The 60,948-nt window shown below is 42.4% G+C and overlaps 2 protein-coding genes across 2 annotated transcripts; both read right to left on the bottom strand.

The window, feature by feature from the left end:
- Positions 1 to 597: 597 nt before the first annotated feature.
- Positions 598 to 39,900, bottom strand: rhoab (ras homolog gene family, member Ab). Its single transcript, XM_061904840.1, has 5 exons — positions 39,742 to 39,900; positions 23,556 to 23,713; positions 19,077 to 19,197; positions 11,824 to 11,954; positions 598 to 3,826 (listed from the first exon to the last, which is right to left on the bottom strand). The coding sequence occupies exons 2-5, from the start codon at positions 23,709 to 23,711 to the stop codon at positions 3,653 to 3,655; spliced, it is 582 nt and encodes a 193-aa protein (XP_061760824.1). The 5' UTR covers positions 23,712 to 23,713; positions 39,742 to 39,900; the 3' UTR covers positions 598 to 3,652.
- Positions 39,901 to 41,081: 1,181 nt separating this feature from the next.
- Positions 41,082 to 57,744, bottom strand: tmem115 (transmembrane protein 115). The gene is made up of 4 exons (XM_061904839.1): positions 57,374 to 57,744; positions 54,608 to 55,224; positions 50,218 to 50,582; positions 41,082 to 44,271 (listed from the first exon to the last, which is right to left on the bottom strand). The coding sequence occupies exons 2-4, from the start codon at positions 55,097 to 55,099 to the stop codon at positions 43,989 to 43,991; spliced, it is 1,140 nt and encodes a 379-aa protein (XP_061760823.1). The 5' UTR covers positions 55,100 to 55,224; positions 57,374 to 57,744; the 3' UTR covers positions 41,082 to 43,988.
- Between the last annotated feature and the right edge of the window lie 3,204 nt (positions 57,745 to 60,948).

Genomic DNA, 60,948 nt, shown 5'->3' with positions numbered 1-60,948 from the left:
CACCCCTGTCAGGGGTAGGGAACCTCTGGCTCTAGAGCCAGATGTGGCTCTTTTGATGACTGCATCTGGCTCTCAGATAAATATTAGCTGACATTACTTAACACGATAATTATGAATGATTCCGCTGGTGTTAAAAATAACGTTCAAATTATAAAACCTTCTCATGCATTTTAATCCAACCATCCATTTTCTATCACACCTGTTCAAGAAGTGCATCAATGATAAGAAGTATTATATTTATTATTGGTTAACTTTAGAATAACAATGTTATTAATGTTAAAAATGTTGGTCTTACTTAAAAATGCACGCATTTGGTTGTATTCATCCATCCATTTTCTACTGCTTATTTCCTTTGGGGTTGCGGGAGACACTGGTGCCTGTCCCAGCTAAAATCGAGCGGAAGGCGGCGTACACCCTGGACAAGTCGCCACCTATATGGCTCTCACGGAAATACATTTTGAAATATCAGGCTTTAAAGGGCTCTCTCAGCCCAAAAGGTTCCCGACCCATGTGAAAATGCATCATCATGAAACCTGCACCTGTATCACATCTGCTGACTTTTGAAGCCTCTTGCCATCACCAGCAAGAAGAGCAGAGTGTTATCCAAAGTCATTTATTACACAAACCAAAGCCGGTTTACAAATACAGTTTCCAGTCCTGTGCGTGTCGTCTGGTACGAAAAAAACCCATAGTTCATATTTACAGACATTGCATACAGCCTGGTTTTCCTGTTCTTAACTTCAGCATCCCCCCCCCCCAAAAAAAAAAAATCAAGATTTTAAACATTCAATAAAAAGGTGAAATAAAAATGATTTGCACATGTTTCGGAGGCCTCCAGATCAGTGATTCTCAAACGCTGGCGTCAGAGAGTACTACCAACTCCGTTTCAAAGTTGGTAGCAAACATGGCGCAGATTATTTAGGACGGTGTGTCCAAAGTGCGGGCCGGGGGGGCCAATTTTGGCCCGCCGTTTGTTTTTTATTGGATCGTAAAAATAAAATGAATTCATTATTTTTGAGATGTTGATAAAACTGTCAAACCGTACCTTTTTAAACCAGATTTGTCACATTGTTGAAATTGGATTCATCGTGATTAATCACGAGGATTACTCGTAGCATAAACTCGCTGGCTTGATTTCAATTAGACTAAAAAAAGGCCGCAAATAAAATTTCATTATTAGAATCCATTGAAGGAAAGAAGAAAAAAAGTGATTAATCTGCATATATACCAGGGGTGTCCAAATTTTTTCCACTAAGGGCCATTTTCATATTATTTATTTAAAAATCCAATACAATATATGTATATATATATATATAAAAAATCTACATTTAGACCTCCACTCAGTTATGATCCCAGGGACACCAAAGGGTTTTCGTCAAAAAAATATTTAAAATGTGTCATTATCCAGTATTATTTTCATTATTATTCAAGTTTTAAATCGCTAGATCAACAATAGGAAAAAAAAAAAAATGGAAAAAACACAAAATATGCTATATTTTCACCCAATAACTTTCTAGGCGGAATATTTGAGATTATATAATAATTGGAGCCTAAATTATGCATTTTGATTCATTATTATATTTTGAGCTATGACACATAAAGACAAATCACACTAAAATAATTGGGGATCCAAAAGTGTCCTACTCATTAAAGTGTTAAAAATAAATTATACATTTTTTTTACTGTTTACTTTTAGCAAAATAATCTTGAGATCAACTTCAGATATATCCGTCAATTTTAAGTTTTGTTGTTTATGTTTTGTTTGTTTGTTTTAGGCCCTTCTTTAAAAAAAACAGCTCAGTTTTTTTTATATGGCAAAACACAAAATATGCAACATTTTCCCCCAAAAATATCTCAAAGTGGAATATTTAATGTGACGTAATCGAAGCCTTGAATAGGTCAATAATTCAAAATGACATTGATTTTGATTGATTATTATTTTTTAAAGAAAGAAACAGCCTGGCAGCTTTGAGTAATTTAAGCATTGCAACAATTTCTTGTTACATTTCACCTGTTTGCTCTTTTATACAACTTTTTATGTGTTTAATTTTTTTCAATTGTATTCTTAAAATGGCCCCTGGGCCGCACTTTGGACACCCCTGGTATATACATTAAAAATCCAATATTTTTGCGATTAATCGCATGAGTTAGCTCATTTTTGTCAGCCCAATTCATTATATTGCACTCATTTTCTTTATCACTTCTAAAATAGATGTTTTGTTCAGCAAGCTTAGCATACATTCATTTGTTTTTACATCTGTAAATGGACAAAATGTATCAAAGCGGCCACCGTGTCCTTAGATTTGGACTCTCTGATTGGTCAAAAGGCCCTCACGTGGCGCCACATTTGCTACAAACTTTGAAACACAGTTGGCCCTTCTCTACACATGGTTCTGTGTCGCGTAACTGCAGGAGCCTGTCGTAAAAAAAAAAAAATACAAAAAAAAATCACTGGATTAATTATTCAAACTGTGTTACTGTTCAAACTGTGTAACGTAACACTGGCCAAAATTATTAAATATACTTATTAAATAAAACCTTGTTTTTAATGAATACTTGGGCCTGGTACGCTACTGTATTTAAATGTTGGTCATTACGGTGGTTCTTGGAGAGCCGAGTGTTTTCTGAGGTGGCAAAAAAAGAAGTTTGAGAACCACTGGTCTGGACTAAACCTGGTCCTAGCAGTAATCCAGCCTTCCTCCCGGGATGACTGACAGGCCACCTGTCCTAAATCAGCAAGCAATAACCGCTACTGCTTTTGTCTTTTTCTCTTAAATACTGACAATAATGTAAGTAGGACTTAATTTTTTTCAAAAGCGGTAAATAATACAAGTCTTTCTACATTAAACGGCTTCCTCGGGGCCAGGAAGAACAATCGGAAGAGTTTGAATACTAGACGGGTCACATTAGCATTTTTTAAAGATTGAAAATACCTTCAAAAGTAAGTCGATACTCAATATTTCCTCCAGGCTGGAGTGAATCAGGGAAGTGAAATACTCTTCTTGGTCCTGGGACAGGAGGGAGGAATGGGACGGGTATTGAAGTCCTGATTGCTTCATATTGAAAGGAGTTGTCATGTACTAATATTCTTGTGGAAGACTAAACCGAGGTCTGGGTGCACGTACCTGCTGAGCGTCTGTAAGCACAGGATTAGCCTCAGCACACGTAAGACCCTAGGAGGGGGAGTCTGGGTAAAGGTTTCAGGAGAGATCTTGTACAAAAACTGCAGACGTCCTAACCTTACCATGAATTTGTCCGCAACTGACTTGAATGTGTTGGGTTAACAAGTCCTTGTGACCACCTGGACCTGTCGAGTCACCCGGGGAGGAACTAACCTTGTCATCAAAACACAACACAGTCGGCGGAACGTCCAAACGGGGACGGACCGCGGGATTTTAGGCGAGGATCTCTTACTGAGGTCCGTGGGCGGGGCGAGGGACAAGCTGGTGTTCACTTCACACTTCTTGTGGAAAGCCCACAAATTAAAAGTCCAATGGTTTACATCCCCCCCCCCACCCCATCAAGGCGTCCTGAACCAAGAGTCCCCAGGGTCATTTCAGTCCTCCCACTCCCGCCAAGTGATTCCTCCCGAGTCCCAGGCCACAGGGTACAACGAAGCCAGGTTGGAACAAGTCCCAGGGCGTGCGCCGCGTTACAGCAGTGCACATCTGCTGTGGCTCTTCCCGCGGCGAGCCTGCAGCGCCGCCCTTGTGGCCATCTCAAACACCTCCCGCACGCCGTCCTTGGTCTTGGCGGAGCACTCCATGTAGCCGAAGGCTGCGATCCGCACCGCCATTTCCCGGCCCTCCTCGGACTTCACGGGCTCCTATTGAACGGCAAGGTAAGTGGGAGATGGTCACGGAGCTCATTGTACTTGTTGAAATGCTGCTGCTCACTGCTCCCCTCACCTCCCAGGGGGTGATCAAGGGTGATGGGTCAAATGCAGAGAATAATTTCGCCACACCTAGTGTGTGTGTGACAATCATTGGTACTTTAACTTTTAATGTGCTGGATGGCAGCGGTGTCAGCCAGAAAGAAGCTGCTAACATGTTTTGATTAGGGCTGGGCAACGATTAAACATTTTAATCGAAGTTAATCGCACTATTTCTCCGATTAATCGCGATTAACTGCATTTAATACGCAAAGCCCAATAATGAATTCAAAAGTAGTGTGTAGTGCACCTTTATTGGAATATTCTCCCACATGAACAAAAGCGCCAAAACATTTGTTGTGCAAACACAATTTAAATCAGTCCTTGTTAAACAGTAGCAGTTAAATAGCATATTTGATGAAAATCAACTCAAAAAATGTAAATACAAACATTTAAGCTTATTGCCACTGCCAGGGTATTTAAGTTATCCTGTTTGTTATGGAAAATAAATATAATCTACATACAAATCTCTGAGCCACAATCATAACATCTGAACAGGCAATTTCTGAATTAACAGCAGAAACATTTTTTTTTATCAGGGATCTTATGTTTAAAAAACCTATATTATAGGTAGTGGGCTGTTTTAGGGAATTTTTGATCAAATTATCCGTAGTAGAAATATTAATAATGTTGTATTTATTCTGCGTAGTGCACTTAAAATAATTATGACCATATCTAGGAATTGATATGATGGGAATTTTCCAATTGTTTGCTTGGTGCTTTGATAAACTGAACGCATATACATGATACTATATTGTGATGTTATGAGCCAGGGAAATAAAGAACTACCCTACCCAGCATGCAACAGGAGTGACGAGCATGCTTGGTTGTGTCGCCATGACGGCATCTTGTATGTTGTGATATGCACGCTCTGAAAGCAAACGTTAAGAACTCAGCCAACACTCCTGGTCTGCATTATTCATAAATAGACAGACAACACATATACTCCGCTGCTTCACAGGCCGCTGGATGTAGCCGGCAAAGTATTCCCATGCTAGCTAGCCGGTCTAGCAAGCACGCCTCATTCAGTCCAAAACGGCCCGATCTATCCACATCCAGAATTGTCTGGCGGTCGTAAGTGATCCCGGAGTGACCACGCTGTAAGCCAGCCAGGAAATTTGCAGAATTGTCCGGTATTTTTGCCAAATGTTCCATCTTTACCAAGAGCCCCTCGACGCCGGGCGACGCCATCTTGTTAAGAAAAGGCTTTAACAAAATAAAAGCATGTAAACAACATATGCAAATGTGCGATAAAATAATATTCGGCGTTAATAGATTGATGAGTTAACGCGTAATTAACGCATTAATTTGCCCACCCCTAGTTTTGATATTAGGGAGCGGACAGTACGAGAGAAAGAAGGTACGAATCTGGTAACAAATGAAGGAAGATTTACTTCCCAAGAAAAACAACACGGGGTCCATCGACTGGCGGTGGTTTGGCTTCAAGCGGGAATATGTTCAACGTAGGGCTGGGCGATATATCGATATATACGATAGATCGCGGGTTTGTCTCTGTGCGATATAGAAAATGACTATATCGTAATATTCGAGTATACGTTCACACGCAGGACTTTTAGCTGCGGGCATTACACTACAGGCTCTCCTCACTCTTTCCTGTCTCTCCTTCCCGCAGACGAGCAGGCTTGCATACGTCACATACAAGCCCTCGCAGGGCAGAGAGGTAAAAAAAAAAAAAAAAAAAAGGGGGCAGAGAGGTAGCGACGTGGCTAATGTTAGCTGCTAACGTAGCCATACGAGAGAAAGATGGTGCGGATCTGGTAACAAATGAAGGAATACTTAATTCCCAATAACAAAAGCAGGGTTTTCATCGTCTGGCAGTGGTTTGGCTTCAAGCGGGAAGATGTCAAACAGACAACCGTAATTTGTCAAGTGTGGGGGGGAAAAAGCGTTGCTATAAAAAGTAGCATTACTGCTAATATGTAGCATCGTTTGAAAAGTCACTCGCTAGAGAATGAAGAGAATTTCATAACCTTAGTAACATACCACATAGTGAAGTACACATACTATTTGATTTCCTGTTATGCAACTCATTTTTATTTGACACTTTAAATGTCTCTGATAATCTTGCAATTTATGTTTTGGAAATGACTTGAATGTTTGTGCCATTGCTTAATAACTTTAATAAATACACTTTTGTTCAATTGACTTAGTTGTGATTTCCCTCTCTGCATGAAAGTTTAAAAGTAGCATATATGAAGAAGAATGTTTTAATGTAGACACATAGAATCATCATGCTGCTGTGATTATATGCATCAAGTGTTCATTCAAGGCTAAGGCAAAATATCGTAATATATATCGTATATCGCGATATGGCCTAAAAATATTGCGATATTAAAAAAAGGCAATATCGCCCAGCCCTAGTTCAACGTTTATGCGGCAAAAGCGTTGTTACAAAAAGTAGCAGCACTGCTAATTTGTAGCATCTTTTGAAAAGTCACCCGCTGGAGAATGAAGAGTGCCTGAAACTCCGCATGTCAACATCTCCGGCCGGTGCCACATCAACAAAATGCCCTAGCAAACATTTCCACATCAACACAGTATAAAAAAAAAAAAAAAGTCTAAAACAGAAGGAAATAACGTATGCAGTAACCTACCACATAGTGAAGGACATACACTATTTGATTTCCTATTATGCAGCTCATTTTTATTTGACACTTATTGAAATATCTTGAGTGACATTGCAAGTGTTGTTGAAAACTTACACTTAATATTTTTTGTTTTAAGGATTAACATTTTTTGTTGTAAATTATTAGGGTTCTGAAGTCATGTTATATTTTTTGTAAATAAGACACATTTGGGTTACTATAAAAGGGGCAATTTATTTTCTTTGTCACACCGCTATTCTCGCGCAATTTTGTGTGGTGTTTGGAGTTGCAGACATGCAAAGGACTTTGGGCCATCAGCAGCAGTGGGGAACATTTGGCTAGCTGAACAAGGTATTTGTCATATTGTGTTGAAATGTTCTGTATATTTGTGGAGTGCATTGGTTTGATTTTGTGTACGCTCATGTAGTTGCACAACACTGGAGTGTTTGCTGCCCAAGAACCTCCGAAGTGGCAGGCGGCCACGAGGTAGCTATTTTTGTTTGGCACCTTGTTTGCCTGGGACTGAACTGTTTTTAAAACGATTGTATTTCATGTCTTGTCCTGTAGTTTTCACGGCTTAAAACTCAAGTAAAGAGCCCGTCTTTAAGAAACCGAGCCAGTGCACTTTGTTTTTTTTGTAGTGGCGTTCAGTACAAAAAGTGAGCTTTAATTTAGTGTTTTGATATGTCATATTAGTGTTATCATGCACAAAAGTGGCTCGCTTTAAAATGTCTCTAACAATCTTGCACTTTGAGTTTTGGAATTTATATGAATGTTTGTGCCACTGCTTAATAAATACTCTTTCAGTTGTGATTTCCCTCTGCATGAAAGTTTAAAATGAGCATATGTTAATGCAATATGAAGAAGAATGTTTTAATGTAGACACATAGAATCATCATACTGCTGTGATTATATGCATCAAGTGTTCATTCAAGGCTAAGGCAAAATATCGTGTATCTTGACATGGCCTAAAAATAGAGACATTAATAAAAGGCCATATCGCCCAGCCCTAGTGAAAACCCAGTCAGTGGAGTAGGAAAGAAGAAAGCACATCAATGTCTTTAAATCATTGTGTCAAGTTATAGATCTTTTTGTTTGATTTCAACCCAAAATGATAGAAGAACACACACATCATGCAAGAGATTTGTTGTCTTAACATCCCCGTTAGCAACAAAACTATAAGAAACTGCGGTCATGTTTTCTATTCTTGTCTCTAGTATAGTACCGCGATGCTAACGAATCATATTCGGTAATATACCGCCTCTAAAAAAGTACCGGTCTCCCGCTTTCCCATCGTCGTCACGTCATGACATTGCTGGTTTATAACCAGAGGAGCATGTTCGGCAGCGCACAATCACAGAGTACTTACAATCAGACACAGTGTGTAGACAGAAAAGGGAAAACGGACACATTTTGGCTTAAAAACTAACAATAAAGGTGAAGTTATAACACTGAAAAGCCCTCAGGAAGAGTTGCTTTAAGACACTAAAGTCCATCTGCAGTCTGCAGTGCTGTAGCTACTTCTAAATCGCTAATCCACGTCTCCATGGCGACAAATAAAGTACGTTTCTTACAAGTATCATCCCTACAGGACGAGGAATACTTAAACATGCTTCACTACACACCGGCATCACAATGTAAGCAAATGGCATTGGTGGATCTACACCTAACATCCACTGTAATGATACCAAGTACTGGAGAGTATCTAGTCAATACTACCATGATTACATCGATATTTTTTTTAGCATCACTAAATCTTTTTTTGTTTTTTAAAAATGTATATTATGTTTATATAGTCAGGAAATACGTCCCTGGACACATGAGGACTTTGAATATGACTAATGTATGATCCTATAACGACTTGGTATCGAATTGATACCCAAATTTGTGGTATCGTACAAAACTAATGTAAAGTGTCAAACAACAGTGATTATTACATTTTAACAGAGGTGTAGATAGAACTTTTTAAAGAGAAAGTAAGCAGATATTAACAGTAAATGAACAAGTAGATTAATAATCAATTTTTAGAGCTTGTCCTTAATAATGTTGACAATATAATAGAATGGAAAATGACACAATATGTTACTGCATATACCAGCAGACTAATTAGGAGCCCTGGTTTGTTTACTTACTACTAAAAGACAAGTTGTCTTGTATGTTCACTATTTCATTTAAGGACAATCTTGCAATAATAAACATATGTTTAATGAACTGTAAGATTTTTTGTTAAAATAAAGCCAAAAATGCCATTTTGTGAAGTCCCCTTTATTTAGAAAAGCATCGTAAAGTACCGAAAAGTATCAAAATACATTTTGGTTCCTGTACCAAAACATTGGTATCAGGACAACACTAATCTCCCCATTATCCTCGTTAGGCAATAAGTCAAACGGTAAATGAAAATGAACTCCAAGTTGCCAGTTTGTGGGCGGTTTCCTTTGTCTCTTGCTTCCAAACTGTGTGCAAGAAGGTTCACTCGCTCTCAGCACCTGAGCACATTCACTCAACAGGATAATTAAATGAACAGAGTGAACCCTCTCGTCAGTGATCCACAAAAGGCGGACTGCAAGCTTTCGACAGCGACAAATCAGGAGGGGAAAAAAGTGATTGCGACGCCAAAAGCGTTGCAATCAAGAACAACATAAAGAACAAAGAGTGTCAAGCAGGCTCACACACATAGCGGGTCCTATAATAACACATAGTCATAACACGAGAGTTGCATCACACTTCCACCTTCCACTCTCCCCTGTGGAGGGGGTCCAGTCCGATCCGGTGGCCATGTACTGCTTGCCTGTGTATCGGCTGGGGACATCTCTGCGCTGCTGATCCGCCTCCGCTTGGGATGGTTTCCTGCTGGCTCCGCTGTGAACGGGACTCTCGCTGCTGTGTTGGATCCGCTTTGGACTGGACACTCGCGACTGTGTTGGATCCATTATGGATTGAACTTTCACAGTATCATGTTAGACCCGCTCGACATCCATTGCTTTCCTCCTCTCCAAGGTTCTCATAGTCATCATTGTCACCGACGTCCCACTGGGTGTGAGTTTTCCTTGCCCTTATGTGGGCCTACCGAGGATGTCGTAGTGGTTTGTGCAGCCCTTTGAGACACTAGTGATTTAGGGCTATATAAGTAAACATTGATTGATTGATTGATTAAGCTATGTTGCTTTATTAATTATTGTTATCACTGACCTTTGCCTCAAATACCTTTACTTTACAAGGTACTAGGGTTGTCTCGATACCTATATTTTGGTACTGGTACCAAATTTCAATTCCATACTTTTCATTATTTTCAAAATGAAGAGCACCACCCAAAATTTTTTAATATTGGCTTAATTTTAACAAAATCTTCCCATACATTAAACATATAATTCCTATAGCATTTAAAGAACAATTTTAGAAGATTGAAATAACAATTAAAATGCATTAAACCCATTGAGCTTGTCTTATTGCACTCAAATAAACGTACAAGTTTATGTATTACAAACCCCGTTTCCATATGAGTTGGGAAAGTGTGTTAGATGTAAATATAAACGGAATACAATGATTTGCAAATCATTTTCAACCCATATTCAGTTGAATATCAAATATCAAACCCAACGAGCAAGATCAGCTGATCAACATGGACAGCCAAAGACAAATGCCGAATTTGTTGGAAAGTGATAGAAAAATAAATGTTTTTTCAACTTCAAGATGTTAAATATTTAAGTGCAATTTTTTCTGACAAATATTGAGTCCCATTTTATTTTATTGTTTGACAATGAAAGTTTTGAGCTAACAATTACAACGGCAACATATACTAATTTACAATGAAAGTTTAATTTTGTCTTTGAAAGGGTTACTCTCATTATTAATATCTATCGCTCGAATTGGTCTCAAAATAATACAGACAATAATATCGTTTATCGGCAACGATTTGTGGGACAAACTATCGTCCAGCAACATTTGTTATCGGCCCAGATCTAATCCTCACTGACGTGTGAAGTATATTTCAGCATAAGAAAGCATTTAATGTAAACTCCAAAGTCATGTACGCACTAATGTGCTCCCGATACCGATATCTTGGTACCGGTACCAAAAGTATTTGGATACTTTTTTTAAATAAAGGGGACCGAAAAAATGGCATTATTAGGTATATTTTGACAAAAAAAATCTAAGGGTACATTAAACATATGTTTCTGATTGCAATTTTATTACTTAAATAAAATAGTGACTTTTCTTTTAGTAGTAATTAATCAAACAAAGACTCCTAATTAGTCTGCTGACATATGCAGTAACATATTGTGTCATTTATCATTCTAATATATTGTCAACATTATTAAGGACAAGCTCTAAAAATGGATTATTAATCTACTTGTTCATTTACTGTTAATATCTGCTTTTTTCCCGTTTCAACATGTTCCATCTACACTTCTGTTAAAATGTAAAAATCACTTATTCTTCTGTTTGGATACTTTACATTAGTTTTGGATGATACCACAAATTTGTGTTATCGATCCGATACCAAGTCGTTATAGGATCATAAATTAGTCATATTCACGTCTGGGGACATATTTCCTGAGTTTATAAACCTAATATACATATTTTTTTAAAACCGAAAAAATGTTTTGTGATGCTTAAAAATATCGATGCAATTATAGTAGTATGGACTTGATACGCTCTTGTACTTGGTATCAACACAGTGGATATTAGGTGTAGATCCACCCATGGCGTTTGTTTACATTGTGATGCCAGTGAGCTACGGTGTGTAGTGAAGCACGTTTACCTATTCCTCGTCCTGCAGGGATGATACTTGTAAGAAACTTACTTTGTCGCCATGGAGACAAGGATTAGAGATTTAGAAGTAGCTACAACACTGCAGACTGCGAAAGAACCTCAACTTGAGGGCGTTTCAGTATTATATAATTAGTTTTTAAGCCAAAATGCGTCCGTTCTCCCTTTCCTGTTCACACACTGTGTCTGCTTGTAAGTACTCTGTGATTGTGCACTGCCGAACGTGCTCCACTGCTCGCAAAACCAGCAATGTCATGTATACCGTACAACCCTAGTACGCACTGGCCAACTTTGACCGCGAGGGTACGTCAGTGTAAAATAAATCGATAAGTGTGTCGTACACTTTCATTTGTGTCAGCCCACCATGAGGACATTTGAAGCGCCACAAATAGATTCTGCCCTCGCTCATCAACACAGAACATCTGTGAATGCAGCTTGTTATTACAATTCCGTACAGTAGCTGTTTGTGGCGCCTAATATGGGTTGTGCAGATATAATTGTGTCACATGACTGTACCTGCTTCATCTTAGCCAGCTCGCGGCGTGTGTGCTCATCATTGCGCAGGTCTTTCTTGTTCCCCACCAGGATAATGGGAACGTTGGGGCAGAAATGTTTCACTTCAGGTGTCCACTTCTCTGGAATGTTTTCTGGGTAAAACAAAAAAAAAGATACCATCAGTCATTTGAATGCGTGTTACGATAACTCAAATATTTGCACATGACATTTCCTGGTATCAGATCAACTTGCTTATACCAACGAAACCAAACAAAAAGATTCCATCGGTATTTGTCTTGTGAACCTTGCTCATCTTTGTTCAGTGATAACATTCTTCATTTTGACTGCATTATATTCCTGCATATATTCACTGTTTTGATTGACACAAAATAAAACTAAAGTAGTGATAAAAATACAGCTTGTGTATGTCGTCAAAACAAAAGGCCAGAATTCTCACGCATGCAGCATCCTTCTCGTTCTATAAGCTTCCACTCATCTTCTTTCCTCTGTTCTGATTGGTCACTTTAAAGAAGGGCTGGGCGATTTACTTGATATATCGCGGGTTTGTCTCTGTGCGATATAGATATATCGTGATATTAGAGCAGTGGTGTCAAACTTAAATACAGAGTGGGCCGAAATTTTAAACTGAACAAGGTTGAACAAATGAACCTTTTAATAGGGACCCAAACAAGTTTTGCATTGAATATTGAACAAGCAAGGCTTATATAACTTTATAGTGACATGCAAAATCCATTTTCAAATAATAATAATGATAATGGTAGGGTCTCCCAAGACAAACAGGTCCTAGGTGAGTGATCAGACAAAGAGCAGCTCAAAGACTTCTATGGAATTACAACGAAATGAACCCAGATTTCCCTCGCCCGGACGTGGGTCACCGGGGCCCCGCTCTGGAGCCAGGCCCGGAGTTGGGGCACGATGGCGAGCGCCTGGTGGTCGGGCCTGTTCCCATGGGGCCCGGCCGGGCACAGCCCGAAGAGGCAACGTGGGTCATCCCTCCAATGGGCTCACCACTCATAGGAGGGGCCATAGAGGTCGGGTGCATTGTGAGCTGGGCGGCAGCCGAAGGCAGGGCACTTGGCGGTCCGATCCTCGGCTACAGAAGCTAGCTCTTGGGACGTGGAACGTCACCTCACTGGGGGGGAAGGAGCCTGAGCTAGTGCGAGAGGTAGAGAAGTTCCGGCTGGATAGAGTCGGACTCACCTCGACGCACAGCAAGGGCTCTGGAACCAGTTCTCTCGAGAGGGACTGGACCCTCTTCCACTCTGGCGTTGCCGGCAGTGAGAGGCGACGGGCTGGGGTGGCAATTCTTGTTGCCCCCCGGCTCAAAGCCTGTACGTTTGAGTTCAACCCAGTGGACGAGAGGGTAGCTTCCCTTCGCCTTCGGGTGGGGGGACGGGTCCTGACTGTTGTTTGTGCTTACGCACCAAACGGCAGTTCAGAATACCCACCCTTTTTGGGTACACTCGAGGGAGTACTGGAAAGTGCTCCTCTGGGTGATTCCCTTGTCCTACTGGGAGACTTCAACGCTCATGTTGGCAACGACAGTGAAACCTGGAGAGGCGTGATTGGGAAGAATGGTCGCCCGGATCTAAACCCGAGTGGTGTTTTGTTATTGGACTTTTGTGCTCGTCACAGTTTGTCGATAACAAACACCATGTTCAAACATAAGGGTGTCCATATGTGCACTTGGCACCAGGACACCCTAGGCCGCAGTTCCATGATCGACTTTGTAGTTGTGTCATCGGATTTGCGGCCTTATGTTTTGGACACTCGGGTGAAGAGAGGGGCGGAGCTTTCTACCGATCACCACCTGGTGGTGAGTTGGCTGCGATGGTGGGGGAGGATGCCGGACAGACCTGGCAGGCCCAAACGCATTGTGAGGGTCTGCTGGGAACGTCTGGCAGAGTCTCCTGTCAGAGAGAGTTTCAATTCACACCTCCGGGAGAACTTTGAACATGTCACGAGGGAGGTGCGGGACATTGAGTCCGAGTGGACCATGTTCCGAACCTCTATTGTCGAGGCGGCTGATTGGAGCTGTGGCCGCAAGGTTGTTGGTGCCTGTCGGGGCGGTAATCCCAGAACCCGTTGGTGGACACCAGCAGTGAGGGATGCCGTCAAGCTGAAGAAGGAGTCCTATCGGGTTCTTTTGGCTCATAGGACTCCGGAGGCAGTGGACGGGTACCGACGGGCCAAGCGGTGTGCAGCTTTAGCGGTCGCGGAGGCAAAAACTCGGACATGGGAAGAGTTCGGGGAAGCCATGGAAAACGACTTCCGGACGGCTTCGAAGCGATTCTGGACCACCATACGGCGCCTCAGGAAGGGGAAGCAGTGCACTATCAACACCGTGTATGGTGCGGATGGTGTTCTGCTGACTTCGACTGCGGATGTTGTGGATCGGTGGAGGGAATACTTCGAAGACCTCCTCAATCCCACCAACACGTCTTTCTTTGAGGAAGCGGTGCCTGGGGAATCTGTAGTGGACTCTCCTATTTCTGGGGCTGAGGTCGCTGAGGTAGTTAAAAAGCTCCTCGGCGGCAAGGCCCCGGGGGTGGATGAGATCCGCCCGGAGTTCCTTAAGGCTCTGGATGCTGTGGGGCTGTCTTGGTTGACAAGACTCTGCAGCATCGCGTGGACATCGGGGGCGGTACCTCTGGATTGGCAGACCGGGGTGGTGGTCCCTCTCTTTAAGAAGGGGGACCGGAGGGTGTGTTCCAACTATCGTGGGATCACACTCCTCAGCCTTCCCGGTAAGGTTTATTCAGGTGTACTGGAGAGGAGGCTTCGCCGGATAGTCGAACCTCGGATTCAGGAGGAACAGTGTGGTTTTCGTCCTGGTCGTGGAACTGTGGACCAGCTCTATACTCTCGGCAGGGTTCTTGAGGGTGCATGGGAGTTTGCCCAACCAGTCTACATGTGCTTTGTGGACTTGGAGAAGGCATTCGACCGTGTCCCTCGGGAAGTCCTGTGGGGAGTGCTCAGAGAGTATGGGGTATCGGACTGTCTTATTGTGGCAGTCCGCTCCCTGTATGATCAGTGTCAGAGCTTGGTCCGCATTGCTGGCAGTAAGTCGGACACGTTTCCAGTGAAGGTTGGACTCCGCCAAGGCTGTCCTTTGTCACCGATTCTGTTCATAACTTTTATGGACAGAATTTCTAGGCGCAGTCAAGGCGTTGAGGGGTTCCGGTTTGGTGGCCACGGGATTAGGTCTCTGCTTTTTGCAGATGATGTAGTCCTGATGGCTTCATCTGGCCGGGATCTTCAGCTCTCACTGGATCGGTTCGCAGCCGAGTGTGAAGCGACCGGAATGAGAATCAGCACCTCCAAGTCCGAGTCCATGGTTCTCGCCCGGAAAAGGGTGGAGTGCCATCTCCGGGTTGGGGAGGAGACCCTGCCCCAAGTGGAGGAGTTCAAGTACCTAGGAGTCTTGTTCACGAGTGGGGGAAGAGTGGATCGTGAGATCGACAGGCGGATCGGTGCGGCGTCTTCAGTAATGCGGACGTTGTATCGATCCGTTGTGGTGAAGAAGGAGCTGAGCCGGAAGGCAAAGCTCTCAATTTACCGGTCGATCTACGTTCCCATCCTCACCTATGGTCATGAGCTTTGGGTCATGACCGAAAGGATAAGATCACGGGTACAAGCGGCCCAAATGAGTTTCCTCTCCCTTAGAGATAGGGTGAGAAGCTCTGCCATCCGGGAGGAGCTCAACGTAAAGCCGCTGCTCCTCCACATCGAGAGGAGCCAGATGAGGTGGTTCGGGCATCTGGTCAGGATGCCACCCGAACGCCTCCCTAGGGATGTGTTTAGGGCACGTCCAGCTGGTAGGAGACCACGGGGAAGACCCAGGACACGTTGGAAAGACTATGTCTCCCGGCTGGCCTGGGAACGCCTCGGGATCCCCCGGGAAGAGCTAGACGAAGTGGCTGGAGATAGGGAAGTCTGGGCTTCCCTGCTTAGGCTGCTGCCCCCGCGACCCGACCTCGGATAAGCGGAAGATGATGGATGGATGGATGGATAATGATTAAAAAAATATCAATGGTATATCAAATTAAATTTAAATAAACATTGAATGACTCTTTTCTATTTGCAGCCTTCTGAGGTAAATATCAAAATAAACTTTTTCCACAGGCTAATAATTCATTTGAAAATAAAATAACAATAATGAATTAATCAAAAATTCAAGCCTTGAAGTAGCAAGAGAAAGTGCAGGAATAAATTGTTAATTATTGCTCAGTTTGCTACACTGATTTGCTTTACAACTGAATATGGAACAAGCAATAATTATATAACTTAATAGTGCAAAATCAACTTTAACAAAAAAACATCAATGGTAAAATTTATCCAATTTAAATAAAACATTTAATGCCTCTTTTCTTTTTGCAGCCTTCTGAGGTAACTATCAACATTACATTTTTCCACAGGCTAATAAATCTTAAAATAAAATATCAATGAGATGGGTGGGGTTGGTGGGCGGGGTTAGGTGGTAGCGTAGTCTCCCGGAAGAGTTAGTGCTGCAAGGGATTGTGGGTATTTGTTCGTTGTGTCTATGTTGTGTTACGGTGCGGATGTTCTCCCAAAATGTGTTTGTCATTCTTGTTTGGTGTGGGTTCACAGTGCGGCGCATATTTGTAACAGTGTTAAAGTTGTTTATACGGCCACCCTCAGTGTGACCTGAATGGCTGTTGAGCAAGTATGCTGGCATTCACTCAAGTGTGTGTATAAGTCGCATATATTATGTGACTTGGCTGGCACGCTGTTTGTATGGAGGAAAAGTGGACGTGACGACATATTGTAGACAAAGCTAAAGGCAGTAACTTATAGGCACGCCCAAAATATTGTTGTCCGGGTGGAAATCTGGAGAAATTCGGGAGAATGGTTGGAAAATTGGGAGTGTTGGCAAGTATGAGTATTAGCGGCGAATGCAGTGTTACAGCGGCTTGCCGGTGTATAGTACCGGCGGGCCAGCTCTAATGTTAATTTGATATTGCCTCAAGGGCCAAATGAAATTGCAAGGCGGGCCAAATTTGACACCCATGTATTAGAGTGTGCGTTCTCATGCAGTTGCTTTTAGCTGCTGGCATTATACTACAGGCTCTTCTCACTCTTTGCTGTCTCTGCTTCTCAAAGAGACTTAAAACAAGCGCACCTTCTTGCATACGTCACATACGTATACGCCCTCGTGGAGCAGAGAGGTAGCGGCATGGGTAACGTTAGCTGCGGTGCGAGTGGTAATACGAGAGAAAGAAGGTGCGAATCTGGTAACAAATGAAGGAAGAATTAATTCCCAAGAAAAACGGCAGGGGGTCCATCGTCTGGCAGTGGTTTGGCTTCAAGTGGGAATATGTCGAACAGACAACCGTAATTTGTCAAGTGTGGGGCAAAAGCGTTGCTACAAAAGGTAGCATTACTGCTAATTTGTAGCATTATTTGAAAATTCATTCGCTAGAGCAGTGGTTCTCAAATGGGGGTAAGCGTACCCCTGGGGGTACTTGAAGGTATGCCAAGGGGTACGTGAGATTTTTCAAAAATATCCTAAAAATAGCAACAATTCAAAAATCCTTCAGAAATATATTTATTGAATAATACTTCAACAAAATATGAATATAAGTTCATAAACTGTGAAAAGAAATGCAACAATGCAATATTCAGTGTTGACAGTTAGATTTTTGTGGACATGTTCCATAACTATTGATTTCTTTTTTTGTGAAGAAAGCTTTAGAATTAAGTTCATGAATCCAGATGGATCTCTATTACAATCCCCAAAGAGGGCACTTTAAGTTGATGATTACTTCAATGTGTAGAAATCTTTATTTATAATTGAATCACTTGTTTATTTTTCAAAAAGTTTTTAGTTATTTTTATATCTTTTTTCCTCAAATATTTAAAAAAAGACCACTACAAATGGGCAATATTTTGCACTGTTATACAATTTAATAAATCAGAAACTGATGACATAGTGCTGTTTTTTTTACTTTATCTCTTTTTTTCAACCAAAAATGCTTTTCTCTGATTAGGGGGTACTTGAATTAAAAAAAATGTTCACAGGGGGTACATCAAGGAGAAAAGGTTGAGAACCACTGCGCTAGAGAATGAAGAGTGCTTGAAACTCTGCATGTCAACATCTCCGTTTAGTGCCACACCAACAAAATGCAGAGGCAACCATTTCCACATTAACACTGTATGAACCAAAAAGTCAACAACAGAAGGAAATAACGTCCGCAGGAACCTACCACATAGTGAAGGACATACACTATTGAATTTCCTATTATTCAGCTCATTTTTATACGACAGTTATTGAAATATATTTTATAACATCCTGCACAAAAGTGCGCTTTATTTGTTTTAAACTATTGTAGTGGCGTCCTGTACAAAAAGTGAACTTTAATTTAGTGTTGTTTTGTCATCTTAGTGACATCATGCACAAAAGTGTGCTTAATTTGTTTTAAACTATTGTAGTGGCGTCCTGTACAAAAAGTGCACTTTAATTTAGTGTTGTTTTGATATGTCATCTAAGTGACATCATGCACAAAAGTGCACTCATAACTTGTTTTAAAGTGTCTCTGACAATCTTGCACTTTCTGTTTTGAAATGACATGAATGTTTGTGCCACTACTCCCTCACTGCATGAAAGTTTAAAATGAGTATATATTAATGTAGTATGAAAAAGAAGGTTTAATGTAGACACACAGAATCATCATACTGCTGTGATTATATGCATCAAGTGTTCATTCAAGGCTAAGGCAAAATATCGAGATATATATCGTGTATCTTGACATGGCCTAAAAATATTGAGATATTAATAAAAGGCCATATCGCCCAGCCCTACTTTAAAGCTCTCATATTTTCGAAAAACAACAATCTGACAGACAAGACGAACAGGAACATAGCAAACATAACTTGAGACTTTGTTTTATTATTAGCGTAGTGGTCAATTCCCTGCTATTCTAATCAAGTTTATGCATGACATCTAAATCATCCGACATTTTTATCACCAGATATTAAGCGAACCCATTCCCACAGCGCGAGGAAAAGAGCTGCTCATAATCCTAATAGGAGGAAGAGCATTATGTGTAATTTTGCTGCATGACTGCCTGCAGGCGCACAACCGCTACGGTCACATTGAGTGCATGGAAAAAGACATTAAAAAGCCCAGAAAGTACAGACTATTTAAATGTATTAAAATGGTGAGATAGGAAGAGAGCGCGCAAGACTGATTGCTATGCATGACTGTGTGCGTGCGTGGGGTTTGCACTCACCCAAGCTGTCAGGGCTGTCTATGGAAAAGCACATGAGAATGACATCAGTGTCTGGATAAGAGAGAGGTCGGAGTCTGTCATAGTCCTCCTGACCAGCGGTGTCCCAAAGTGCCAACTCCACCTGAAAAATACATCAATATTTAGTCCAATTACACACCAAAGACAGTGGCTAAAGAAATATATACATATACACGCACGTATTTATTCTGAAGTTCACCGAATTCATATTCATCTCGGCACATGTGCCACTGAGACACAACATTTCATAGAAATCAGTGGTGTAGTTTCTGCATAAACGTAAACCAACCAAAAATGTAATTAACACCTCAAAGGGTTCTGTAATTTAGAAACTGACCAAACACTTAGAGAAAAATGCTTGCACACATGTATTATTACACACGTATTATCACGGTGCAGAATTATTATTTTTTTACACTTTTATATATATGTACATTGAGGACGTTCAGAGTTCCCACTACATGTAATTTATTGTGGTGCACTCTCACGGCAAAATAAAAGCCTTAAAAATGAGGGGGCGGGGAAGTGTTTACCTGAAAACCAAATTAAATAATATATTGTACGAATGGATATGTACAACCTATTATTTAGGCACTATTGATTAATGGAACAAAAATCAGCCACAGAAAAAAATGGCCAACACTAACCCAAAATAGCCTTTTTGCTTTAAGCCGAAACACTTTTTTTCACAGAAACCACACGACCGAAACAGGATGTTGTGATGACGCACGCTATTTTCTGAGGCGGAGACAGCATGTCCGCGATGTGGACGTACTTTAATATATACGAGATATACACCCACGACAGCGATCTTCAAAATGTGCAAATATTATGAGGACTAGGGCGCTCTTTCAAATAAATTGTGACATCAGTGAGTGTTTTGAAACAGTAGAGGCTCGCGGTTTGGCACGACAGAAGTAAAGAGTCTCTAAACAAGAGTACAGTCTCTAATAACACCCGAAAAAGATGCTAGATTTGTTGCTTGTTGTTTGTAATCAATATTAAGTCACCGAAAAGATTGGAGAAGTCTGAAGAAACTTGAACAATTTTCAACATAGTGCAAGCTGTGTTAGGTTCTACAACAAGCACAACAATTGAAAAACAGAGCAAAAAAATATAAAAGCCGGCGGCGTTTCTGAGTGTTGTTGATAAATTGTTTTCTCTTTGCATCGCAGAGTTTTAACTTGCACACACAGATGTAACGACGAACTGTAGTTAGTGACAATTGTTTTCTGAAGTGTTGCTGAGCCCATGCGGTGATATCATTTACATAGATGTCGCTTTTTGATGCAGTACCGCCTGACGGATGGAAGGTCACGGCATTGCCGCTTGTGTGCAGCGATTTCTCCAGATTCTCTGAACTTTTTGATGATATTACGGACTGTAGATGGTGAAATCCCTAAATTCCTTACGACAGCTCGTTGAGAAAAGTTGTTCTTAAACTGTTCGACAATTTTCTCACGCATTTGTTTACAAAATTGGGACCCTCGCCCCATCCTTGTTTGTGAATGACTGAGCATTTCATGGAAGCTGCTTTTATACCCAATCATGGCACCCAAGTGTTCCCAGTTAGCATGTTCATCTGTGGGATGTTCCAAATACTGTATCTTTTGGGTTATAAATCACAGTTTTTTTCATAGTTTGGCCGAGGGTCCGATTTATACTCTGGAGCGACTTAAGTGTGAAATTATTAACACATTATCGTAAAATATCCAACAGTATTATTTATCTCATTCACGTAACAGACTAGGTGTATATCAGCAATCGCCACACACACACACACGTCAACGGATTTAGCAATAAGGAATGACAGATTGTTTGGTAAACGTTTAGCATGTTCTATATGTTATAGTTATTTGAATGACTCTTACCATAACATGTTACGTTAAAATACCAGGCATGTTCTCAGTTGGTTATTTATAACGTACACTTATTCAGCCCTGTTGTTCACTATTGTTTATTTTAAATTGCCTTTCAAATGTCTATTCTTGGTGTTGGATACATTTCCCCCAAAAGTGCGACTTATACTCTACTGCGACTTATATATGTTTTTTTCCTTCTTTATTGTGCATTTCCATCCGGCAAGCCGAAAAACACAGCAAGTGTTTGATGAGCATTCCTCAACTTTCTCAGTCTTTTTGCCACTTGTGCCAGCGTTTTTGAAACATGTTGCAGGCATCAAATTCCAAGTGAGCTAATATTTGCAAAAAAAAAAACAAAGTTTCTCAGTTCGAACTTTAAGCATCTTGACTTTGCAGTCTATTCAATTGAATACAGGTTGAAAAGGATTTGCAAATCATTGTATTCTGTTTATATTGACGATTTACACCAGGGGTGCCCATTACGTCGATCGTGATCGACTGGTCGATCTCGGAGGGTGTGTCAGTCGATCTCAAGCCAGCCATTAAAAAATCTACATAAAAATGAGCAATCATCAATCATACCAAGACTTCACTTTCGTCAGTTGTTTGACATTCTCGGCACCCGAGGATCTTGTGAGATGACGCTGGCTGCTGCGAGCTCATATTTAAGAACAAAATCACTAAGAGGGCGGACGCAGAGAAACACATTTTATTTCTAGAGACTCCGTACCTACTGTCAAAACTCTAAAGACCGACTGCACAGTTCCTGTCTTCACCATAAAAGACCTGTTTCATCCTGCCTGTGCTAACAAAATAAGAGTCTCAGAAAGCTAGCGTGCACAAGCTAGCAAGCTACGGAGTTTGATGCCAATGTATTTCTCCCCCGCCCTCAGCGACCGCTTTCTCACTTGCTTGCCCACCCGCACACTCACTGACGTCACTCACCTGCTGCCAGACATTAAAGGGCCACACACATATGCTACTCTCATAACAAAGTGTTTAAAAACCAGTATGCAAGTTGGACAAATGAGATGCCAAATCCAACCACTTTCATGTGGTATTGGACAAAAAGGAGGACTTTTTTTTTTCCTCCATTTGAAAATGCGGACGTTATCATCATTACTGTCTAATTCCAATCAATGCAAGTCATCAGAATCAAATACACCAACTTATATTCTTGTCTTCATGAAAGAAAGGAATCTATGTGTGTTAAACATGCTTGTATTGTATCGCCTCGACTACTGTAACGTATTATTTTCGGGTCTCCCCATGTCTAGCATTAAAAGATTACAGTTGGTACAAAATGCGGCTGCTAGACTTTTGACAAGAACAAGAAAGTTTGATCACATTACGCCTGTACTGTATATACCTTTATATACATATATACATACATATATACCTATACTGGCTCACCTGCACTGGCTTCCTGTGCACTTAAGATGTGACTTTAAGGTTTTACTACTTACGTATAAAATACTACACGGTCTAGCTCCATCCTATCTTGCCGATTGTATTGTACCATATGTCCCGGCAAGAAATCTGCGTTCAAAGGACTCCGGCTTGTTAGTGATTCCCAAAGCCCAAAAAAAGTCTGCGGGCTATAGAGCGTTTTCCGTTCGGGCTCCAGTACTCTGGAATGCCCTCCCGGTAACAATTCGAGATGCCACCTCAGTAGAAGCATTTAAGTCTCACCTTAAGACTCATCTGTATACTCTAGCCTTTAAATAGACTCCCTTTTTAGACCAGTTGATCTGCTGTTTCTTTTCTTTTTCTTCTATGTCCCACTCTCCCCTGTGGAGGGGGTCCGGTCCGATCCGGTGGCCATGTACTGCTTGCCTGTGTATCGGCTGGGGACATCTCTGCGCTGCTGAGCCGCCTCCGCTTGGGATGGTTTCCTGCTGGCTCCGCTGTGAACGGGACTCTCGCTGCTGAGTTGGACCCGCTTTGGACTGGACTCTCGCGACTGTGTTGGATCCATTGTGGATTGAACTTTCACAGTATCATGTTAGACCCGCTCGACATCCATTGCTTTCCTCCTCTCCAAGGTTCTCATAATCATTATTGTCACAGACGTCCCACTGGATCATTATTGTCACCGATGTCCCACTGGGTGTGAGTTTTCCTTGCCCTTATGTGGGCCTACCGAGGATGTCGTGGTGGTTTGTGCAGCCCTTTGAGACACTAGTGATTTAGGGCTATATAAGTAAACATTGATTGATTGATTGATTGATTGTATTATCATTAAACACCATTAACTTGTTAACAAAAATATCTCTTTCATAAATAAATAAATATAAATTACAAATAGAAATGAGGTAGATCTCCTCGACTTGGTCAATTGAAAAGTAGCTCACCTGCAGAAAAAGTGTGAGCGCCCCTGATTTACACAATGTGCCAACTTCACTGGTTTGGGGTTTTGTATATTGGCAATCTGTGGGAAACCCTGATGTTACTTAAAAAACCCTGCTAAACAGTTAAATAAAGTTGTTTTTCTGTCACATGGGAACAAGGTATTTTTATATTACTATTTCCCACAATAAATAATTTTCCACTGAACCTCCCCTTAATGTGGGACGCAGTGTACAATAGGGACTCTTACCTGTTTGCTGTCCACCTCTATGTCAGCCACATAGTTCTCAAACACAGTGGGGACATACACCTCGGGGAACTGGTCCTTGCTAAAGACGATCAGGAGGCAGGTCTTCCCGCAAGCTCCGTCACCGACTATCACCAGCTTCTTACGGATGGCTGCCATTCCTACAGGTGGGTGGAGGAAAATATATAAAAATAAATGTCAACACATCTGATCACTAAATGTGAAACAATTTCCTTAAGGTGGTATAATGGCCACACGACTATAGCACATAGATAGAGAACAAGCTGTTCACAACATAAAATGACACTTTAGGTTCCCATGCCTTTTAAGGGTATTACATAACCAGATACAGTGGTGAGGAAGCAAACTTGCTCAACTGAGTAAGAGGAAGTTATTAGGAAACAAATATGTGCACACATTGAAATAGAGGAACTTTGGGGCAAAGGTGTATCTTTCTCTTGAACTTGACTTCATCTTTACGATTATTCAAAGGATGAAAAATTGGTCAAACTGATCTGATTCACCGAAGAATGAATTTAGTAAATAACTACAGGGCGTAAAACTGACATAAAACGTCTGAGTGTGCAAAAGGGACAGTTTCAAATGATGTTATATTAGTGATGACAAATATAGCCACTAGCATTAAAGCTACTGACACAAAAAATGGCATAGACCAGGGGTGCCCATTACGTCGATCGCGAGCTACCAGTCGACCGCGGGGGGTGTGTCAGTCGATCTCCAGCCAGGCTTTTAAAAAAAATAGACCTAAAAATTAGTGATCATCAATCTTCACCAAGACGTCACTTAAATGACATTCACGGTACCGGAGGGTCTTGTGAGATGACGCTGGCTGCTGCAAGATCATTATTATTAAAAATGACCAAGAGGAAGGCGAGAAACACTTTTTATTTCAACAGACTTTCGCGTCGTACCTTCCGTCAAAACTCTATAGGCCGACTGCACATATCCTATCTTCACAATAAAAGCCCTGCTTCATGCTGCCTGCACTAACAAAATAAGAGTCTCAGAAAGCTGGCGTGCACATCACTTGTGTGTACCGTTACACCCCTAGTATTATCCAAATGTCTTGAAATGTATGTGATGGCTATTGCAGATTGATGCCTTTCAATTCATTTCCTTAGATCTTAAGTAGTATGGTCACTGGAAGACGAGGCTAAATATGGTACAAAGAGAAAGTAGGAGCAGACGTGCTAATAGCTAAGCTAGCGGTTAAGCAAGAAACAACAGACAAAATGAGTTTAGTAAACTTTAGGAAGTGCAACCACATTACAGCATAAAGTAAGCAGCTATTAAAAAGTAGATGAATAGAAGTCTAGAGAGGATAATATAACAATGGTTGGTTTGTCAGCATTGTCAGTCAGTACACGACATGTAAGAGGAGGGCGGCTCGATCTATAACTTGGTAGTTTTGACGCCAAGGAAATATCATTTATAATCAAAACAAGAATGTGAGATCAATATTTTTTTCTCAAAATAATGTTTTTATTGTGATTATTTTTTTAAATTACATATTCAGAGAATAAGACTGAGGGTAAAAACTAAGAATCTAAATGAGTAGCAGATGGAATTTTTTGTACTTTGTTTTGCTTAAAACAGTTGTATGTAATACAATAGAATAAGGGATTAGTTAAAATATTGTGTGGTATTTAACTATTTATAGCACTCACCATAAATACATTAAAAAATAGCATTTTTTAGTATAGTTATTGGCTGATCGCACTCATGGATGATCGGTGTTGGCAGCATAAATCTCTGATTGGAACATCCCTACTTTTGAGACTGTTATTTTATATTTTCTTTTTGTAATCGAGCTATTGTGATTAAATAATGTCCCTAATTGATTAATCAAGTCTGTTGACGTCTAAGTCACACTTTATTCGGTGGCCATGTACTGCTTGCCTGTGTATCGGCTGGGGACATCTCTGCGCTGCTGTTCCGCCTCCGCTTGGGATGGTTTCCTGGTGGCTCCGCTGTGAACGGGACTCTCGCTGCTGAGTTGGACCCGCTTTGGACTGGACTCTTGCGACTGTGTTGGATCCATTGTGGATTGAACTTTCACAGTATCATGTTAGACCCGCTCGACATCCATTGCTTTCCTCCTCTCTAAGGTTCTCATAATCATTATTGTCACAGACGTCCCACTGGATCATTATTGTCACCGATGTCCCACTGGGTGTGAGTTTTCCTTGCCCTTATGTGGGCCTACCGAGGATGTCGTGGTGGTTTGTGCAGCCCTTTGAGACACTAGTGATTTAGGGCTATATAAGTAAACATTGATTGATTGATTGATTATTGCAAGCATCTGCAATGTAAATCACAATGACAATTTTAGGCCGTATCGCCCATCCCTCGCTGCGAACGTCCTATAAATGGTCAATGAATAATCTAAGTAGGACAGCGCTGTCAAAAATATTAGCCCAGTCACTGGATGACTTGAAGAAGAAAAGACCAAAAATGGGGCAGTGGCTGCCTGGAGGCATGTGTTTGACCAGCCACTGGGTAAAAAGTCTCTAACAATGTGCTCTCCTTTAAACAAATGCCACCTCAGCGCTGAAAGGCAAGGCATCACGGACACTAATGGCTGCTTCACTGCTGATAAAGTCAAAAAGAGTATTGAGCGACGGCACACCATCTAGCATAAAAGGTGAATATCAACGTCTGTAGCCCCTCATTAATCTCCATGCTTTGTGTTAAAATAGAAAAAAAGGCGGCAGAGAAACACACCAGAAAAAGCAATGACACAACAAAGAAAGGCGGCACAACAGGAAAATGATCATTAACATAACATGAGTTTGTTGTGTCTGAACTCAAAAGACATTTCCTCCCTAAACTTGAATCTTGTGTCAACAACAAATACCCAGCAGCCTATTTTTTTTTTCCAAGATGGTGCTGCTGTAGTGGCTGATATAGGCAGGAGCTCGGTGGTCTTGTGTCATCCTTCTGTGTTTCCCTCTTGTTTTCATGTGTTATTATATTTTCTTGCCTTTTGGTCCGGGACCCTTTGGGACTGTGTGACAAGGGGTGGCACTTTCGTGACCTCTGTGGTGCTTTTTTTGTGGACTTCTGGATCTGCTTCCCGGGAGCCTTTTGGCCATGGAGACCAGCTGCTGGGTGTCTGCCACACCGGAGTCGGTTTGGAGGGACTGGAGGAGATGCAGATGAGGGGACAGGACTGTGGAGCTAGCACTGAGCGCTGGGACGGAGAGGCTTTGCGGTGTCTTGGCTGGGTGAGCAGGTGTCGGACACCTCAGTCACCTTGGACGTATCCTCGCTCATCCATGCGGACTGGACACTGGCCGAGAGTGGAGTCGGCTGTCTTGGTTGCTTTGTTGGGTCTGCTCCTGTCTCTGGCCATCCTCCCTCCACCCCAGCGGACGATGGCGTGGAACACCGCAGAGGCCACCACAGTGGATATGTTTCTTTTACTTTTTATTCATAGCTGTATGTAGAAGTGTCTGGTTGTATCTGCTGCTTTAATGTCTTTAATGTCCTACGTGTTCTTTGATGTTTGATGTTTCCTTCTTACACACATGTAAGAGGGATGTGTACTATAGCTATGAGTTGTTTTTTTTTTTTTTTTTTTTTTCCCTTGGCCTCAGTCTGCAAACCCCTCTCCAGGGCCCAGGCTAAGACCAATTTTAAATTTTATTTTATTTTAATCTTCTATTTTTTTTATTTTATTTTTTTTTTTTTTCTCCCATCCCCACCCCTTGTTTACCTGTATCTCATCTTTTTTGTAAGGGGCGCTGGAAGCCGGCAGACCCGTCAGCGATCCTGTTCTGTCTCCCTGTAATGTTTGTCTGATCTTGAATGGGATTGTGCTGAAAATTTTAATTTTCCTGAAGGAACTCTCCTGACGGAATAAATAAAGTACTATCCATCTATCTATCTATTCCCAATCTTAAAGCCAACACAAAGACAAAAATCAGGTCAGATTACACATGGCGGGGTAAGACGTGTCAAATTCCCATGTAAAATGAATAAGGTACTCTGAACATTTCGGTTGTCCTTTACAAAAAAGGATGCATTATCCCGGAGTGTTGTTCAGGAGCTTTGCAATTACTCATCTAAATGCAAAATGCTGACAATAATTCCGTCAAGAAACATGGCAGATGTTTTCCTTCATCCATCAGAGGAACAGCACTGAAAGTGGCTGAAGCGCTGAATGCTGAAGAGGATGAGTGAGGTGTGTATTAAATAATTGAATAATCGCTATGAATGAACTTCCGACAATGAGAGGACCACATTGCTCTATGGACGCCCTAATGAAATCGAATATTGATCTATGATTATTACTCCATTCTGTGGAGTGAGAGGCTGTCAATGCAGTCAACCAGTTCGAAATTCATTAGAGCGCCCTAATTAAATCGAATATTGATTCATGACTATTACTCCATGATGTGGAGTGAGAGGCTGTCAATGCAGTCAAGCAGTTCAAAATTCAAACGTGTCAAACTGCGGAAACCCTTTCACACAGTGGGCGCTAGTAAGGCAAAGGGATTACAGATTGTAAGGATTAATTTGAATGAAAACGACCATTAATTGACTTTGACAGCGATGTCCCGCTTACATCTGTCAGCCTTGAAGCGTCCAAGCACCCTGCTGCACGTTAATTAAACCGACGAGCAAGCGGCACTTTGGTTGCCAAATGGCAGTGCTTTGCTCCAAATGAATGGTCATTCTAATTAGCAGAAAAGCAGCATGGAAATCCATCCTAGCAGCTGACACTGACTTTAGCTTTTTGTGACCCGGGAGGGTGGGTGGTTCTGGTAGGCACTGCTTAATGCCTGTTTAAATGGGAGATAATTAGGCTCGTCTGATGTAGGGTAGCCCGATATAGACGATATAAATGACATACATTTTGCAGACGATAGAACTTTTATCACTATCAATATATTGTGATAATGCATGTCTATGACATTTTTTGACAGCGATAAACGAACGAACGTGTCCTCAACACACTAAAGCATTCTCGCCAGCGGCTACGATCATCTACAGTGTAAAACCACAGCCACGTCAGTAATATCGGCCTCCATGGCGGCAAATGAACTATGTTCCGTACAAGTTTAATTATCAATGAAGCACAAGGGATAGCTAAACATGCTACAATAAACACCGTAGGAGGATATGCTAATTGCAAGCTGGAGCTAGAGCGGCGGCGACGATGACCAAGAAGAACGCGGAGTTGGAATATAATTACAACACTTTATGTACATATTTATATACATATTTATATAATATTTACACATTCACAGACAGAGTCCCATTGCTTTTATGAGCGGTCGAGCGAGTCAAAAGCCGAAGAAACAAAAAAATAAATAAATAAATAAAAATTGTTTCTTTTTTTCCCTTTTATTTGTGGCGGCCGTAATTCTTTTGTTGCGGGCCGCCACAAATAAATGAATGTGTGGGAAACCCTGCAGCAGCTAAATTGGGACCTTTGTAGCCCATATTGAAATAGTGATATTATCATTTACATACCAAATAATATATTGTAATACATATCGTTATTGCAAGAGGCTGCTACAATATATATATATATATATATATATATATATATATATATATATATATATATATATATATATATATATATATATATATATATATATATATATATATTTTAGGCCATGTCACCTTTAAGGAAAAACTTCGTTCCTCATGGAAATGATGCTGCCACCTACCATTCCACCGAAGACATCCTTGTAAAAATCAAGCTTTTCTACACATCTTGAAATAAAGCCTGGGACTCCGCCAACAATTGGTCAGTCAGCTACAGATGTGGGACTTGTGGATTTGATCACTTTAGCAAATAGGATAGAGATGTTGCAGTTAAAATGTGACTACTGTTAGCACTTTATAAAAGGGAATCACACCTAGAATATATCATTTCCACAGATTAAATGATAAATAAATGATAAATGGGTTGTACTTGTATAGCGCTTTTCTACCTTCAAGGTACTCAAAGCGCTTTGACACTACTTCCACATTTACCCATTCACACACACATTCACACACTGATGGGGGGAGCTGCCATGCAAGGCGCCAACCAGCACCCATCAGGAGCAAGGGTGAAGTGTCTTGCTCAGGACACAACGGACGTGACGAGGTTGGTTCTAGGTGGGATTTGAACCTGTGACCCTCGGGTTGCGCACGGCCACTCTCCCACTGCGCCACGCCGTCCCTTACACAATAGTATCCTATTGGTGAAGTGTACCATATTATACATAACCAGTCAAATGTAGGATTTGACTGCCCCCAAAGTGCTCCTTATGTTGTGCTTTTCAAAATGGCTTGTTAGTGTACACCACCCCACATCTAAATGCTATGCTGTCCAAAAAGGATAACTTTAGCAATATTGTTCTATCATCACTGGTCTATAATAAAAGTCTATCCATTATCAGTGATTTCATCCATTCCCCCAGACAAGTGTTTTTCAACCTTTTTTGAGCCAAGGCGCATTTTTTTCATTGAAAAAATCCGGAGGCACAACATTAGCAGAAATCATTAAAAAATTAAACTCAGTAGACAATAAAAAGTCGTTATTTCAATTGTTGGATATGAATTTAAACCACAACCAACCATGCATCACTATAGCTGATCACGACCTGTCACATCACGACGTAACTTATTTTGCGTTTTTTGGTGTTTTAGTTCTTGTCTTGCGCTCCTATTTTGGTGGCTTTTCCTGTTTTGTCTGTATTTTCCTGTCGCAGTTCAATGTCTTCCTTTGAGCGCTATTCCCCGCACCTTCTTTGTTTTAGCAATCAAGAATATTTAAGTTGTTGCCATCTTTTTTTTGTGTGGACATTGTTGACTTGTCATGTAAAGTACGGATGTACTTTGTGGACGCGGTCTCTGCCCCACACGCTGTAAGTCTTTGCTGTCGTCCAGCATTCGGTTTTTGTTTCATTTGTAGCCAGTTCAGTTTTAGCTTCGTTCTGCATAGCCATCCCTAAGCTTTAATGCCTTTTCCAAGGGGCACTCAACTTTTGTTAATTTTTGGTTTAAACGTTATACACCTTTTTACCTGCACACTGCCTCCCACTGTCATCTGCATATTATGATCACGACAAACCATCGTCGTCTCACACGACGTTCACACAACCTTTATGGTTTTTACAACTTACGTATAAAATACTACACAGTCTAGCTCCATCCTATCTTGCCGATTGTATTGTACCATATGTCCCGGCAAGAAATCTGCGTTCAAAGAACTCTGGCTTAATAGTGATTCCCAGAGCCCCAAAAAATGTCTGCGGGCTATAGAGCGTTTTCTATTCAAGCTCCAGTACTATGGAATGCTTTCCCGGTAACAGTTAGCGATGCTACCTCAGTAGAAGCATTTAAGTCATTTGTATACTTTACCCTTTAAATAAACCCCCTTTTTAGACAAGTTGATCTGCCGTTTCTTTTCTTTTCTACTCCTAACCTGTTCTTGGATCCACTATGGACTGGACTCTCACACTATTATGTTAGATCTAATATGGACTGGACTCTTACACTATTATGTTAGATCCACTATGGACTGGACTCTCATAATATTATGTTAGATCCACTATGGACTGGACTCTCACTACTGTTAGATCCACTATGGACTGGACTCTCACTATTATGTTAGATCGGAGTGGCGCAGTGGGAGAGTGGCCGTGCGCAACCCGAGGGTCCCTAGTTCAAATCCCACCTAGTACCAACCTCGTCACGTCCGTTGTGTCCTGAGCAAGGCACTTCACCCTTGCTCCTGATGGGTGCTGGTTGGCGCCTTGCATGGCAGCTCCCTCCATCAGTGTGTGAATGTGTGTGTGAATGTGTAAATGTGGAAGTAGTGTCAAAGCGCTTTGAGTACCTTGATGGTAGAAAAGCGCTATACAAGTACAACCCATTTATCCACTATGGACTGGACTCTCACTGTTATGTTAGATCCACTATGGACTGGACTCTCACAATAATATGTTAGATCCACTATGGACTGGACTCTCACAATATTATGTTAGATCCACTATGGACTGGACTCTCACTGTTATGTTAGATCCACTATGGACTGGACTCTCACAATATTATGTTAGATCCACTATGGACTGGACTCTCACTGTTATGTTAGATCCACTATGGACTGGACTCTCACAATATTATGTTAGATCCACTATGGACTGGACTCTCACAATATTATGCTACATCCACTCGATGTCCATTGCACTGGTCGCCCTAGGGGAAGGGTCCCCACATCTGCGGTCCTCTCCAAAGTTTCTCATTGTCCCATTGGTTTGAGTTTTTCCCTTGCCCTGATGTGGGATCTGAACCGAGGATGTCTGTGTGGCTTGTGCAGCTCTTTGAGACACACATATACATATATACACACATATACATGTGGCTATATGAATAAACATTGATTGATTGATTGATTGACGTGTTCCCGACATCTACAAAACAATTAGCTACCGGCTGCCACCTACTGATATCGAGGAGTATAACATGGTTACTCTGCCAAACTCTAGACAGCACCGAGACATTATTTGCAGATTTAAAGGCCTACTGAAACCCACTACTAGCGACCACGCAGTCTGATAGTTTATATATCAATGATGAAATATTAACATTGCAACACATGCCAATACGGCCTTTTTTGGTTTACTAAATTGCAATTTTAAATTTCCCGCGAAGTATCCTGTTGAAAACGTCTCGGTATGATGACGCGTGCGTTTGACCTCTCAGGTTGTAGCGGACATTATTTTCCAGCCCGATCCAAACTATAAGTAGTCTGCTTTAATCGCATAATTACACAGTATTCTGGACATCTGTGTTGCTGAATCTTTTGCAATTTGTTCAATTAATAATGGAGAAGTCAAAGTAGAAAGATGGAGGTGGGAAGCCTTTAGCCGTTAGCCACACAAACACACGGTGTTTCCTTGTTTAAAATTCCCGAAGGTGAAGCTTTACTATGGAACAAAGCGGTCAAGCGAACATGGATCCAGACTACATGTCAACCGGCAGTTTTCAGTGAGAAAAATGGTGGTAATAAGTCGGCTCTTACCGTAGTTATGAGCGGAGATGACGTCCTCCTGCAGCAGCTGCTGACTATTACCTCCTCCCACCGGACACACTGCGGTCACCACACCCCTCCGACTTTCAGGTACTAGATAATCTCACTAAAACACTGGTAAAACAATAAGCAGATAAGGGATTTTCCAGAATTATCCTACTAAATGTGTCTAATAACATCTGAATCGGTCTCACTGCCCTTGCCTTTTTTTTTTTTTAGTCCTTCACTCTCAATATCCTCATCCACGAGTCTTTCATCCTCGTGGCTATGATTGTAAAAAATGTGAGGAGATCTACAACCCGTGACATCACGCGCACTTTGTCTGCTACTTCTGGTACAGGCAGGGCTTTTTTATTAGCGACCAAAAGTTGCGAAAAAATAAAATAAAAAGCGAAGGCTCAGGGCGACGGCAGTGAGCGTTTCAGATGTAATTAGACACATTTACTTGGATAATTCAGGAAGATCCCTTATCTGCTTATTGTTTTAATAGTGTTTTAGTGAGATTATAAAGACATACCTCGAAGTCGGATGGCTGCGGTGAACACGCCAGTGTCTCAGAGAGAAGCCAAGCTCACAGCTGCCTTTTTTGACAGCTACTGCAGGAGGACGAATAATCCACTGATGTCTCTGGTAAGATATATATCACAATTTTCCCATCCAAAAACATGCTGGTTGACGTAGAGAAACATGTTCGCTTGACCGCTTTGTGTTAAAGCTTCACAACAAACAAAGAAACACCGACTGTGTTTCGGTGCTAAAGACAGCTGCAATCCACCGCTTTCCACCAACAACATTGTTCTTTATAGTCTCCATTATTAATTGAACAAATTGCAAAATATTCAGCAACACAGATGTCCAAATTACTGTGTAATTGCGCGGTGAAAAGAGACAACTTTTAGCCATGAGTGGTGCTGGGCTAGTATGTCCCCTCCAACCCGAAACGTCACAAACACGCGTCATCATACGCGTCATCATTCCGCGACGTTTTCAACAAGAAACTCCGCGGGAAATTTAAAATTGTAATTCAATAAACTAAACCGGCCGTATTGGCATGTGTTGCAATGTCAAGATTTCATCATTGATCTATAAACTATCAGACTGCGTGGTCGCTAGTAGTGGGTTTCAGTAGGCCCTTAAGCCTACACGAACTCCATGATGTTCAGGGATGAATAGTCTCTCCTATTGCTATTGTACTATTTTTCAGCTATAGTTACATTAATCATTAGTAATGTAGCAGCCTAGTTTTGAATGGCAGGGTCCCTGCTATCACATGTTGATACAAATATAACATTTACATAATAAAAAGTCAACTACAGGCTTCCCCAATGCAGTAATAAATTAAGCATGATGAGTTGACTTGAAACTGTTTAATGTTGCACTTTTTATATGTAGAAGAAAAGTTGTGTCATTTTATTTAATCAAAGCAACAACTTGGGCAGTTTAATGTGGATTAACGTGGGCAGGATTATTATAGTGTTCCCAATGTTAAAAGGATCAAGCCATTGTTTACAAATTTGGTAAATAACCAAAAATGTATATTTTATTGTTTTCTTACTGTATCGAAAATGAACAAAACCGTGACCTCTAAACCGAGGTACGTACCGAACCGAAATTTTTGTGTACCGTTACACCCCTACTATATAGTCATTTTCTATATTGCACAGAGACAAACCCGCGATTTATATCGTATATCGCCCAGCCCTAGGAGATTAACATGGTTACTCTGCCGAACGAGACAGCACCGACACTCAGCAACGGCACATTATTTGCGGATTTAAATACTGCTTCTCAATCTCCCATGGCAGACCAGCCTGTATCTCACGCCGCGGCACAGTGGTTGAAAAACACTGCCCCAGACAATAAAAAAGGACATATTTCAAGTCAATAGAGGGGTCAGCAGCACAAGGAGAATTGTGTCCTTTCCTATGAGAGCTCCCAGTATAAACCAGTTTTTAAAGACCTACTGAAAGCCACTACTAGCGACCACGCAGTCTGATAGTTTATATATCAATGATGAAATATTAACATTGCAACACATGCCAATACGGCCTTTTTAGTTTACTAAATTGCAATTTTAAATTTCCCGCGAAGTGTTCTGTTGACGCGTGCTTATGACGTTATTGGTTGTAGCGGACATTTTATTCCAGCACCACTCACGGCTAAAAGTCGTCCGTTATAATCGCATAATTACACAGTATTCTGGACATCTGTGTGAATGAATCTTTTGCAATTTATTCAATTAATAATGGAGACTACAAAGAAGAAAGATGTTGGTGGAAAGCTGTGTATTTCGGCCGGCTGTTGCAACACAAACACAGCCGGTGTTTCTTTGTTTGTTGTGAAGCTTTAATATGGAACAGAGTGGTCAAGCGAACATGTTTCTCTACCACATATCAACCGGCAGGTTTCGGTGAGGAAATTGTGGTAATATGTCGGCTCTTACCGTAAACGTGAGCGGAGCTTGTGTCGTTCTTCCTGCAGCTGTCAAAGAGGCAGCTGCGACTGTCTTGGCTCCTCCATGGCAGAGACACTGGCGGTCACCACACCCCTCCGACTTTCAGGTATGACTTTATAATCTCACTAAAACACTAGTAACACAATAAGCAGATAAGGGATTTTCCAGAATTATCCTAGTAAATGTGTCTAATAACATTTGAATCGCTCTCACTGTCCTCGCCTTTTTTTTCCTAGTCCTTCACTTTTAATATCCTCATCCACAAATCTTTCATCCTCGCTCAAATTAATGGAGAAATTGACGCTTTCTCGGTCCGAATCGCTCTAGCTGCTGGTGGCTACGATTATAAACAATGTGAGGAGCTCTACAACCCGTGACGTCACGCGCACATCGTCTGCTACTTCCGGTAAAGGCAAGGCTTTTTTATTAGCGACCAAAAGTTGCACACTTTATCGTCGATGTTCTCTACTAAATCCTTTCAGCAAAAATATGGCAATATCGTGAAATGATCAAGTATGACACATAGAATGGACCTGCTATCCCCGTTTAAAAGCCTACTGAAATGAGATTTTCTTATTTAAACGGGGATAGCAGGTCCATTCTATGTGTCATACTTGATCATTTCGCGATATTGCCATATTTTTGCTGAAAGGATTTAGTAGAGAACATCCATGATAAAGTTTGCAACTTTTGGTCACTCATAAAAAAAGCCTTGCCTTTACCGGAAGTCACAAACGATGACGTAACGAGGGTGAGGGCTCCTCACATTGTTTTTAACGGGAGCCTGCAGCAGCACAAGCTATTCGGACCGAGAAAATGACAATTTCCCCATTAATTTGAGCGAGGATGAAAGATTCGTGAATGAAGACATTGATAGCTAAGGACTAGAAAAAAATAGAAAATAAAAAGCGATGGCTCCGGGCGGCGGCAGTGTGAGCGTTTCAGATGTAATTAGACACATTTACTAGGATAATTCTGGAAGATCCCTTATCTGCTGATTGTTTTAATAGTGTTTTAGTGAGATTATAAAGACATACCTCGAGGTCGGATGGCTGCGGCGAACACGCAGTGTCTCAGAGAGAAGCCGAGGAGCCAAGCTCCTAGCTGCCTTTTAAACAGCTACTGCAGGAAGACGAATAATCCAATGATGTCTCCGGTAAGATATACATCACAATTTTCCCATCCAAAAACATGTTGGTTGACGTAGAGAAACATGTTCGCTTGACCGCTCTGTGTTAAAAACAAAGAAACACCGGCTCTGTCTCAGTGCTAAAGACAGCAGCAATACACCGCTTTACACCAACAGCATTGTTTTTTATAGTCTCCATTATTAATTGAACAAATTGCAAAAGATTCAGCAACACAGATGTCCAGAATACTGTTTAATTGCGGGATGAAAAGAGACGACTTTTAGCCGCTAGTAGTGCGCTGCGCTAATATTTCCTGACAGTCCGTGATGTCACGCGCCTGCGTCATCATTCCGCGACGTTTTCAACAAGAATCTCCGCGGGAAATTTAAAATTGCAATTTAGTAAACTAAACGCGGCCGTATTGGCATGTGTTGCAATGTTCATATTTCATCATTGATATATAAACTATCGGCCTTCACGGTGGAAGAGGGGTTAGTGCGTCTGCCTCACAATACGAAGGTCCTGCAGTCCTGGGTTCAAATCCAGGATCGGGATCTTTCTGTGTGGAGTTTGCATGTTCTCCCCGTGACTGCGTGGGTTCCCTCCGGCTACTCCGGCTTCCTCCCACCTCCAAAGACATGCACCTGGGGATAGGTTGATTGGCAACACTAAATTGGCCCTAGAGTGTGAATGTGAGTGTGAATGTTGTCTGTCTATCTGTGTTGGCCCTGTGATGAGGTGGCGACTTGTCCAGGGTGTACACCGCCTTCCGCCCGATTGTAGCTGAGATAGGCGCCAGCGCCCCCCCGCGACCCCGAAAGGGACTAAGCGGTAGAAAATGGATGGATGGATGGATGGATATAAACTATCAGACTGCGTGGTTGGTAGTAGTGGGTGTCAGTAGGCCTTTAAATAAGAAAATCTCATTTCAGTAGGCCTTTAATTACTGGTTTGCAAGAAATATTTTCAACCCAAACAGGTGAAACGACAATCTCCCATGGCACACCAGACTGTATTTCACGCCGCGGCACAGTGGTTGAAAAACACTGCCCCAGACAATGTGAATGTGAATTATATTTATATAGCGCTTTTTCTCTAGTGACTCAAAGCGCTTTACATAGTGAAACCCAATACCTAAGTTACATTCAAACCAGTGTGGGTGGCACTGGGAGCAGGTGGGTAAAGTGTCTTGCCCAAGGACACAACGGCAGTGACTAGGATGGCGGACGCGGGAATCGAACCTGCAACCCTCAAGTGCTGGCACGGCCGCTCTACCAACCGAGCTAAACCGCCCCAATAAAAAAGGACATACCGTATTTCCTTGAATTGCCGCAGGGCATATATTAGGGGCCTGCCTTGAATTACTGCCGGGTCAAACTCGCTTCCCAAAATAATTAGCGCATGCTTAGTATTACCGCCTGGTCAAACTCGTGACACTTCCCCTGTCATCATTTGCAAAATGGAGGAGGCTGATTTCAATACCGGTAATTTCCATCCATCCATCCATCTTCTTCCGCTTATCCGAGGTCGGGTCGCGGGGGCAGCAGCCTAAGCAGGGAAGCCCAGACTTCCCTCTCCCCAGCCACTTCGTCTAGCTCTTCCCGGGGGATCCCGAGGCGTTCCCAGGCCAGCCGGGAGACATAGTCTTCCCAACGTGTCCTGGGTCTTCCCCGTGGCCTCCTACCGGTTGGACGTGCCCTAAACACCTCCCTAGGGAGGCGTTCGGGTGGCATCCTGACCAGATGCCCGAACCACCTCATCTGGCTCCTCTCCATGTGGAGGAGCAGCGGCTTTACTTTGAGTTCCTCCCGGATGACAGAGCTTCTCACCCTATCTCTAAGGGAGAGCCCCGCCACACGGCGGAGGAAACTCATTTGGGCCGCTTGTACCCGTGATCTCATCCTTTCGGTCATGACCCAAAGCTCATGACCATAGGTGAGGATGGGAACGTAGATCGATCGGTAAATTGAGAGCTTTGCCTTCCGGCTCAGCTCCTTCTTCCCCACAACGGATCGGTACAACGTCCGCATTACTGAAGACGCCGCACCGATCCGCCTGTCGATCTCACGATCCACTCTTCCCTCACTCGTGAACAAGACTCTTAGGTACTTGGGGCAGGGTCTCCTCCCCAACCCGGAGATGGCACTCCACCCTTTTCCGGGAGAGAACCATGGACTCGGATTTGGAGGTGCTGATTCTCATTCCGGCCGCTTCACACTCGGCTGCAAACCGATCCAGTGAGAGCTGAAGATCCCGGCCAGATGAAGCCATCAGGACCACATCGTCTGTAAAAAGCAGAGACCTAATCCCGCGGCCACCAAACCGGAACCCCTCAATGCCTTGACTGCGCCTAGAAATTCTGTCCATAAAAGTTATGAACAGAATCGGTGACAAAGGGCAACCTTGGCGGAGTCCAACCCTCACTGGAAACGTGTCCGACTTACTGCCAGCAATGCGGACCAAGCTCTGACACTGATCATACAGGGATCGGACTGCCACAATAAGACAGTCCGATACCACATACTCTCTGAGCACTCCCCACAGGACTTACCGAGGAACACGGTCGAATGCCTTCTCCAAGTTTGAAATCGCATAAAGGGAAGAAGATTCAGAGCTATTCAGCAGGATTTAAGGTCCAAGCTTACATCACACTCAAATTTTTACTGCATACCTTTGGTAAGTGCCGGAGTGAAAAGAGGTTTTGAAATAATTAGCGCATGCTTACTTTTACCGCATGCCTTTGGTAAGCGCAGGAGTGAGAAGGAAATACGGTATTTCAAGTCAACAGGGGAGTCAGCAGCACAAGGAGAATTGTGTCCTTTCCTGTTTAAAGCAGTGTTTTTAAAGCAGCCTGCCACTGGGTGGGTCAGCAGAAAGATGGCGTCATCGCTGAGGCAACAGATGGCTAGTGTGTCCGCAGTGGAAGAACGCGTGGGTGGCCTCAATTCAAATTCACCACCCGAAGAAGACCACATTAAACACGCCTGTGACATATTAGTGATGGACGGCAACCATGGGGGGTCAAACCTTACTACATGTGACAGGCGTTACATTTGACAATATCAGCCGGCTCCACCGCCGATTATCAGACTGTACGGTCAAGATAAAAATGAAACGTTTTAAATTTGACAGTATAATGAAAAAATACGTTTTTTTCTCAAGTGAATGTAGACTTTATGAAAAAGTCAAGGAGCCGCCGGTTCGGTGGGGAAAATAGCCTCTTTGTTTGGCTACGGCCGTTTCGCCAAATTAGGCCGACGTTCATAATTCGATTTTAAAACACACTATTAATTCTAACATCATACTTTATCCTTAGAAAAAATGTTGTTAATGTCAGCAAGGGTCCTGCATTTAAATTAGCGCACTTCCACGTCAAGAGTCTAACTGTCAGGAAAGTGCGGAAGCGGCATAAGGTCGTTCAAGTGGGGGAAGCTAAATGAGTTAGCATCGGCTAACCCCTCGCTGAACTTCCACAACAATTCTCCCCCGCTCCAAACAAGACAATACAAATAAACACATCTGCATACCCGGGAGTAAGTTTACCTGCGGTTTGTGCGGACAGAGTCGCGTATTCGGCGGCGGAGAGTCTCTCGCTGACGTCAGCCTACAGCAGCCTCTCTCGGTCTCTGAGGCGCGAGTGCTTTGCTCGACGAGAGCGCGCAGGGAAGGGTATGGAGGGGTGGCGGGCGCGCGCGCCGGAGCCACACCTGCGCGGGCACGTTAGAGCGGACGATAATGAAGGCGCTCGTCACGTGACGACTAAATAATGGGGAATGTGGTTATTGGTGAATGTGCGCATGTGCCACATTTGTGAACAGGTGAAACACTGCGGCTGTTTTTTTTTTTTTGTTATCTGAGCAACGCAAACTTTGTTCGGTGGCAGTGCAAATTTGCGCTTACTGCCCCATCTAGTGGCCAGTTTGGGTATTTTTTTTTACTGCTCCATCTAGTGGCCAGTTTGGGTATTTTTTACTGCTCCATCTAGTGGCCAGTTTGGGTATTTTTTACTGCCTCATCTAGTGAATTATATTTTGTGAATTATATTTTATATAGCGCTTTTACTCTAGTAACTCAATGCGCTTTACATAGTGAAAACCCAATAACTAAATTACATTTAAACCAGTGTGGGTGGCACTGGGAGCAGGTGGGTAAAGTGTCTTGCCCAAGGACACAACGGCAGTGACAAGGATGGCGGAAGCGGTGATCGAACCTGCAACCCTCAAGTTGCTGGCAAAGCCGCTCTACCAACAGAGCTATATTTCTTTACTGCCCCATCTACTGGCCATTTTGGGTATTTTTTTACTGCTTCATCTAGTGGCCATTTTGGGTATTTCTTTTACTGCTCTATCTAGTGGCCAGTTTGGGTATTTAAAAAAAATAATAATATGTATTAAGCAGTAATAAGTCTTTTTTTTTCTCTACTTTTAACGCTTAAGTCAGATGCAGATTTAAAGTATGCATCCATTATAAGGTTTCTTTTCCATGTTTTTTTGTTTGCATTTAAGCGTTTTTTGTCGAAAATGACTTTTTTTTTAAATTTTTTTACAAAATATGCAATAATTTTCACAAAACTCATTGTTAAATGGGAATTTTTTATGTGAATTGAAGCCTTGACTCGGTTAGTAATTCATTTAAGTGATTTTGATTAATTATCATTTAAGCAATGACAGCTTTAAATAAAACAAACATGCATTGCAACTTTTTCTAGTTACAGTTAACTTGTTTGCTATTTTATACCACCTTTTTGCAGCCCTTTGAGACACTTGTGATTAAGGGCTAAATAAATAAACTTTGACTTACCAATTTTCTTTTTTTGTGCATTTTGGACAACCGCTGACAAAGTGTGTTCTCACCTGTAATATTTACTCAACATAACACACACCTCATACAATGGCCTTTTTATTTTATGTACAGAAATATATTGTAAACTAAAACTGCAAGGTGTGCAACATACAGAGAGAAAGTCCCATCAAGGTGAGATTCAGATAGGTTGAAGAACAGGTAAAAGTGTACAAACAAAATGAACGAAGAGGGAAAAACCTGCTGCTGTGCTATTTTGATGAACCAACATAGAGAACTGTTAGGCATACTTTCCTTAGCTGTGTCATCAACATCATATTGGCTTCATCACAACAAAAGTATTTCATTTCGGGAGGGACAAGCGGTATAAAATGAATCGCTGGATGGATAATTGTTTATTTCTGGTTTCTTTCTCTTACTGATATCTACAAACCCCGTTTCCATATGAGTTGGGAAATTGTGCTGGATGTAAATATAAACAGAATACAATGATTTGCAAATCCTTTTCAACCCATATTCAGTTGAATATGCTACAAAGACAACATATTTGATGTTCAAACTCATAAACTTTTTTTTGTGAAAATAATCATTAACTTTAGAATTTGATGCCAGCAACACGTGACAAAGAAGTTGGGAAAGGTGGCAAAAAATATTGATAAAGTTGAGGGAATGCTCATCAAACACTTATGTGGAACATCCCACATGTGTGCAGGCTAATTGGGAACAGGTGGGTGCCATGATTGGGTATAAAAACAGCTTCCCAAAAAAATGCTCAGTCTTTCACAAGAAAGGATAGGGCGAGGTACACCCCTTTGTCCACAACTGCGTGAGCAAATAGTCAAACAGTTTAAGAACAACGTTTCTCAAAGTGCAATTGCAAGAAATTTAGGGATTTCAACATCTACGCTCCATAATGTCATCAAAAGGTTCAGAGAATCTGGAGAAATCACTCCACGTAAGCGGCATGGCCGGAAACCAACATTGAATGACCGTGACTTTCGATCACTCAGATGGCACTGTTTGCCATCTGAGCGCCGTCTTTTTCATGGACGCCCCTGCTTATTTCAGCAAGACAATGCCAAGCCACATTCAGCACGTGTTACAACAGCGTGGTTTCGTAAAAAAAAAAAGAGTCCGGGTTCTTTCTTGGCCTGCCTGCAGTCCAGAACTGTCTCCCATTGAAAATGTGTGGTGCATTATGAAGCGCAAAATACGACAGCAGAGACCCCGGACTGTTGAACGACTGAAGCTCCAGATAAAATGTTAAATTTCCCCCAGGGATCAATTGAGTACTTTCTATTGTATTCTATTCTAAAACAAGAATGAGGAACGAATTCCACTTTCAAAGCTTCAACGTTTAGTTTCCTCAGTTCCCAAACGTTTGAGTGTTGTTAAAAGAAAAGGTGATGTAACACAGTGGTGAACATGCCCTTTCCCAACTACTTTGGCACGTGTTGCAGCCATGAAATTCAAAGTTAATTATTATTTGCAAACAAAAAATAAAGTTTATGAGTTTGAACATCAAATATATTGTCTTTGTAGTCCATTAAATTGAATATGGGTTGAAAAGGATTTGCAAATCATTGTATTCTGTTTATATTTACATCTAACACAATTTCCCAACTCATATGGAAACGGGGTTTGTAGAATAGAGGGAAAAAGCAAAGAGAAGTGAAACCACTGATTAGTAGCAAAAACAGCAATATTCACACTAATTTGGCACCATGAAACCGTAATTGTAACTCCAAATTTGAAGCATTAATATTCTCTCCATGACTTTGTGTTGGTTGGTTGGAGGAGACACAAATGAGCAACAATGGCCAGCGTGATCCTCTAAAAGGCACAATAAATTAAGGAGGTTGAACAAGAAGATGGGACAATTTCCATGGCTTGGATCCTCTGGTTTAAATCAGTCCAAACTATTTTTCTTTTCTGCAGTCCCTACACACAAATTTGTAATCCCAAACAGAAACAATCACTTTGTAATTAATTTATTGAATGAGGAGCATTTCTGCTTTCTGTGCAATGTGAATTTATTCGCAAAGCTAAAAAACAAATGTGGTTTTAGTTGGGTTTTTTTTTTTCCTGATCTGACAATATCATGATTCAGGCAGGAAAAAACAATTACAAGAGAATCAGAAAGTAAAATCAGAGAACAATACATTGAATTGTTGCTGTCTGGGGTAAAATGGCAAAAATAAAGATGCTTTTTTTCCCATTCCAACCATAAAGTGGAGTTCATGGAAGTTTAGATTCCAAAAACTCAAACAGGATTCACCTAACGCTGACATTTTACAAATGACAGAGTGCAAATAAAGCAAACAAGACTGTGACTGCAGCTCTCCTCTATTAAACCTGCTGTTTTTGTTTTGTTTTTCCAATGATCTTGTTTGTATCAAACCGATATAAGAGTGAAAGACCCCAAAAAGGACTGCAATAGTTGAACAGCTATTGCTAAACCTGGCAGCGCTCTACAACTTAAACAGCATAGTCCAGAATGACCTGGAGTCAGACTTGTGCAGGAGCAGGTTTCAAAGTGGTAAACAAACCTCGGACAAAAGAAACAAGCAGTTTTCTGGTGTCCTGCAAGTGTGACACTCCAGGAGAAAAGGCAGCAAAGGAACACTTGGTCCAGAATATTCTCAGCTGGCACTTTTTTTTTCTTCCTTTTGTTATTCAAAGAGCATCTCTCTTTTCTTTACTAGCTGTGTCGCCAAACCTCCAAAATCCCCAAAGTCCAAGCCAGAGGTCTGGCAAGTACGAACTCTTCCTTGCGGCCGCTCAGACACAGATGAGGAAATTGTACATCCGATTTGCCATTGGTTTAAAAAGCAGGAGGACGCGGCGCCCGGTGCCGTCAACGCAACATCCCGCCTCTGAGGCTTCAAGCAGGACGAGGTGACGACACGTGTGAAAGAGAAAAAGCCATCTGGACGTCAGAGAGTGTCCCATGGCTGAATACATCCCAGTCATGGTGCGCCTTAGGTGGGTTACGACCTGGATGGTGCGTCCTCGAAGCTGATGATGCTCGACTCCGGGTTGGGCTGCGCTCCTCCGCTGTGCGACATGGAGGAGGAGGAGAGGGACATGCCCAGGAGTCCCCCCGATGTTGGTCTGGGAGTGGAAGAGGGAGCGTCACGCGGGAGGAGCGGCTCCATGTCTGTCCTGACCTCGTTGTCCTCCTCGTCTTCTTCGTCGTCGTCCATGCTGGGCCAGGCGGACTGGTCCTCCACGCGCTTTAGACGCTCGTTCAGCGCCTTGAGGGCCAGTTGTCTAGGGAGGAAGACGGCAGAAAAGGTCAAGTCTTCACTCCTAGACATTGTTATCAACAATCAATCATCCATCCATCAATTTTCTACCGCTTATTCCCTTTTGGGTCACTGGAGCCTATTTCAGCTACAATCGGGCAGAAGGCGGAAGAGACCCTGGACAAGTCGCCACCTCATCGCAGGGCCAACACAGATAGACAGACAACATTCACACTCACATTCACACACTAGGGACCATTTAGTGTTGCCAATCAACCTATCCCCAGGTGCATGTCTTTGGAAGTGGGAGGAAGCCGGAGTACCTGGAGGGAACCCACACAGTCACGGGGAGAACATGCAAACTCCACACAGAAAGATCCCAAGCCCTGGATTGAACCCAGGACTGCTCAGGACCTTCGTATTGTGAGGCAGACGCACCAACCCCTCTTCCACTGTGCTGCCCACCCAATTAATCATCCATCCATCCATCTTCTTCCGTTTATCCGAGGTCGGGTCGCGGGGGCAGCAGCCTAAGCAGGGAAGCCCAGACTTCCCTCTCCCCAGCCACTTCGTCTAGCTCTTCCCGGGGGATCCCGAGGCGTTCCCAGGCCAGCCGGGAGACATAGTCTTCCCAACGTGTCCTGGGTCTTCCCCGTGGCCTCCTACCGGTTGGACGTGCCCTAAACACCTCCCTCAGGAGGCGTTCGGGTGGCATCCTGACCAGATGCCCGAACCACCTCATCTGGCTCCTCTCGATGTGGAGGAGCAGCGGCTTTACTTTGAGTTCCTCCCGGATGGCAGAGCCCCTCACCCTATCTCTAAGGGAGAGCCCCGCTACCCGGCGGAGAAAACTCATTTCGGCCGCTTGTACCCGTGATCTTATCCTTTCGATCATGACCCCAAGCTCATGACCATAGGTGAGGGTGGGAACGTAGATCGACCGGTAAATTGAGAGCTTTGCCTTCCGGCTCAGCTCCTTCTTCACCACAACAGATCGGTACAACGTCCGCATTACTGAAGACGCCGCACCGATCCGCCTGTCGATCTCACGATCCACTCTTCCCCTACTCGTGAACAAGACTCCTAGGTACTTGAACTCCTCCACTTGGGGCAGGGTCTCCTCCCCAACCCGGAGATGGCACTCCACCCTTTTCCGGGAGAGAACCATGGACTCGGATTTGGAGGTGCTGATTCTCATTCCGGCCGCTTCACACTCGGCTGCGAACCCAATGAATCAATCAATGTTTATTTATATAGGTAGCCCTCAATCACAAGTGTCTCAAAGGGCTGCACAAGCCACAACGACATCCGCGGTACAGAGTCCACATAAGGGCAAGGAAAAACTCACCCCTGTGGGACGTCGATGTGAATGACTATGAGAAACCTTGGAGAGGACCGCATACGTGGGGAGACCAAAAACAATTTGCGTCGAGTGGGTCTAACATAATATTGTGAAAGTCCAGTCCATACTGGATTTAACATATTAGGGAGAGTCCGGTTCATAGTGGGGCCAGCAGGAGACCATCGCAAGCGAAGACGAACCAGGAAAGATGAGGTCATCTACCTAGGTTCCATTCTAGAGGCTTATCTTTCCTGTGATAAAATGGCAATCAAGGTACCGCATTTTCCGCACTATAAGGCGCACCTAAAAACTTCAAATTTTCTCAAAAGCTGACAGTGCGCATTATAATCTGGTGCACCTTATATATGGACCAATATTGAGCCACAATAAGCGGTAGAAATGGATGGATGGAGGTCTCGCAACTACAGTAAGCAGCCGCCAGCTTCATTTTCCCCCGCAGAAGAAGTCCGCTTCTTCTTCTACGGTAAGCAGCAGTCTACCATATTTCCCCCTGCAGAAGAAGAAGTGCCCTTCTTATTCTACAATAAGCAGCAGTCTACCTTATTTTCCCTCGTAGACACTAATAAGGTTAGTAAATCTCTGACCTGTCCTGAGGACATTAAAGGGGAACTGCACTTATTTTTGGAAATTTTGCCTATCGTTCACAATCAAGATGATGGATGGATTTTTTTTTCATGCATTCTAAATATTAAATTAACGGAAATAAAAGTAGGCTTACAGCGGAGCTAATGGGCGGGAGGTCCTCTATTTTGCCCATAGAGTCCAATAAATAACCCAACACCACCAAGATTCAATTTACATTTTGTGACTTTAATATTAACCAAGTATTAGTAATATTGTTATTATAAGCGCTAACGCAGACGAACAAATCATTGCATAACGAGGGAGTCGGCACCACGCTGGCATATTTCTTTAAAAACATTGATGTGAGTCACAGTGTGTCCTCAGAGAACCCTCTGTAAACACGCGAGGGTGAGCCAAAGAGGATGTCCTGAGAAGAGCAAACGGCCGTAACAAAGGCACATAAAAAAATACCAGTATGGCGGTTTTGTCTCAAATATATACCACTTTCTAAAATATACCGGTATTAAGTGCAATACCGGTAAATCGCACAGCCCTAAGATTACATATATACTTACATTATGTACAGTACAGGCCAAAAGGTTGGACACACCTTCTCATTCAATGCGTTTTATTCATTTTCATGATTATTTACATTGTAGATTGTCACTGAAGGCATCCTTTTTTTTTTTTTTTTTTTCCCCCAAGATGGCGCTGCTGTAGTGGCTGCTGTAGGCAGGACCTCTGTGCTCTTGTGTCATCCTTTTGTGTTTCCCTCTTGTTTTCATGTCTTATTATATTTTTTTGCCTTTTGAGTCCGGGACCCTTTGGGACTGTGTGACAAGGGGTGGCACTTTCGTGACCTCTGTGGTGCTTTTTTTGTGGACTTCTGGATCTGCCTCCCAGGAGCCTTTTGGCCATGGAGACCAGCTGCTGGGTCTCTGCCACACCGGAGTCGGTTTGGAGGGACTGGCGGAGATGCGGATGAGGGGACAGGACTGCAGAGTTTGGAGGGACTGGAGGAGGTGCGGATGAGGGGACAGGGCTGCGGAGCTAGCACTGAGCGCTGGGACGGAGAGGCTTCGCGGTGTCTTGGCTGGGTGAGCAGGTGTCGTAAGAGTTAGTGCTGCGAGGGATTCTGGGTATTTGTTCTGTTTTGTTTATGTTGTGTTACGGTGCGGATGTTCTACCGAAATGTGTTTGTCATTCTTGTTGGTGTGGGCTCACAGTGTGGCGCATATTTCTAACAGTGTTAAAGTTGTTTATACGGCCACCCTCAGTGTGACCTGTACGGCTGTTGATCAAGTATGGCTTGCATTCATTTGTGTATGTGTGTAAAAGTCACATATAGTGTGTGACTGGGCCAACACGCTGTTTGTATGGAAGAAAAGCAGACGTGACGACAGGTTATAGATGAACCTAAAGGCACGGCACCGATAATGTTGTCCGGGTGGAAATTGGGAGAAATTCGGGAGAATGGTTGCCCTGGGAGATTTTCGGGAGGGGTACTGAAATTCGGGAGTCTCCCGGTAAAATCGGGAGGGTTGGCAGGTATAGCTCATCGAGAAAATGCCAAGAGAGTGCAAAGTAGTAATCAGAGCAAAGGGTGGCTATATTGAAGAAACTAGAATATAAAACATGTTTTCAGTTATTTCACTTTTTTTTGTTAAGTACATAACTCCACATGTGTTCATTCATAGTTTTGATGCCTTCAGTGACAATCTACAATGTAAATAGTCATGAAATAGAAGGTGTGTCCAAACTTTAAGCCTGTAGTGTATATCTTAATGGAAGTGTTTGGGTGACTTGTAAGAGCCTTGTCGGCGGAATTGTGTGGCTCCAATAGGCTCCATTGTAAGCAAACTTTTGATCAGATTTAATATTTAAAATACATATAAAAAACATCCATCGTCATCATAATGATTGTGAACAATAAGCAAAATCCCCCAAAAAGCGCATTTTTAAAAAGAAAGACCATTAGCTAAAGTGCAGTACCATATTGAGGCCTTTGGTGTTTCGTTCATTTCCTTACTCATGAGTTAAAGTTAGGTTTCCCACATAAACCACCTCCACCAGTGACATCATGGAAGGTTCCGGTAGCATCTCTGGTTTATTCCATGCCCAAGAGGATTAAGGCAGTGCTACTGTAGAAAACAGTTGGGTTCATACTTTACTTGTGTTGCCTCCTATTTAGACAACATTGGCTCCGTGTAGAGTTGTGCGATATAGACAATGTACGATATAAATGATTTAAATTTGGCCGACGATAGAGCGTTTTAGTGGTTAGAGTGTCCGCCCTGAGATCGGTAGGTTGTGAGTTCAAACCCCAGCCGAGTCATACCAAAGACTATAAAAATGGGACCTATTGGCTCCCTACTTGGCACTCAGCATCAAGGGTGGGAATTGGGGGTTAAATCACCAAAAACAGTACAAGGGCGTGGCCACCGCTGCTGCTCATTGCTCCCCTCACCTTCCAGGGGGCGAACAAGGGGATGGGTCAAATGCAGAGGACAAATTTCACCACACCTAGTGTGTGTGTGTGTGTGTGTGACTATCATTGGTACTTTGACTTTAACTGTCCGATAATGGATTTTTTTGCAGATATCCGATATTGTCCAACTCTTAATTGCCGATATATACAGTCGTGGAATTAACACATTATTATTATGCTTAATTTTGTTGTGATGCCCCGCTGGATGCATTACACAGTGTAACAAGGTTTTCCAAAATAAATCAACTCAAGTTATGAAAAAAAATGCCAACATGGCACTGCCATATTAATTATTGAAGTAACAAAGTGCATTATTTTTTTTTAAACATGCTTCAAAAGAGCAGCTTGGAATTTGGGACATGCTCTCCCTGAGAGAACACGAGGAAGTTGGGGGGCAGCGGGGTTGAGATGGAAGGGTAGGGGGTAGCGGGGGGTGTATATTGTAGCATCCCGGAAGAGTTAGTGCTGTAAGGGCTTCTGGGTATTTTTTATGTTGCGTTAAGGTGTGGATGTTCTCCCGAAAAGTGTTTGTCATTCTTGTTTGGTGTGGGTTCACAGTGAGGCGCATATTTGTAACAGTGTTAAAGTAGTTTATATGGCCACCCTTAGTGTGACCTGTATGGCTGTTGACCAAGTATGCCTTGCATTCACTTGTGTGTGAAAAGCCATGGATATTATGTGATTACATTTTAAAGCATTTATCAGCCGATAATATCGGCAGTCCAATATTATTGAACATCTCTAGTTACATCGTGAAAATGCATGTTCCAATCTAATCCACATTTCCAAAAAAACAATTAAAGTTCCAAAAAGTGCTGCACCGTAGTTAACACACACTTTTAAAAGGATAAAACTCAGGATAGTCAAGTGTAAAAAACATTTAACTAAAAAAAATAAATAAGAAAATTACAGGTCGTTTCTGGGCTCTTATGGTAAACAACTAAAATGAAAGTTTTGGGCACTGTTTTAAATAGATGCATATTTTGTTCAGAAAATGTTGTTTGATTGCACTAAAATCTTGAAATAGCCAAAAATGTGCCAGTTTTTAGACCAACTAAAGCTGTTGCCCTTTTTACTTCCATAAACACATGACGTCATGTCCGCATGCAGGTCAGATTGCATTCACATTAGATATCCCAATTTTTTTGTAATGTCAATGGTCACTAAAAAGATCTGATTTGACAAGAAAAATCGGAATTGGCAATTCGACGCCGCAGTGTGATCATAGTCTAAATTGAACAGTCACCCCAAAAATCTGAATCAAATTGAATTGTGAAGTGACCAAATATTCCAATCTCGAGTAGTATCAGTATATAGTAAATACTAGAGTGATTATGTCAGTATTTTAATATTTTTTAACTGTTTGAGTTAATGTTTACAAATTCAGAGAATAATTCCCTGGACACAAAGGACTGAAAGCAGACCTGTGTCAGCATTTTAAGTGGGAGAGCTTGCACAATCTCTGGCTAATTAAATACTATTTTGCCCCACTGTCTAACAAAGTTTCATTTCTACCGAACTGCCCCTTTTAATTCAGATTGGTCGTTTCTTCTCACCTCCTCCTCTCTGCATCCTGTGGGTCTGTCCCCGGCAGGCTGATGGTGATGGACGACGGCGCCCCCACGTCGTACCTCTTCACCATCTTCCTGCACACCTTCACCTTGACCAGGGTGGCATGGACGAGCCCCGCCAGCAGACCCACCACCGGCTGCAGTGCCTCGGGGAAGAAGCTTGCGAAGGCGAAGTGGTCAGACATGTCCCCGCGGCCCCGGCTGTGCCTCTGGTAGAAGCGCAGGTAGACCCAGCCGGAGAAGGCGCCGTAGCTGTACGCTGCCAGGGGGGCGGAGCTCTCCAGCAGCCCTGAGAGACGCAGTAAGGCCAAGAGGAGGAGGACCAACGCCGGGGCTGCTTTGAGCCTTACCTGGTAATTCAGAAAATAGGGATCATAAATCTTGTGAGGAAAAACTGCTATAGATACAAGGAAGTCACTCAGTGAATTGCAAAGGAAGAACCTCCACTTTCCGCTCTCTAGCATTTTAAAGAGCAATGATGACACGTTCTAGTGCAGGGGTAGGGAACCTATGGCTCGGGAGCCAGATGTGGCTCTTTTGATGACTGCATTCGGCTCTCAGGTAAATTTGAGCTGACTCTGCTTAACACGATAAATAATGAATAATTCCACTTGTAATCAGTGTTAAAAATGATGTTCAAAATATAAAACATCCTCGTGCATTTTTAATCCATCCATCCATTTACTACCGCACCTGTTCAAGAAGTTGCGTTGATGGTAAGAAGTTATTTATTTATTATTGGTTAGTGTGGGGCTTGCCCTCCTGGGGGTTCTTCGGACCACCAAGAACCGACATGAAACCCTGTTTCAGGGTTACAGTATTGTTTCATTTTTCAATAAGTCTCTCAGTTGCTTTCCAGCAATTGTCTTTTTCTCTTTCGTTCCCGCTCGCGCTCTGGCTCCAGCACCAACCCCGTCTCTCCTCCTGGCTGCTGCTTATAACAGAGCGACAGGTGATTAGATAACAAGGCCCAGGTGGGCCGTCTACGCGCCTGTCGCTGATTTCGAGGCCGGTCCTGGCAACACCCTGCTTCGCTGCAGGCCCGCAGGCCACGCCCCCTCCACAGTTAGCTTCAGAATAACAATGTTATTACAAAGAATAATAGACCTATTATACTCTAGAAATGATAGTCTTACTTAAAAATGCACGCGTTTAGTTGTGTTCAGGGTTAAAAAATATTTTACGGCTCTTACAGAAATACATATTAAAATATTTGGCTTCTTGGCTCTCTCAGCCAAAAAGGTTCCCGACCCCTGTTCTAGTGTGTCGTACAGGACTGTGGGTGCTGTTAAGTCATTGTTCAATTTGCATAATTGGCCATGGCGCATATATTCTCTTTCATTACAAGGTGACACATATATTTTATATCAAGTAATCATAACAACATTACAGCTTTCTTTCATTAAAGTATTCCATTTTACATGTTTTCATAAAAAAAAAACAGCCCTTAACAGCACTATGAATACCCCTGGTTTACGTATGTTTCCGAACCATGTGGTCTATGCACCGTCACTAGTCAAAGGTTGGTTAAACATGTTCCACAGCGAGAGCAAGCCTGGACCAGGTATGCTCACTGCTAACCTAACCACTGCGCTAACTTTAAACAACATCAAGAAACAAGTGTTTAGTAAACTTTAAGTGACAGCAGAAAGAGGCATGTGATTTGAACTTAGAAAATAAGCCGGGGGACTGGAGACCGCAGGTGCCCTGGTGGGGGTACAAGGGGGGCGAGCCCTCCCAAAGCTCCTGGTTTTTCCAGCAATTGAACATGCAAAAATGTGCAATAAAATAAAACCATTTAAAGATGTTTTATTGTTTAAATAATTGAAAAATCATCAACAGAGTTTACGTAAATACATACCCCATTCATCCTAATGAATCACTATGTCTGTTTCAGTCACTATGTTATTTAGTCACTACATACAATTTGTGCTCACATCCACAGGAACCACATAGGTTAGCCTACTCCAGTGGTTCTCAACCTTTTTTCAGCAATGTACCCCCTGTAAAACATTTTTTAATTCAAGTACCACCTAATCAGAGCAAAGCATTTTTGGTTGAAAAAAAAGAGATAAAGAAGTAAAATACAGCACTATGTCATCAGTTTTTGATTCATCAAATTGTATTTAAGTGCAAAATATTGCTCCTCTGTAGTAGTCTTTCTGCAACTACTTGGAAAAAATATATAAAAAAATAACTACATTTTTTTTTTAAAAATAAACAAGTGATTAAATTATAAATAAAGATTTCTACACATAGAAGTAATCATCAACTTAAAGTGCCCTCTTTGGGATTGTAATAGAGATCCATCTGGATTCATGAACTTAATTCTAAACATTTCTTCACAAAATGAGAAATCTTTAACATCAATATTTATGGAACATGTCCACAAAAAAATCTAGCTGTCAACACTGAATATTGCATTGTTGCATTTCTTTTCACAGTTTATGAACTTACATTCATATTTTGTTGAAGTATTATTCAATAAATATATCTATAAAGGATTTTTGAATTGTTGCTATATTTAGAATACATTTTAAAAATCTCACGTACCCCTTGGCATACCTTCAAGTACCCCCAGGGGTGCGCGTACCCCCATTTGAGAACCACTGACCTACTCTATACAGTATTTACAACCTTACTAAATTGGCCCCAGTGCAGGGGTCCGGAACGTTTTTGGCTGAGAGAGCCATAAAAGCCAAATATTTCAAAATGTATTTCCGTGAGAGCCATTTAACATTTTTTAACACTGAATACAACTAAATGCGTGCATTTTTAAGACCAACATTTTGAGAGTATAATAAGTCTCTAATTGTTTTTAACAACATTGTTATTCTAAAGTTAACCAATAATAAATATAATACTTCTTACCATTAATGCGACATCTTGGACAAGTGCGATAGAAAACGGATGGTTGGATTAAAATGCATGAGAATGTTTTCTAATTTGAACCTTATTTTAAACACTGTGATTACCAGTAAATTATTAATTACTTATCGTGTTAAGCAATGTCAGCTAAGATTTATCTGAGAGCCAGATGCAGTCATCAAAAGAGCCACATCTGGCTCTAGAGCCATAGGTTCCCTACCCCTGCCCTAGTGTGTAAATGTGAGTGTGAATGTTGTCAATCTGTGTTGGTCCTGTGATGAGATGGTGACTTGTCCAGGGTGTACCCCGCTTTCCACCCAAGTGCAATTGGGTGGAAAGCCGGTAAGTGACAAGCAGTAGACAATGGATGGACAGCTAGTGTTCACTTCACAACCACAGGTGGTTCATCTAGTTATTGACATTATTTACACATTACTTTGGCATTTTTGCTTTGAGGACTCTGACATGAGCCTTCCTGGCTAATTTCTGAGAAGCTTGCATTTTCTTTTTTGTTTCTGCTAGAGTGGATTCTGCCTTAGGTTTTATAGCCTATTTATGTCTCTTCGACTCCCTCTCCACTTCTAACTGCTCCAAATGCAAAAATAAAGAGTACAAACAATGTTTATTCTATTAACTAACATCCTTTATCAGAATAGCCATTTATAGCATGAAATAAGTGAAGTGAAGTATATTTATAGAGCGCTTTTCTCAAAGTGACTCAAAGCGCTTTACGTTGTGAAACCCAATATCTAAGTTACATTTTTTTTTAAACCAGTGTGGGTGGCACTGGGAACAGGTGGGTAAAGTGTCTTGCCCAAGGACACAACGGCAGTGACTAGGATGGTAGAAGCGGGGATCGGACCTGTAACCCTCAAGTTGCTGGCACGGCCGCTCTACCAACCGAGCTATACAGCTCTGATAACAAATATCTCTTAAATGTCATAATATAAACAGTAGAAAAAAATGAACAAAATGTCTGCTATTGTCTTGTTCTAAAACACCGATGATAATGAAAGTTAGCATTTACACAAGCTATACTGTAGCAAAAATAATCACACGTCTGCCACAATCATGTGAATTAAATCTTCCATGACGAGAGCAGTTTTCATTTGGACTTATATGGTAAACAACCAAAATGAAGTTATTTGAATGACTTTTACATAATATGTTAGGTTAACATAGCAGGCACCTTCTCAGTTGGTTATTTATGCCTCATATAACGTACACTTATTCAGCCTGTTGTTCACTATTCTTTATTTCTTTTAAATTGTCTTTCAAATGTCTATTCTTGGTGTTGGATTTTATCCAATAAATTTCCCCCAAAAATGCGACTTATACTCCAGTGCGACTTATATATGTTTTTTTCCTTCTTTCTTATGCATTTTCGGCTGCTGCGACGTATACTCCGGAGCGACTTATAATCCGAAAAATACGGTAAAAGTAAAATTGCACTTATTGTGGCCAAAGAAACTTAGTGTCAGTGCATGTCTGATATTGATAACCTCACCTGTGGAACTCTGAGCACCGTCGTATCGCCCATGGTCTGCTTCAGCGCCACCAGGACACCTCCCAGAAAGCCAGCCCCTCCATGGACGCGGACCGCAAACAAGAAGTCCAGGTTAAAGGTGGCCGCGTAGGTGAAGAGGTAGGAGAGGCCCGCTAGAAGGCCAGCGGATACATTTACCACGGCGAAAAAGATCAGCAGTTCCAGCGCGCCCCACAGAGGCTCCAGCAGGCGCCCACAAGTCATTACGGTGCCCACGTTGGCCGCCACGCCCCACACATGCTGCTCCACCAGCCCATGGGTGACGAGCGTCCACACCCAGAAGTTAGGAGGAAAGAGATAACCCGGGGTGATCCCCAGTGCGTACGACGTGTCCACAGCCCAGGAGAGCAGGTAGAGGAGAACCACCAGGGCACTTATGGCCTTCACCACCACGCTGGTGCTGGCGAGCGCGGCCAAGAAGTGCTGTCTCGCCACGGGCAAGTAACGATTCATTTTTTTCCGGAAGATCCCTCCAAAGACGATCAAGGGCAGTCGGGGTCAGGTTAATTAATAGCAGGTGGCGAAGTGAGACTTGAAGGTCCAGACACCACCACGCGCCTCATTTCTCTGGGAGTGACCTTTGGAGAGAATGCAAAGTTAAGCTGACGAGCTGATTTGATTACTTTGTTCAACAGAAGCAACGGCTACACAAATACATACAGTGCCAAGAAGGCAGAGACTAATAAGACAAAAGTTGTATTTTTTATCTTAATGATCTACATAATATTGGTTATATGGTCGAGGATTCTGTGGTTTATCCGTTATACAGTGCTCAAGAGTGGAAAAACACAGAGGCTACATCATCCCTACAAGCCTATTTTGCAGGTTTCCCCACTCGTTAAGGGATTTTAATAAAATAAAAATAAATGAATAAAATGACGAGCAAGGAAACCTGCGAAACAGGCTTCTAGGGATGATATAGCCTCTCTGTTTTTTCCTGCCCTAACACATCAATCCATCCATTTTTTCCCGCTTGTCCCTTTTGGGGTTGCGGAGGTGCTGGAGCCTATCTCAGCTGCATTCGGGCAGAAGGCGGGGTACACCCTGGACAACACAGATAGACAGACAACATTCACACTCACATCCATCCATTTTCTACCGCTTATTCCCTTTTTTGGGGTCGCGGGGGGCGCTGGCGCCTATCTCAGCTACAATCGGGCGGAAGGCGGGGTACACCCTGGAAAAGTCGCCACCTCATCGCAGGGCCAACACAGATAGACAGACAACATTCGCACTCACATTCACACACTAGGGACCATTTAGTGTTGCCAATCAACCTATCCCCAGGTGCATGTCTTTGGAAGTGGGAGGAAGCCGGAGTACCCGGAGGGAACCCACGCATTCACGGGGAGAACATGCAAACTCCACACAGAAAGATCCCGAGTCTGGATTTGAACCCAGGACTGCAGGACCTTCGTATTGTGAGGCAGACGCACTAACCCCTCTTCCACCGTGAAGCCCCTTTCACACTCACATTGATAATATATTTAGTTTTTATCCTGTAAACCAGTGGTCCCCAACCACCGGGCCGTGGCCCGATTGGTACCGGGCCGCAGAAGAATTTCTTATTAAAAAAAAATATATATATATATATATATATTTTTTTTTTTTATCAAATCAACAAAACAAAACACAATATACACTTACAATTAGCGCACCAACCACATAAACCTCCCTTTTTCATGACAAAAACGTCCCTTTTTCATGACATAAAAGAAAAAAAATAAAATAAAAATAATCAATCAATGTTTATTTATATAGCCCTAAATCACAAATGTCTCAAAGGACTGTACAAACCATTACGACTACGACATCCTCGGAAGAACCCACATAAGGGCAAGGAAAACTCACATCCATTGGGACGCCAGTGACAATGATGACTATGAGAACCTTGGAGAGGACCTCAAACGTGGGCAACTCCCCCCCCTATTGGGGACTGAAAGCAATGGATGTCGAGCGGGTCTAACATGATACTGTGAAAATTCAATCCACAGTGGCTCCAACACAGCCGCGATGTTTGTTTATGTTTGCAGGGATATGGTGAAAACTCTCAGCCCCAAAATACATACCACCTTCCAGGGACTACCTGGCAAACAAGAAGAATCGGAATCGAGAATCGTCAGGAATCGGAATCGAAACAAAGAATCGGAATCGTTCGAATTCAAACAATACCCAACCCTACCCTTATGTGGGCTCTACCGAGGATGTCGTTGTGGTTTGTGCAGCCCTTTGAGACACTAGTGATTTAGGGTAATATAAATAAACATTGATTGATTTAGTGTTGCCAATCAACTTATCTGTGTTGGCCCTGCGATGAGGTGGCGACTTGTCCAGGGTGTACCCCGCCTTCCGCCCGATTGTAGCTGAGATAGGGGCCAGCGCCCCCCGCGACTCCAAAAGGGAATAAGCGGTAGGAAATGGATGGATGGATTGATGTTTGTCAGCGTAATTTAACGTCACCACGTCAATGCTCGCACTTTTTGCACCATTCTATCGGCAGACATACCAACAACACGTTTGAGGTGATAAAAAACAACGCAATGTGGAGCAAACTATTAATCAATGGAAGCAGTTTCCCAAAAAGATGCGTGTTTTGGACAAGCTGGGGAAGCTAATGCTAATGTTAGCTCGCTGGCTAAGTGAAAGTGTGCAGCGTCCGCTAGCAGGGCTGTAATATCACGAGGGAGTCACGTTAGGAGATCAAGCAAACAACTCGTCATTTTTAACCTGGTGAATCCAACGCCGTCGACGGAGCTCCGGTCGGGGTCCTCTGCACCCTCTCGGCCCGGCGACATCTACCTGGGCGAGTCCGAGGATCTCCCCCCGCCTTCCACAGCAACAGGCCTTCAAAACACAACACGCCGGACACACTTCAGACACAGCGACACAAAACAAAAAAGGCGGTGTCGTCAGAATATTCCTAACGCTTCCTCGGCCTGGTTTGTGTATTTAAATGTGTCCTTTGTCTCCTGGAATGTGGAAAAGGAGAGATAATTACTAGCTGGACGAGTTGTCCTCCTGTCACTAACTGCACTCAACGGGCTTCGCGCAGCCTGCCTGCCACAATCATCCCGTGCAAAAGGCGTCAAGTCACGTAATACTAGAGCATGCTGGGAAATGGAGTTCCATACCAATAGCTGCCCACACGTTTGCCTGTAGTTTTTCTCTTCGCGTCATACCAGGTGTCTTCAACTTTCAAAAAGAAAATGAGAAATGCTTTGCACTTTGTTATATATATATATATATATATATATATATACATATATATATATATATATATATATTTCTCCAATGTCCCACTCTACCCTGTGGAGGGGGTCTGGTCCGATCATGTACTGCTCGCCTGTGTATCGGCTGGGGACATCTCTGCGCTGCTGATCCGCCTCCGCTTGGGATGGTTTCCTGCTGGCTCCGCTGTGAACGGGACTCTCGCTGCTGTGTTGGATCCGCTTTGGACTGGACTCTCGCGACTGTGTTGGATCCATTATGGATTGAACTTTCACAGTATCATGTTAGACCCGCTCGACATCCATTGCTTTCCTCCTCTCCAAGGTTCTCATAGTCTTCATTGTCACCGACGTCCCACTGGGTGAGTTTTCCTTGCCCTTATGTGGGCCTACCGAGGATGTCGTAGTGGTTTGTGCAGCCCTTTGAGACACTAGTGATTTAGGGCTATATAAGTAAACATTGATTGATTGATGATTGATATATATATATATATATATATATATATATATATATATATATATATATATATACATACATATAAATATATATATATATATCAATGTTTATTTATATAGCCCTAAATCACAAATGTCTCAAAGGACTGTACAAACCACTACAACTACGACATCCTCGGAAGAACCCACAAAAGGGCAAGGAAAACTCACACCCAGTGGGACGCCAGTGACAATGATGACAATGAGAACCTTGGAGAGGACCTCATATGTGGGCTTTTCTACCCCTTTTTAAGGAGCCCAAAGCGCTTTGACAGTATTTCCACATTCACCCATTCACACACACACACATTCACACACTGACTAAATAATGTATGAATACATTAGATATCCTAGGAACCTATAGACTGTATCTCTGTTTATTAGAGTTTATTCTGTCTTGACACTTTCTATTGATATTTTCTATTATATTCTTCCCTTAAATGATCAGGTTCACAGTGATTGTTTTATATATATTTGTGACGGACTCCTGCTGTCGTCGTGCTGGTTCCATGGACCATAAAGGAAGGACATCGCTTTGCAGGTTTGACTCTTGTTTACTTTTCAATAATACAAACTTTGTCTTTCGGTCGGATCGCTTTTCAGCTGCTCCTCTCCTGCTCGCTCGCTTTCAGTCGGCCGCGTCGTCGCTGTCTTCAGCTCGCTGTGTATCGCTCTCGGTACTCAGGTTCTCCACCTCCTTCTTCCCTTTTATGCAGCGCAAGGAGAAATGTTAATGGTTTCTCGTTGTGTGGGCCACGAACCTGAATTAGATTGCGGCGTCGTCGGTCCCGGCACGCCCCGCCTCTCCGCTCTGCCGCTTTCTCCGCCTCCTTGCCGCCATCTTGGGCAGGGCTCCTGCGTGCCCCGCCCCGCCGTCGGCCTGTCAGCTTAGCCTCTCCACAGTATTTTTTTCTGTATGTCGCTTAGGATAAAAGCATCTGACAAATACTTAAACATAAACATATATAAACACCTGAAAGTCTTTCTATAAGCTAAAACCACCAATCTGTTTCAATGGATTCCGAATAAAACCAAATTCTGTCCTACCCAACAATGTTAGTATTTGAATATTGTTACTTGAAGACTTATTCCTGGTTACAATTATACTATTAAGTACTTTGCCTAAAATGAGAATGCATCATAATCAGTGGCGGCTGGGGAATTTTGTTTTAGGTGGGGCTGAAAGTTTGTAAACCAAACCCCTGTAGTGGCATCTTTGTGATTTTCACATACAAATGAAGCATTCTGACAAAATAATGAAGACAAAATAGAACATTTCATAGGTTTGCAGAGAACCATGAATTGAATAACGTGGACCCCGACTTAAACAAGTTGAAAAACTTATTCGGGTGTTACCTTTTTGTGGTCAATTGTACGGAATATGTACTGTACTGTGCAATCTACTAATAAAAGTTTCAATAAATCAATCAATGTATATACAATATGCACACACTCTTTTCACAAAATACAACCAATAGTACGTTAAAGGCCTACTGAAATGAGATTTTCTTATCCAAACGGGGATAGCAGGTACATTCTATGTGTCATACTTGATCCATCCATCCATCCATCCATTTTCTACCGCTTATTCCCTTTTGGGGTCACGGGGGGCGCTGGTGCCTATCTCAGCTACAATCGGGCGGAAGGCGGGGTACACCCTGGACAAGTCGCCACCTCATCGCAGGGCCAACACAGATAGACAGACAACATTCACACACTAGGGCCAATTTAGTGTTGCCAATCAACCTATCCCCAGGTGCATGTCATACTTGATCATTTTGCGATATTGCTATTTTTGCTGAAAGGATTTAGTAGAGAACATCCACGATAAAGTTCGCAACTTTTGGTGCTGATAAAAAAGCCTTGCCTATACCGGAAGTAGCAGACGATGACATCACAAGGGGGAGGGCTCCTCACGTCCTCACATTGGTTATAATGGGAGCCTCCAGCAGCAAGAGCTATTCGGACCGAGAAAACGACAATTTTCCCATTAATTTGAGTGAGGATGAAAGTTTCGTGGATGATGATATTGATAGCGAAGGACTAGAAAAAAAAAAAATAAAGTAAAAAAAAAAAAGGCGATTGCATTGGGGCGGATTCAGATGTTTTTAGACACATTTACTAAGATAATTCTGGGAAATCCCTTATCTTTCTATTGTGTTGATAGTGTTTTAGTGAGATTAAATAGTACCTAATAGTCGGAGGGATGTGTCCATGGGTGTCTTGAGGCCAATCTCTGAGGGAAGTCGACGGCAGCTGCACGGACGGCGCAAGCTCAGCTGAGCTCCGGTAAGAGGCGACTTTTTACCACAATTTTGGCACCGAAACCTGCTGGTTGACAAGTGGTCGGGAACCATGTTCGCTTGACCGCTCTGATCCACAGTAAAGCTTCACCTACGGGAATTTTAAACAAGGAATCACCGTGTGTTTGTGTGGCTAAAGGCTAAAGCTTCCCAACTCCATCTTTCTACTTTGACTTCTCCATTATTAATTGAACAAACTGCAAAAGATTCAGCAACACAGATGTCCAGAATACTGTATAATTGCGCGATGAAAAGAGACGACCTTTAGCCGCAAATG

Source organism: Nerophis ophidion, linkage group LG06 (genome assembly GCF_033978795.1).
Source record: "Nerophis ophidion isolate RoL-2023_Sa linkage group LG06, RoL_Noph_v1.0, whole genome shotgun sequence".
Taxonomy (NCBI): Eukaryota; Metazoa; Chordata; class Actinopteri; order Syngnathiformes; family Syngnathidae; genus Nerophis; species Nerophis ophidion.
The sequence above is the reverse complement of the archived record's forward strand: the minus strand, read 5'-3'. Positions and strand labels throughout refer to the sequence as shown.

What these genes read in the sequence shown, in the direction of transcription:
- tmem115 (XM_061904839.1), bottom strand. Translation starts at nt 55,099, where the DNA reads ATGAATCGTTACTTGCCCGTGGCGAGACAGCACTTCTTGGCCGCGCTC. An exon ending in CGGTGCTCAGAGTTCCACAG is followed by an intron (nt 50,583 to 54,607) that starts GTGAGGTTATCA and finishes CTGAATTACCAG; the next exon opens with GTAAGGCTCAAAGCAGCCCC. An exon ending in CAGGATGCAGAGAGGAGGAG is followed by an intron (nt 44,272 to 50,217) that starts GTGAGAAGAAAC and finishes CTTCCTCCCTAG; the next exon opens with ACAACTGGCCCTCAAGGCGC.
- rhoab (XM_061904840.1), bottom strand. Translation starts at nt 23,711, where the DNA reads ATGGCAGCCATCCGTAAGAAGCTGGTGATAGTCGGTGACGGAGCTTGC. An exon ending in TAGAGGTGGACAGCAAACAG is followed by an intron (nt 19,198 to 23,555) that starts GTAAGAGTCCCT and finishes TGTATTTTTCAG; the next exon opens with GTGGAGTTGGCACTTTGGGA. An exon ending in AGACAGCCCTGACAGCTTGG is followed by an intron (nt 11,955 to 19,076) that starts GTGAGTGCAAAC and finishes TGTTTTACCCAG; the next exon opens with AAAACATTCCAGAGAAGTGG.